This window comes from Bidens hawaiensis, unplaced genomic scaffold (genome assembly GCF_021521415.1).
Source record: "Bidens hawaiensis isolate Kalapana, Puna unplaced genomic scaffold, B.hawaiensis_p1.1 tig00035031_1, whole genome shotgun sequence".
NCBI classification, from domain to species: Eukaryota; Viridiplantae; Streptophyta; class Magnoliopsida; order Asterales; family Asteraceae; genus Bidens; species Bidens hawaiensis.
This window is the reverse complement of record NW_027496079.1, coordinates 67,673-139,761: the sequence shown is the minus strand read 5'-3', so window position 1 is coordinate 139,761 and position 72,089 is coordinate 67,673. Positions and strand designations below refer to the sequence as shown.

The 72,089-nt window shown below is 37.9% G+C and overlaps 4 protein-coding genes and 1 pseudogene across 8 annotated transcripts; 2 read left to right on the top strand and 3 right to left on the bottom strand.

Annotated features, from left to right (window-relative positions):
• Window positions 1-25,630: 25,630 nt before the first annotated feature.
• LOC143586868 (uncharacterized) lies at window positions 25,631-26,155 on the bottom strand. Its single transcript, XM_077068323.1, has one exon. It carries the CDS (start codon window positions 26,153-26,155, stop codon window positions 25,631-25,633), a length of 525 nt encoding a protein of 174 aa, XP_076924438.1.
• A 2,345-nt stretch (window positions 26,156-28,500) lies between these two features.
• Window positions 28,501-29,424, bottom strand: LOC143586867 (uncharacterized). Its single transcript, XM_077068322.1, has one exon. The coding sequence runs from the start codon at window positions 29,422-29,424 to the stop codon at window positions 28,501-28,503; it is 924 nt and encodes a 307-aa protein (XP_076924437.1).
• Window positions 29,425-35,352: 5,928 nt separating this feature from the next.
• On the top strand, window positions 35,353-38,362 carry LOC143586866 (F-box protein SKIP23 pseudogene; annotated as a pseudogene). Its single transcript, XR_013144775.1, has 2 exons — window positions 35,353-36,311; window positions 38,115-38,362. The product of XR_013144775.1 is annotated as an F-box protein SKIP23 pseudogene (transcript).
• A 5,378-nt stretch (window positions 38,363-43,740) lies between these two features.
• Window positions 43,741-47,322, top strand: LOC143586865 (mechanosensitive ion channel protein 8-like). Its single transcript, XM_077068321.1, has 5 exons — window positions 43,741-45,305; window positions 45,402-45,525; window positions 46,071-46,364; window positions 46,432-46,634; window positions 46,852-47,322. The coding sequence occupies exons 1-5, from the start codon at window positions 43,741-43,743 to the stop codon at window positions 47,129-47,131; spliced, it is 2,466 nt and encodes an 821-aa protein (XP_076924436.1). The 3' UTR covers window positions 47,132-47,322.
• Window positions 47,323-50,620: 3,298 nt separating this feature from the next.
• On the bottom strand, window positions 50,621-55,867 carry LOC143586864 (mitochondrial import inner membrane translocase subunit TIM50-like). Of its 4 annotated transcripts, none has more exons than XM_077068319.1 (11): window positions 55,741-55,867; window positions 55,195-55,474; window positions 54,248-54,336; window positions 53,314-53,350; window positions 53,083-53,144; window positions 52,858-52,971; window positions 52,654-52,758; window positions 52,120-52,218; window positions 51,897-52,053; window positions 51,712-51,814; window positions 50,621-50,856 (listed from the first exon to the last, which is right to left on the bottom strand). In XM_077068319.1, exons 2-11 carry the CDS (start codon window positions 55,466-55,468, stop codon window positions 50,811-50,813), a joined length of 1,086 nt encoding a protein of 361 aa, XP_076924434.1. In that variant the 5' UTR covers window positions 55,469-55,474; window positions 55,741-55,867; the 3' UTR covers window positions 50,621-50,810. The 4 variants fall into 4 exon arrangements, 3 of the variants coding, with proteins under 3 accessions (XP_076924434.1, XP_076924432.1, XP_076924433.1); XM_077068317.1 differs by having other exon boundaries at window positions 55,195-55,500; window positions 55,741-55,853; XM_077068318.1 differs by having other exon boundaries at window positions 55,195-55,486; window positions 55,741-55,836.
• Window positions 55,868-72,089: the final 16,222 nt, after the last annotated feature.

The window sequence follows — 72,089 nt, the reverse complement described above, 5'->3', positions numbered from 1 at the left end:
AAAGTATATATTTAAAGTATCGATTTCGTGTTGATGTATCGTATTAGCGGCTAGATCTTGGTCTCTATGACGTTCTCTCAACTAACACACTCCTCCTTAAATTACACGAAATCTCCCCCTCGGCCAGTCGAAACGCATAAACAGTCAGCCGAAAAATATATTACCAAAATTTGAGAGAAGAGTCTCCAATACATTAGAAACATCCCAGAAAAATGGCGGGAAAAATTTTCTGGGATGTTTCTAATGTATTGGAGACTCTTCTCTCAAATTTTGGTAATATATTTTTCGGCTGACTGTTTATGCGTTTCGACTGGCCGAGGGGGAGATTTCGTGTAATTTAAGGAGGAGTGTGTTAGTTGAGAGAACGTCATAGAGACCAAGATCTAGCTTCTAATACGATACATCAACACGAAATCGATACTTTAAATATATACTTTATTGATAAATATGGATGAATACATTAGAGAGAATAATAAGTTATGGAGAGGATAATTTACATCTATGTACTAGTTCTCTACTAAATTATGAGCATAAGCTCCCTATTTATAGGCTATTTACAATATACGTTAAACACAAAAACTAAACCGCCTATAACTTATTCGATCGCTACGGACACCAAAACCGTGCACTAAAAGTTGGATCTTGATTTTCTTTGGAGGATTTTTGACACTTAAGATCATATTCTCTAGCTTCGATCTTTTGTAGAAATTCAAGTGCCGTCAAGTCTTCATTCACAAAATAGTCATTCTCTTTCAAAACCATTAGAAATGTAGAGTAGGAACTTGGAAGCACACTTTTAATAGTGTCAATTTTATCTCTTTCAGAAATTTCTATTTTCATCTTGTCCATTTCAGCAATTAAATGACTAAATCTTGTAGTCATCTCTTTATTTGTTTCTCCTTTCAATAGATTAAAGTTTCGAAACTAAAACTTGAGCATTACTTTCTTACTCTCAGCTGTGTTTCCCATACTTCTCATACGCAGATGTTGAAATAAAGACGCACATCTCTTGATACTACCAACTTGATGAAAGATATTTTCTGGTAATGCCATAGTCAGAGTAGAATAGGCTTTTATCTCGATTTCTAAAGCTTTCTTCTCTTCTTGTGAGTATTGAGAGACGGCTTTAGGAGTATAACCAATAGTATCATCACCAATCATTGGTGCCACATAAACTTCATCAAGACAATATGAGCAGTCAGGATGAACAGAACCCAAATGTGCACGAAACCGAGGTTCCCACTTGGCAAAGTCACTGAACTTCATCAAACGTAGACATTTCGAATGTGAACCTATCTCGGTATCAAGTTGCAACATCTGTTGCATCAACATGTTTTGAGATGCTAATGCATACATACCAGCCATTTTTGAAAAATTTAAGTGTTTAACGAATCAAATAGTGAAATAGCTTAACGAATCAGTGAACAGTTATAGCGAACTGTGAACAGTTATAGCTAACTGTGAACAGTTATAGCGAACTGTGAACAGTTATAGCGAACTGTGAATAGTTATAGCGAACTGTGAACAATGTTTAACGAATCAACCCTTAATGAAGTTAAGACTGATCAGCAACGAAGTACCTTAACGAATGAGGTGAGTGTTTTAGCGTATCAAAAGTCAACTTAACTAATTGACCAAACGAATCACAAATGATTAGTTTAGCGAATCAGATGATAATCAGTAACGAATCACTAAGGAATGCTTAGCGAATTAAGATAACGAATCAGCTACAGTTGATTAGCGAATCACACAATAGCGAATCAGGTTGTTACAACCGTTTGTAACAAACTCTGACACCTTATGCCATGTGGCAAAGGTTGTTATGACACAAATCCCAAGAAGAACACGTGTCACACGAATCGGTTAAACTAGTTAACGAACTAGATAACACGAACCAATAACTCACACGAATTGATTAACGAACTAGGTAGCGAAGTAACACAGTTGATAACGAACCACCATGAAACATATAGCATAACACCAGAAAGAAGATAACGAATTACGTTCATCTTCAAATATTCAAATATTCAAAAAAATTTTCCAGAAATTTTCCAGAAATTTTGAAGATCAAACCCAGAAACTCAACACTACCAGATTTGTAATACTCCTTCGTTTCTCAACCAAAACGCACAATCAACCTACCAAAATCCTCGTAATCAAATTCCGAATCCAATACACACCATCTCGTAACCGATTAACACTAATTACCTTATCAATTTGACCAAAAACACATCCCTGTTTCGGACTTAAACCGAATCCAATATCAAACCACTCAAATCCAAACCAAACCTCAATTCCTCTAATTCTCACCTATCCAATACCTTAACCAACACAAACTCAGTCCAATTCCTTCATAATTCAACCAATTCAAACCAAAATTGATTCAATAACAATAAAACAGAAAAACTTAATAACAATAACAATTTAAACACCAAATCAAGTGTAAATCGAGAACCAACAGCTCTGATACCACTTGTTGGTTCCCGGATTAACAATCAATAACAATAACAGATCTCAGATCTGTAAATATCCGATTAGAACACCTAAGGATCTAGCTCATAATTAACCTTGATTTAATGTTATGTATGTGTATATATTATCAATATATTAGATGAATAATGTTCAGGTGAAGCTTGAGAGAGAGCAATTACTCAAAAACCCTTTTTCTCAACTCGTTAAATTAAACTAATCATTAAAGTGAACAGTAGTTCACTATATATAAAAGGTGACCTGGTTCGCTAACATCCCCTATCGAACCAGCTTCCCCTTCGTTACATAAATTAACATAAGGATCTAGCTCATAATGAGGAGGGAATACATTATAATGTCTTAGTTCGCTAACATCCCTAGCGAACTAGACTTAACCTTAACGAACTAGTAATAATAAACATTAAATATTACATTAATTAATAAATAAAACATTAACGATAAATACAAAGACTCTAGACGCAAAACCATGCACTAACAATTAAAAAAAATACGTGACTTCCCCTTACTATTTCTGATATTATCAAAAGCATTTTTTATTGATAGTCGAAATAAAGTCCATTTTATTTATTTTTGTTTCTTTTCTTGATTTGTTTCATTATTGTTAATGTATTTCTTAATAATTTTTTTTTGTTGATTCCATAAAAAGTTGTAGAGCGATTCTACGCATATTAATGATACATAGAAAGATAACTATAAATTGTTAGAATATATTTCACAACATATTTTGTGAAATCCAAAAATTAACAAAAACCCATGTATGTTAAATATTAAAAAGAATATAGCTTTAAATGTTATCATTAACATATTATACATGTATATTGTTGAAGATTTAAAATTAAAAAAAAAAACTCTAACGTACTTTCAGTTTACGAAGTAATTGTTTTAATCATTGAAGTATAAATATATGCTTAAAAGTTGATCCATTTTTTAAAAATTTAAATCAATTTATCTATTGTTTTTTTTGTACATTGTCATATATATTAATACATTATAAATATATGATTTAAATCTATCGATTTATTTTTCAGTTAATTTAGTAAACTATACATATATGTATTAAATTGTAAGGATATTATATATCAATCACTTTCAAATATAATAACTTTATCATATTTAGTTTCTTGGGCGTTTTTATTATCAATGATTGTTTCGGTTTTTTTTTTTTTTTGAAACTTAAATTTGATTTTTACGAGTTAAAAAATGTTAAATAAATCGTTTGGTACAAATTAACTACATTTGACTCAAATTTGTTGCGGGTAAAAATGGTTAATCCGAATATTTTTATAATTTTGATAATGCAAATAGATTTACCATCAAAGTTTTGACTTGAAATGTAAAACGAATGAAAGTTATAATTTTAAATGTGATTGGGTTTCTAATTTATTTTTAATGAGATTTTTGAAAAAAGTCAAAAGATTCGGGATTTTATACATTGAGTATTTTTCCCATGAATATTAAAATATAAGAAAAAAATGACAAACACTTCCGACATGCCACATCCAGGCCTATCAATGCTTCTAACTTTTATCAAATTAGAAACGTTTGTGTCAACATTGGCTTTTCCTTAAATAGTGATCAGAATGTTGTATGTGAAGCATGTTGTACAAAATTATGCTCAATTGAAGCAAAACATTCACAAAATTGAAGGGTTAACATGTTATTTTTTTTGTAAATTGGCAAAGTCGAGAGGCCCCTCAAACTTATCAAAATCTTTATAATGTTGTAGCTCAAAACTATTATTATGTGAGAAGTATTCTCTGAAATTGGTTCATAACCAAATTTCTTTCAATTCTACATATACGATACTGAGAATAAGTTTTCAGTAAATCGAGTGTTCTTGGGTATGTATTTACACGTGCATTATTTTTTTTTTGTTAAGTTCATTTTTTTTTGAAAAAAAAAATCTGTTTGTGATATAAATAAAATCAATTTATGAATAATGATACAAGCATAGATACAATACATTTTTCTATATACATTATGTATAGCTTTTTTTGTAACTTAATTATTTAGATCATCTCGTGTGTTACGTGGGATCTAAAGCTAGTAAGCTTATATAAAAAAGGAACTAACATGAACAAATTTTGTCCATCTTGTAAATAAACGTACATGAACATATGTCTCATTCGTTCATTTACCTTTGTTTATGTATTCATCCGATTTGTTTAGGTACATTACAACTTAGAGTAGTTTTATAATTGCCCATTCCAATTTATTCTAGGTTTGATAAATTTTAAGTCCATCATATTTATGTTAATGTTTACTTCTAATTGGTGTTCGCTATTCAATGTTCACTTTTATTCCTTTCTTTACATTTATTTAAGAACTGTTTATTTATACTACTAACGAACGAAAATAAAAGAATATGATGTAACACCGTGAAAATTTCGAGTTCAAAGTATCAACTTTCCAAAGTATAGGGACTAAAATTGCCAAATTCCAAAGTTGAAGGTTAATTATGAAAATTCTGATTTTTCAACCCATCGCGGTACGCGATGAATCATCTAAGAGACTCATCGCGGTACGCGATGAGGCTTCTGACACAATGTGACACGTGTGCCACATGGCACACGGTGGCACTGTCTGCTGCCACGTGTCACCACGTGGCAACAATGTCGCCACGTGTCGCCACGTGGAGCGATGGCTGACACGTGTCGCCACGTGGCAGACCTACTGGGTGACTCAGACAAGCTACGTCGCGGTACGCGACGGGCTTGCCCAAGGTCTGGGCGCGGTACGCGATGGGACCCAGAAATTTGTCTATAAATAGCGGCCAATGGCAGCCTATTTCTGCACACCAAAACTTGCTCCCACCTCTCTTTACTCTCTCTCTAGAATATATAAACGATTTGCCTCGATAAGCGTGCCACGATCCTTCGTTTGTATATAACGTTTCCTCGAAGTACTTGCCAACACTCTACCCACACACAATCAAGAAGGTGTTGTTATAATGACGAGGAATGTCGAGAGTCGTGTCCTCGAGTGTTGAAGATTTGGCATTCCTCGATAAACGTATCGAGTAAAGCGGTGTCGGAGTGCTGCTCAAGTCCCTAGAGTTTCTATACGCCACTAAGGTTAGGCGTAATAACAAATTCAATATAATTCAATATTATATTCAAGGCTTTGGCCTTAGGTCGAGGATATACTCGATACCTCGATAAAAGAAAAGAAAAAAAACATAACAAAGAAACAAATGAAAGTTTGATTGTTGAATATAGTGATAACATATATATGTGTGTAAGTATATATGTATATATTCTTTGTTATGAAAATATTATTTAAAGAATAAAGAGTATTCTTAAATAATAAAAGATTATGTTTCTTGGAGAAGAAGAAACGTCGGGTTTTGAATATAAACTAAAGGTTTATAAATTTACTTTTAAACAAGAGGTTTTCAAGTAAATAAGAATTGAACTAGAGGTTCAATCGAGGATTGAGATATAAGACTAAAGGTCTTAAGCCGGATCGTGTGTCCGACTAACAAATATTTATACTCGTAACTATAGGTTCGAGATAAAGAAAGGGAAAGACCCTTGGACGGTGAGTGAAGCCGATCCAAAAGAAATAAGGTGAATACGCCCCCAAACTTTTAAACTTGTTTTCAAAATGAGTCAACTTGTTATATGAAATTTTTTACAAGGAACTATGTGTTCCTAAAACCGTTATAACTATGGGTATAAACCTAGCCCTCAGGCTGTGGTATACATATGTCTGGATCCTTACATAGGTGGTACTATCCGATGTATGGGCATGATCGCACCACCCTTGGTCGTAGGACGCTCTCCTGCAGGGAGTACAACCTTATGTGTATATTTACGGGTACTTAATGAAGTCGAACGCCGCGGTGTTTGTGAGGTGACCTAGTGTAGAGGCTCTAGTTTATAATGTGTTATTTGACGTTGTTATTCCTAAGCCACGTTGGGCCGAGACAGGCGTAGTCTCGAGGGGTAATAAAGTAAAAAAAATTATTTTGTGTCAGAGTGTTCACCAGCATCCGTTGCTGACGTATTTTATTACATTTTGCAGGTTAACAAGATTAGCACTTGGAGTATTGAAATGCTATTGATATATCCGATGGCTCGGATTTCTTTTGTAACTTAATATATAAACATGGTGGTTTGTAAATATTAAAAACATAAATATTTTGTAACTTAAGCGGGTGTTATAATTCCGTCTTTTGAATATATATGTAAATCGATCCTTAAAGTTTTGTAAGTCTTCCGCAAATAAACGTAACTCTGATTTATTTACAACTACGATACCAACTTATGGGTCACGCTCCTGGGCTTTAGATGGGGTGTGACATGTTGGTATCAGAGCCATCGATCTTAGCGAATTGGGTATCATAAAACAATATCCAAGCTTCGATCCAAGTTTAGGAAGTAATTATTTATGTGTTTAGGGATAAGATAGGATGGTAACCTTTCTTTCCCACTCCACATTCTAAACCACCAATAATATTAGATGTCATTCAAAGCTCATATCGAAGAATTTGTACGCAAGGCAAAAGAGGCCGGAATTGCCGAACCCTACCCCGAAGACAACATGAGCGACGGATACTATGAAGCATACTTCAACCAAGATGTTGAACACGACTTGTCCAAACCAGTGTACTACCCCGGAAGTCGACACTACCCAATAGATGTTCCCGATAGTCCACCAAACCAAGGAATTGAACCACCAAGACACTCAAGCTACTATCCACCAACCCTACCGATGTATCAACCTTCAGAAGTACCGACATACCAACCATCGGAGATTTCCACTTACCAACCTTCAGAGATACCGCAATGCTATCTAGCCGGATACCTACCGAACTCTCAACCATCCTCCTAGTGGATGAAGTATCTCTCCGAACAACAAGAGTGGCATGCCGGAAGCTCCACTCTCAATGAAGTCAACTCCCAACCAACCAATAATGAAGGACCATCTCGTAGACCCAAGATGAGGGTAATGATGCCTACTAAGACTTTCCAGAGGATCTCAATAAACGATGACACTACACAACCCATGGAGGAAGTTGAACCGGAAGAAAAGGAATCAGAAGAGGAAGAGGAATCTGAAGAAGTGGATCCTGAAGAAGAAGAAGAGGAACCCGAGGAAGAATCTGAGGAAGAACCAGAAGAAGAGCATCCTGAAAATCCCAACGAAATAGCAAGCCCAATGGAAGGATCACACACTTCCCAAAACGCAAGCTATGGCTCTGTGGATCCATACGTCCAGCATCGTGAAAAATTGAGGAATCAAGCTTCGTCAAGCTTCCCACCATTTCAAGGAAGGATTCCATCAATCCAAGAACAAGCAGATGAGATCCGTGAACAGAATAAAGCTGCCAAAACCTACCTCTACCTTTCGTCCGACATGGATTATGTACCATATCCAGAACCAAGGAACCATTACGAAATGGTGACGCTGGGTTACTGTGATCCACCGCCGCAGTATGGATAGCCCAACATAATCCCACAGTCATATGAAGAACACCTAGATCGTGCATTGCACGAGACCGATGACTGGAGGAAGAAGGTAGATGAGGAAGAGAAGAAAAAGTAGAAAGTTGGAGAAACAATCCTTCGTAAGTGCAACAAGATATCGAAGGTTGTGAAGAAGTTTTTGAAGAACTAAAGATGGTAGAACCCGATGTGAAGACTTTGTGTGTAAAATAGTTCTATTTGTAATGTGTATAAATAAAGAACGTATGAAATGTTCTGATGTAATGATAGGACTAGCTATATATATCGTGGAAACGATATATATATATATATATATATATATATATATATATATATATATATATATTAATGTTAAATAAATAAACGTATGTTTAATATAAGAAATGTTGTTAAAATTTCAGACTTAAAGTAATAAAGAAAAAGAAAGAAAATATGTCTGAACAAAGTAACAACAATAACGCTCGAAAAGAAAAAGAAATGAGAAATAAGGGGAAAGGCCCTGAGAACGAGCAAGAGGAAGAAATTCCCGAGAAATACATGAATAGAATCCAAAAGATGATTAAAGATGCGGTTAGGGAAGAATCTGCGTTTAGATCTCAATCTTGACAATCTAGACATTCCCGAACTGTTAATCCTTCTGTTCATCCCTCTCGAAAATCTGAAAAATCTCATCCAAACCCATCTCGTGTTGAAGAGAGTGTTCATGAGTCTAACGCCGATGGCGGAATTAGACGTGAGTTCAAGAAACTCAAGATTAGTGGTTGTACATTCAAAGATTTTAAATACTATGGACCGAAGGAATTCCATGGTGACAAAGGAGCCATCACAACTGTGAGGTGGCTCGAGGAGATGGAAACTCTTGTTATCACAAGCAAGTGTTCCGAGGAGGAGAAAATTCAATACTCCGCTCTCATGTTTAAGGGTGAAGCACACGAATGGTGGAATGCTCTGTTGATGAGCAAAGGAAGAGACAAAATGTATAGTCTGAGTTGGGATGAGTTTAAGGCCATGGTGATGGCAAAGTTTTGTCCTATGCATGAGACTGATCAGATTCAAACCAAGTTCCTTAACCATAAGGTCATAGGAATAAATCTTCGAGAATACAATACCAAATTCCTCGAGTACTGTCGCCTTGTTCCCCAGCTGGTTAACCCTGAGTCCAGTAAAGTCACTCGATACATATGGGGACTGCCTCGGGAAATCCGCGACATGCTAAGGTCTCACTACCTCAAACCGCTGACTCTGCTATGGAGTTGGCTGGGTACTTAATGGGCAGCATGGTCCGCAACAAGGAAGAGGACAAGAAGGTGACTATAACGACTGCTCAAGGAAAGACTGGAGGAAGTTCCAACTTTAGAGGAAAGGGCGTAAACCGAAATAACTCTACGCCATGCAAGACTTGTAGGAGGTATCACAAGGGCCGGCGCAATTTCGCCCCGTCTCCTAAAGTCTGTGAGTCCTGTAATCGTACGGGACATGATGCTGCTAATTGTTGGAAGAAGAAGATGACTTTCTTTAATTTCAAGGAGATGGGCCATCTGAGTTTTGAGTGCCCAAAGAACAAGCCTGTTGCTGGTGGTGCGGGTGGAAGTGGCCAGAACAAAAAGGGAAACGCTAGAGTCTTCGTACTCGACACAAAAAGGGCCGCTGATGTGCCGGAAACCATAACCGGTACATTTCTAGTCAACGACACCTATGCTAGAGTTTTATTTCAGGTGCGAATTTAAGTTTTATAGATTATATTTTCTGTAGTCTATTAAACGAACCATTAACAAAATTAGATAAAACTCTAAGCGTCGAGACTGCTAGTGGCAAAATCGTTAAGATCTCCGAAGCCCTTGAAAACGGAAAAATCCTTCTAGCTGGTTATATATTACCTATTTGCTTGTTACCTATGAGCCTGGCTGGTTTTGATATTGTACTTGGTATGGATTGGTTATCCGAAAACCATGCTCGTATCATTTGCAATAGTAAAACTATTTAACTTCAAGCCCCCGATAAACGAACGATTAGAATTGAAGGGGACAAAGACGCTGGCCAAGTTAGCATAATTTCTATGATTAGGGCTAACAAATGTTTGAATCAAGGATTCTTCGTATTCATGGCCTACGTCACTAAAGAGTCTAAGTCAAAACAAATTCAAGACGTTCCTATCGTATCCGAATTTTCTGACATCTTTCCTGATGAACTTCCTGGAATCCCTCCCGATCGTGAAGTAGAGTTTAGGATCGATCTTATTCCTGGTACTGCTCCGATCGCCAAAGCTCCGTATCGCTTAGCGCCAACTGAAATGAAGGAGTTGAAGAAACAACTCGATGAGCTTCTTGATAAAGGTTTCATTCGACCGAGTTCGTCGCCTTGGGGAGCACCAATCTTATTCGTCAAGAAGAAAGATGGTTCCATGAGGATGTGTATCGACTATCGTGCGTTGAACAAAGTCACAATTAAAAACCGATATCCACTCCCTCGTATCGATGATCTTTTTGACCAACTTCAAGGTTCTAGCTTCTTTTCAAAAATCGATCTTCGTTCCGGCTATCACCAACTCAAAGTTCAAACCGAAGATATTCCGAAAACCACGTTTCGAACAAGGTATGGACATTGTGGGTTCACGGTCATGCCGTTTGGACTCACTAATGCCCCAGCAGCGTTCATGGATATGATGAACCGTATTTGCAAGCCGTACTTGGATAAATTTGTTATCGTATTCATCGACGACATACTTATTTACTCTAAGTCCAAGGCTGATCATGAAATTCATCTTCGAACGTTGCTTGAAATCCTTAGAACCGAGAAGTTGTACGCCAAGTTCTCGAAATGCGAATTCTGGTTGCACGAGGTGCAATTTCTTGGTCATATCATCAATGTTGATGGTATTCAAGTGGACCCCGCTAAGATTGAAGCTATCTCTAAGTGGGAAGTCCCAAAGTCGCCAACCGAGATCCGAAGTTTCTTAGGTTTGGCTGGCTACTATCGTAGGTTCATCGAGAATTTTTCTCGTATCGCCGTTCCCTTAACTTCCTTAACTCGTAAGAATGTCAAGTATAAATTTTTTTAAAAAAATAAACATTCTTCTCAATCATCAATTTTATATAATTTACTATAAAACGATTACAATAAAGTGGCAGGCAAACGGGCAACAAGCTGCGCCGCAACCCCCTTTTGAACAGCAAAGCCAATCCTGCTAAAAACGAAGCTTTGAGACCTAGAAGCTGAAGAGGTTCCGTGTACGACGCGCTGAACCCTACTCAAAAATTTCACAGCCTCTGGAGCCAGAAAACCAAATCTATCAAAGGCAAATGGTAGAAAGACATGTTGATTATCTAAACAAGCTTTCTCGTGTAAATGGGGAACGAAGCAACAAGAGGCGTTCGATATACTCAATCAAAAACTCACCCAAGCACCTATCTTGACTTTGCCAGAAGGTATCGAGGATTTTATGGTATTTAATGACGCATCTCATTTAGGCTTGGGATGTGTACTAATGCAACGCAAGAAAGTAATCGCCTACGCCTCTCGTCAACTCAAAGTACACGAGAAGAACTACACGACTCACGATCTAGAGTTAGGCGCCATAATATTTGCACTTAAGATATGGAGGCACTATCTCTATGGAGTAAGATTTACCGTGTAAACTGATCATAAGAGCTTGAAATATATCTTTGATCAAAAAGAGCTCCACATGCGCCAACGGCGATGGATGGAAACGCTCAACAACTATGATTGCGAAATTGTTTATCATAAAGGTAAGGCCAACGTTGTGGCCGATGCCTTAAGTCGTAAAGAGCACGAAAAACCAAAAAGAGTTCGAGCGTTACGTCTAGAAATTCAAATTGATCTTTTTGAACAAATTAAATCCGCTCAAACTCAAGCGATCAATGAAAACCAAATCTCCGACGAAAAACGTAATGGCACCATTGACTTATTAGTCAAAGGTGATGATGGTATCCTTAGACTCGGTAATAGGTTTTGGGTACCAATCGTTGGAGGATTGCGTGAGAAAATCTTGAATGAAGCTCACAAGTCAAAATATACGATGCATCCCGGAAATGATAAGATGTACCACAATCTTAAAACTAACTATTGGTGGAATGGGATGAAAAGGGATGTCGCTTCGCATGTTGCAAATGTTTGACATGTTTAAAAGTCAAGGCTGAACATCAAAAGCCTTCGGGATTGCTACAGCAACCCGAACTTCCCGTTTGGAAGTGGGAGTTAATCACAATGGATATTATTACCAAAATCCCGAAGACGATCCAATAACATAATGCTATTTGGGTAATTGTGGATCGTTTAACGAAGTCCGCACATTTCATACCCATCAATGAGTCATATTCTATGGATAGATTAGCGCGTATATATGTAAACAAAATTGTTGCTTTGCATGGAGTACCGCTGTCTATAATATCTGATCGAGACAGTCGTTTTACGCCTCATTTCTGTAAAAGCTTCCAACAAGCTCTTGGTACAAAGTTAAACCTAAGCACTGCTTATCATCTGCAAACTGATGGGCAAAGCGAAAGGACTATTCAAACGTTGGAAGACATGCTCCGCGCTTGTGTGATCGATCTAGGTGGAAGTTGGGATGACCACTTACCTCTAATGGAATTTTCGTACAATAATAGCTATCACACAAGTATTCAAGCCGCACCATTCGAGGCGTTATACGGTCGAAAGTGTAGAACGCCCATGTGCTGGTCTGAAACCGGAGACAACCAATTATCTGGACCTGAGATAGTCCAAGAAACCACCGACAAGGTTATCCAAATCCGAGAACGACTTAAGACGGCCCGTGATCGCCAAAAGAGTTACGCCGATGTCTGCCGTAAGCCATTAGAATTTCAAGTCGGTGACAAGGTGTTATTGAAAGTCTCGCCTTGGAAAGGCGTTGTTCGCTTCGGTAAGAAAGGAAAGTTAAGTCCTTGATTCGTTGGACCTTTTGAAGTACTCGAAAATCGGCACTGTTGCATACCGATTGCGACTGCCCGAGGAAATGCAAGGAATACATGATGTGTTCCATGTTTCAAATCTGCGTAAATGTTTGACCGATGAATCTTTGGCTATGCCATTAAAAGACGTAGAAATAAACGAAAATTTAAAATTCGTAGAACCTCCAATTAAAATTGAAGATTTGAAAACAAAGAAATTGAAAAGAAGAACTTTGAAAACTGTGAAAGTTAAATGGGACTCACGTAGAGGGCCCGAATATACTTGGGAACTCGAATCGGAAATAAAAAGAAAATACCCACACTTGTTCGAGTAAAACAATCTCGAGGACGAGATTTGTTTCAAGGTGGGGAGGATGTAACACCGTGAAAATTTTGAGTTCAAAGTATCAACTTTCCAAAGTTTAGGGACTAAAATTGCCAAATTCCAAAGTTGAGGGTTAATTATGAAAATTCTGATTTTTCAACCCATCGCGGTACGCGATGGATCATCTAAGAGACCCATCGTGGTACGCGATGGGGCTTCTGACACAATGTGACACGTGTGCCACGTGTCACACGGTGGCACTGTCTGCTGACACGTGTCACCACGTTGGTAACAGTGTCGCCACGTGTCACCACGTGGAGCAGTGGCTTCCACGTGTCGCCACGTGGCAGACCTACTGGGTGACTCAGACAAGCTACGTCGCGGTACGCGACGGGTTTGCCCAAGGTCTGGGCGCGGTACGCGATGGGACCCAGAAATTTGTCTATAAACAGCGGCCAAGGGCAGCCTAATTCTGCACACCAAAACCTGCTCCCACCTCTCTCTACTCTCTCTCTAGAATATATAAATGATTTGCCTTGATAAGCGTGCCACGATCCTTCGTTTGTATATAACGTTTCCTCAAAGTACTTGCCAACCCTCTACCCACACACAATCAAGAAGGTGTTGTTATAATGACGAGGAATCTCGAGGGTCGAGTCCTCGAGTGTTGAAGATTTGGCATTCCTCGATAAATGTATCGAGTAAAGCGGCGTCGGAGTGCTGCTCAAGTCCCTAGAGTTTCTATACGCCACTAAGGTTAGGCGTAATAACAAATTCAATATAATTCAATATTATATTCAAGACTTTGGCCATAGGTCGAGGATATACTCGATACCTCGATAAAAGAAAAGAAAAGAAAACATAACAAAGAAACAAATGAAAGTTTGATTGTTGAATATAGTGATAACATATATATGTGTGTAAGTATATATGTATATATTCTTTGTTATGAAAATATTATTTAAAGAATAAAGAGTATTCTTAAATAATAAAAGATTACGTTTCTTGGAAAAGAAGAAACGTCGGGTTTTGAATATAAACTAAAGGTTTATAAATTTACTTTTAAACAAGAGTTTTCAAGTAAATAAGAATTGAACTAGAGGTTCAATCGAGGATTGAGATATAAGACTAAAGGTCTTAAGCCAGATCGTGTGTCCGACTAACAAATATTTATACTCGTAACTATAGGTTCGAGATAAAGAAAGGGAAAGACCCTTGGACGGTGAGTGAAGCCGATCCTAAAGAGATAAGGTGAATACGCCCCCAAACTTTTAAACTTGTTTCAAAATGAGTCAACTTGTTATATGAAATTGTTTACAAGGTACTATGTGTTCCTAAAACCGTTATAACTATGGGTATAAACCTAGCCCTCAGGCTGTGGTATACATATGTCTGGATCCTTACATAGGTGGTACTATGCGATGTATGGGCATGATCGCACCACCCTTGGTCGTAGGACGCTCTCCTGCAGGGAGTACGACCTTATGTGTATATTTATGGGTACTTAATGAAGTCGAACGCCGTGGTGTTTGTGAGGTGACCTAGTGTAGAGGCTCTAGTTTATAATGTGTTATTTGACGTTGTTATTCCTAAGCCACGTTGGGCCGAGACAGGTGTAGTCTCGAGGGGTAATAAAGTAAAAGAAGTTATTTTGCGTCAGCGTGTTCACCAGCATTCGTTGCTGACGTATTTTATTACATTTTGCAGGTTAACAAGATTAGCCCTTGGAGTATCGAAGTGCTATTGATATATCCGATGGCTCGGATTTCTTTTGTAACTTAATATATAAACATGGTGGTTTGTAAATATTAAAAACATAAATATTTTGTAACTTAAGCGGGTGTTATAATTCCGTCTTTTGAATATATATGTGAATAACACTTTCGATCCTTAAAGTTTTATAAGTCTTCCGCAAATAAACGTAACTCTGATTTATTTACAACTACGATACCAACTTATGGGTCACGCTCCTAGGCCTTAGATGGGGGTGTGACATATGAACACACTCATTTTCTCATCGAACGAACACGAACAACAAAACCTTGTTTGTTTAGTTGTTCATGTTCGATAGTTTATTCGCCTAAAGTTAAGGAATGAATACAAACATGCTCCATTCGTGTTTGTGTGGTTTGTTATCAAGCCTGCAGCTTCTTTTTAGTTGTAGAGGTTGTCAAGGATCCTTGACGATGGTCAAAGGCTAAAACAAAGACGTGTACTTACTATGAATATATAAAAGTTATATTATCATCATAGCTTTAATTGGTTATAAGAAAAAAAGTAAATATTTGGACATAAAGTGTTTTGGGTCAACACAACCACATAAAACTACATTTTTTTGTCTTGGTGGTAGTATGTTCGGCATTTAATTCATGAAATCTATTCAAGGGTGATGGAGAGCTTGACATTTAGCAATTAGCATAATGGAAAGAATCGATGATGCCATCTTTGTAGACGATACTATCAAACGTTGCAATTCTACAGAATCTTTGTCGATTTTCATCCAACTTGCAAAAAAGCGGATGTCTCCTAGTCCGTTTTCAATCCAAAATTCTTCACCTTATTTATCACCAGTGTCGGGTCCCAGAGAAAAATGGTAATTGTTTTAAACCTGCTGACGTGGACATGCCATGGACCGATTAACATGTGCACAAGTTAGTAAAATTTTGATGTTTTTAATCCATGTTATTTTGTTAGTGTGACGAGGGTATGATAATTTTAGGATGAAGATATTATATTATTGTTTGGGTAGGTTTAATTCTGATATGGCTATGTTAATTATTCTTTTAGTTGTTCATGTGTTTCAATTTGTGTGCATACCAGAAGCATCTAAAGTGATATATCATATTATACACAAGAAATAGAGGAATCTTTTCTGGTTGTTGGTTGTTAATAGGAGGAGGATGTATCTTGCTTCATGATAGGCTTAGACTTACTTTAAATAAATGAATTAAACCACTTTTATTCTATTAAATAAATGTATTTAATAATCAAATATATAAAAAAGTACAACACTTTCTTTTTACTTTAAAAATCAGGCTTCTTGTTATGAGGCTTCAAATGTGATGCGACTCAGATTTAACGTCGAGCACATTGCGTAGTGGGTTAAGGCACGAGCTTCTTGAGATTTTAGTTATTTAGTTAAGATGGCTTTAACCAAAAAAAGATAATGGGTCGGACTAGTTGATAGATTCATAACTTTTAAAGCACAGCCAATCTCTATTCGAACCCCCTTTACTTGTAGGAGTACATTTTGGATTTGTCAATTATGTTATGGCCGAAGTCCGGCTCATGACGACCTGGCCGAATTGGGAGAAGTTGTAGGTATTATTGCAGGTCAATCTGTTGGAGAACCGGGCGCTCAATTAACATTAAGAACTTTTCATACTGGCGGAGTATTCACAGGGGGGGTACCGCAGAACATGTGTGAGCCCATTCTATTGGAAAAATCAAATTCAATGAGGATTTGGTTCATCCGACACGTAAACGTCATGGACATCCTGCTTTATATGTTCTAGAGACTTGTATGTAACTATTGAGAGTGAAGATATTATACACAATGTGTGTATTCCACCCAAAAGTTTTTTTTTTTGTTCAAAACGATCAATATGTAGAATCAGAACAAGTCATTGTTGAGATTCGCACGAGAACATCCGCTTTGAATTTGAAAGAGAAGGTTCGAAAACATATTTATTCTGACTTAGAGGGTGAAATGCACTGGAATACAAATGTGTACCATACCCTTGAATTTACATATAGTAATATTCATCTCTTATCAAAAACAAGTCATTTATGGATATTATTAGGGGAGCCCTGGAGAGCTAGTTTAAGCCCATGTTCGATCTGCAAGGATCATGATCAAATGAACATTTATTTTCTTTCTGTTAAGCGATTGATATATTTCTAACCCCTCAGTAACTAATAATCAAGCGAGACACAAATTTTCTAGTTCGTATTTTTCTGGTAAAATTAAAAAAGGAGATACGTCCTTATTATTCAGAACTGAATCGAATGACATGTAATGGTCGTTGTAATCTCATATATCCGAGCATTCTCGAGGGAAATTCTGATTTATTGGAAAAGAGGAGAAGAAATAGAGTCATCATCCCACTCGACTCGATTCAAGAAGGCGAGAACCAACTAATACCTTCTTCAGGTATAACAATTGAAATCCCAATAAATGGTATTCTCCGTAGAAACCTGATGAAACACGAATCCTCTCCCCGGGTATGGGTCCTGGATCCGATGAGTCAACAGGGTAGGATACGGCTAAATGCCAAACGATATGAACCTAATTGCTTAAAGTCCAGTGACGAACACCTGCAAAACAGACACCGTGAGCTCGTTACGGGAAGGACAAGAGGGGGGGGTCTTCCCGTAACCACCCTCCGGCGTGAGAATAAGTACTGTTATGTAGAAGATAAGCACTTAAGTAAATTGAGAGAGTACAGTGGGAGTGAATGAATACCTCATGATGGTTGAGAGAGTATTTATAGCCGAAGGGTGTGGGAAGGTGATTGGGGCCAGCTGTCCTTTAAGAAGATGCCTGCATAACCGTCTGGACACATGTCCTTATGTGATAGGTTCATCCTATACGTTGCATGTGCATGCATAACAACCTGGACACGTGTCTTTTTCCCTTTGACTAATGGGGGAATATTGGCCATGTGCACGGTTATAACGTCCTTGCCACTTGTCATCAATTGACTGGCCGGGGGCTCACGTATTGCCCAAGAAAGCATCTTGGTAAATCTTCTAGAAGGAAATCATGTGTTAACAGCTGTCCCGGAGCATTTACCTCTTGGTTATTTACGCGGAAGGATAGCTCTTCCCGCGGATGACCTTTGAGGGTGCTGTGGTGTTTCCGCATGCGCTATGAGGGTGTTTCTTCCTCAGTTGATTATGCGGATGGTTTATATGTCCCGCGGGTGACTTATGAGGGACTTCTGATTGACCCGCGGGTAGTCCTTAAGGGTATTTGGGTCTTTTTGGTACCCTACCTCTATAAGTCCCCCAGTCCAGTGTTTCTTCCGTGTGAAGTATTTTATGCGGGTGAAATTTTGGACTTATTATTGATTTGGGGGTTTTTGACTTGCCAGCTGGTGAAAAATATCTTTTTGTTGGTTGTGGATAATGATAAAAAAGGACAAGTTGACCACTCGTAGGCGCCTGTGCAGGTGACAGGACGTTTATGACGGCTGTAACTATACCCGACTGTTCAACTTTTTCCCTTTTTCGAATTTCCCGCGTGACGTGGCAGTTATCTACTGGGTTGCCTTTTCTCTCTACTGTCTATATCCCATCGCATTAATCGCGGTGGTTATAAATACGTGGAGTTAACTTCTTTTGGAAGTTTTATCGTCTTTGCATTCTAATTATTTTCCTTCTATCTTTCTTTGAAATTCTCTGCATATTCCTTTGATTTTACTATCGTACCAGACATTTTCCTTTATGACAAGAACGATGGCAGAGGTTGATGAGATAGAAGTACAATGGGACCATTGTGAATACCAAAAGCTTATTGAAACTTATGGGATTCCGTCAGAATGGGAACCGGAGTTCCCATCTGCCAGTTCCATTTCCAGTTTCCCTCCTCCTGGGAAGATGGCATTATATGCCGATTACTTTGTTTTGGGAAACTTCTGTCTTCCTGTCACGAAGATTTTTATGAAGGTAGTGAAGGCGTTTTGGATTCACTTGTCCCAACTTTATCCCCATGCTGTCATGCGAATTCGCCATTTCGAGTTCGTATGCATGGCTCAAGGGATGGTACCACGGCTAGACCGTTTCGTTGTTTTCTACAAGATGACCCGTCGGAATTGGTGGTTTTCTTGTCATTCGTCGACTGACAGGGCGTTTGGTCAAGAGGTTGAGACGATATCCAAGGAATGGAAGAGGAAGTTTTTCTGGATATCAGAAAACGTGGTGCCGGACAACATGGTTCGTCGGCCAGGCAACGAGCCATTGATTGATCTTACTCCAGCTGCCCACGAGAACCGTGATTGGGTTCAGAAGCTGACTGTCCCGCTAACACCAATGCGGGTGCTTCCTGAGGAGGCCCTTGTCTGGGCGGGAATGAGTCGCCTATGGCCTGCTCCCGATATACAGCCTGTTTTCGTCGAATCGAGCGGCCGTAAGTTTTATTAGTTTTCTTTATGTGATCTTCCAAAGTTTCTGTTACTTTAATTCTTACATTTGTTTTTCAGATTTCGGATCTATGCTTAACGCCTTGTATGACGACAAGGGGTGTGTTGGGAAAACTATCCGTGACGTTAAGCAAGTGTCTGTCATGGAGAGGAATGCCAAATATTTCCTCTTTCCTGTGAGTGTGCGGGCCGAGCCAGTTGTCTCGGATAATATCTTTGAAACAGGTGCGTACATCTTGAGCCCTCTGCCTCTTAATATGCTGACCTACGATGGGATAATCGTCATTCCAAGTGACGATTCTAATATTCTTGAGGGGAAAAGCTCAGATGATGCCACTGAAGTTTCATCTGTCTCTCATCTGTTGGCAGAACTCTACCGGAAGAGGTCCTTTCATGTGTCGCAGGCGAGTGACGCGGGTACTAGTGCTGCGGACGCCGGGAAGGAGCCGAAAAGAAAGAAACGCCGGACACATCGTCCGAGGAAACCACAACCACCTAGCCTTTTAGAGCGACTGGGGACCGTGACCGGTAAGTTCGTATATGTTAGCTTTTGTTATATAAGAATGAGATCTGACTTTGATTATGCTATGCAGATCCGTCCATCGTTAAGGGTCACGCGTTTGGTAGGCTATCAACGCCAAAACAAATGTTGAAAAGCAACTGTTGCCTCCTCCGGAGAAAGAAACAGAGAAGTCTGTTACCCCTCCTGTTGGAACGACTGTGGAGGGGTCTAGCGTTTAACCGGCGACTACTGGGCCATTAGATTACCTTTTTCAAGGTGGGGATGTTGCTAGTTTTCAACATGATAACCCTGAGGTTACCGCTGAGGGGTTCAGGGTTAATGAATCTCCCCTCCGATCCGCCTCTCAATTTTATTCTACTTCTTCGCCTTTTATGTCGGGTGAGGAAGGAGAATTCCATTTTGGACCATCTGTCCATGAGATTGGGGGAGGTTCTTCGCAGAATATTCCCCCGCAGACTTCCTCCTCCCCTATCCGTCTTGGGACTTCAAGTTCTCAATTTTTTGGGAATGTTCAATTAGGAGGAGACTATGATTTGTTTGTCCCGCCTTGGGACATTGTCAATGGGTCGCGAGTTATGGACCCAAAAATTTGTATGAGTTTTGTCGAACACTGCATGCCACCCGCTGAGATAGCGTATCAGAAAACTCGCTCCCGCCAAGATCTTCATACTAACTTAGCCGTTTCTTTGACTAACAGCTTAGCTTGTAGTCAAGAGATCTTGCGGGAGTGGAGAACAATGGGTGGGAGGCTTGGTTCGGCTTCCTAGGCCATGAAGGCTGCTGAAAGAGAAGCTGAGGAGCAGCGGAAGGCAGCGGTTGCGGCAAAATGGAAGCAGGTCGATGCTGAGGCTGCACTCAAGCTAGAGAAAGACCGAAGTGCTGCTGCTGCCAAGAGTTGGAAAGATGCCTGTGAAAGGTCTAATGCCACTCTTGTAGCTTCCCGAGCTGAGACTCAAAGGAAGAAGGACGAATTGTCGAGGGCACAGGATGAATTGTCTCAACAAAATGTCCGAATCCAAGAGCTCGAGGAAGCTTTGATATTGCAAGGGGAGCAGGCTGAGTTGAAAGATAAGACGATTGTTGACATGCAGTCTGCGTATGATTCCCTCGTGCAATCTTAAGCTGAGACAGAGAACCGCGCTTCCACCTAAATGCAAGAACTGCGCAACAGGGCGGAACACGCAGAGCGGGAGAGGCAATATTTCCTTGACCGTGGCCTTGACTCTGTAAGTGTTCTTCGCGTACATTTTATTTTGTGTGTGTTTGATCTTATGGTGTTAACAAGTCTCATTCGCAGGTCATCTGCCATATCAAGAGGAGTACGGAGCTTACTGATTGCTTCGTGAACCTGACTACTGCTTCGGAAGGCGTTGGCCGGGTGAAAAGTTTTTGGTGAGGGGTTGGCGTTTGCCCAATCCGGACAACCTATTGAGAGTCACACGCTTTATGGCCTCGACGCGAAGCAGGAGTTGGATATGCGGGTTCAAGAGTATGATAACCTTGTCTTCCCATTACAGAATATGCTTCCGGAATTTGCTTCATCCGAAGACGGTGTGAAGCAATTACGGGTATACATTGATGACGAATCTGATGATGACAAGGCGGAAGACGAGGCTCATACTGCTAACCCTTAGGTTATGTGTAGGCGCTAGAATTTACACTTGTAATTTCTTTTCATGTTTTTGTAATCACTGTTTTTTGATATTAATGAAAAGAATTTCATGCACGCATTATCTCTTGTGGAATATTTTTCTTTGAATTTTGAATTTGTGCAAGTTGGGTAGATAATACTGATGACGTGGCGGAGAGAGGTTTTTAGCCGGTGGCTGACAGGACGTGAAAAAACGCCTGTTTTGACAGCCTGTAAGCACTTGTTTTCGAATCTCCCGCCTGACGTGTCAATCATCCTGTGGCCCGGAATTTCTCTTTCTTCTGTTAGTATGACAGTCGCATTAATTGCGATGGTTATAAATAGGCCTTGAAGTCTTCGATCTATTCTTATCACTTACATATTTTCTCTCTTACTCATATCAAAGAACTTCTTCTTTCTGATATCTGTTTTACATATTTTCCATAAAAATGGCTGCCCAGAAGAAATATCCTCCCTCTATTACTAAATTCCGGTGTGATATCAAAGAGAAAGACTTCGAGGACGTAAAAAACGTGTACGGCTTCCCTCCGAAATGGGAAGCCGAACGTCCGTCACGAGGGGCTATTGCAATGGAGCCCCCGGCGAAGAAAATGGCCGTCTACGTGGACCATTTTACCACAGGTAACTTTCGCTTGCCTGTGACGAAGTTCGTTCGATCTATAATGAGGGCCTATGGGCTCCATCTGTCCTAGATTCACCCGTTTGGGATGTTGAGGATTCGTCATTTCGAGTTCTGTTATCAATCTCACAACTATGACCCATCCGTTAATATGTTCTCCGTTTTCTACAAGATGACATACCGTGAAGGGTGGTATAGTTTCGCTACCACCGGTAAAGGTTCCGTTGGCTTTGAGTGGTTCCGGAGCCTTCATGGGTGGAAATCCAAATTCTTTTGGATTCGCGAGGACACCATTCCCTTTGCCATGACCCGACGGAAGACGGAAGATGCGGCCCCTAAGATTCCGGCTATTGAATATGAGGGTCATAGATGGTTTGACACTTAGACCAAGAAGCCGACACCCATGCGCCCTATTCATGAAGGGGCGATGGTTTATGCGAGGATGAGTCAGTTGTGGCCGTTTCCTGCTTTGGAACCCTACTATGAGAACAATGTCGCAGGTAAGTTGATACTTGTGCTTATCGGGGCTTTTTCGTTCTGTTATTTAAACTTTTACACTGGTTGCAGGTGAAGGTATAGTTTTGTCCACTTTGTTGGACAAGGTGGGGGGCATGATGGTGCGCCGCCCCATTGCCCGATATGACGTGCCATTTTTAGAGCGCACGCGTGACAATTTCCTATTTTCCACCACCCTCACCCCGGAGCCCATTGTCTCTGAGGCAATGTATGCACAAGGTGAGGAATTTGTCAAGAAGTGCGAAGGTATTTCCCAAACTCGCCCTGTAACCGCCGTTACTTCAAGCGAAGTGATCGTATTTTTGTCATATAGCGAAGAGTCGTCACTCTGTGAATGAGGGTTACCACTTAGTGCTACTAATCATTCTCCCTCTTTTGCAGGTTTGACCCGCAAGCAAGATTTGAAGGCCACCACCGACCCAGCAACTGGTGAGGGAGGTGGCCCTCAGACCGTAGAGGGCGAACCTCAGGTAACGAAGGCGGAGGGCTCTAAGGATGCTGGTAAGCGAAAAGCGCAGCCTGCCGACACGGCGCCTCCTAAAAGAAGAAAAAGAAGAAGGAAAAGAAAATCGAGGTTCTGGACCTAGGTGCCTGCCTTCGAGAACTTGCTGCCCGGGATGTTTCTAAGGGTAACTTGGAGGATTCTGTTGCTACCAAACCCCTAACTCCACCGACCTCACCGATCAATTTGTCAGATTCTTCTCCGATTAGGGAGAAAGAGGTTTGTGGGGTTGATCAATTCCACGCATATGCACCCCATGATGAGCATGATTTCCAAAAACAGGGTGGGGTTAATGTGTTTAGACATAGAGGGCAAACTTCCTCTTCTCAAGTAGGTGAAGACACTGCTCCGCATCATCCCCGATGGACGTCTCGGTGCTGAATGATGCGGACGTTTGCCAGGAATATCTCGACGAGAGTCTTCCCCCTGCAGAGAAGGAACGACAACGTCGCCGCGTCCGCAAAGATCTGTTCGACTCCAACTCTTATCACGTGGCGAACGTTGTGTCTACCAACCAGGAACTTCACCGGGATTGGTTAGCTATGAATGATGAGTTGGAGGAAACCTAGCGGAACTTGCTTGATGCCAAGAAGGAGGCTCTCAAAGCATTAAATGATGCTCGAGACAGTCATCGAGCTATGGAAGTGGCGAAGGCCGAACAACTTGCTGCTGAGAAAGCTAAGGTCGCTCTTCAGAAACAGCTGGATGACCAAGCTGAGCTGATTAGGACCCTTCAAGCCGATTCAGTAGCTAAGGACAACCGCTTATCTGACCTTAATGCTAAGATTCGAGACCAAGCGCTGGAGTGTGCTAAGCACAAAATGGATCTTATCCGGGCTCATGTGGATAAGAAGTGGCTTCTGTCCACAGCTATTCCCAAGGTACGAAGTCTGTTTGACTTAATCAGTTCAGATGTGTATGAGCTTACATCTGTTTGTTGTGCTTAACAGGTTATTGCTGACATTCGGAACAGTGATGATCTCGGGAATTGCGTTACGATACTCCTCCGTGCTTCCGAGCAAGCAGGCCGACAAATGGGCTTTGAAGAAGGATATGAATTTGGCTCTACGGGCCGGATTCCGGAGGAGCATGTGTTAGCCGCCAAGGATACTACCTCTATCCTTATCGAGAAAACCACGGAGTTTGATACTCTGAAATTTTCCCTATCCGACCATATATCGGAGCTTGCGGACAAAGAAGATGCTATAGATCAATTAAAGAATTTGTTGAACCTTGATGAGGGAGAAGTGGAAGCTGATACCACCACGGAAGAAGATGCTACCCCATAGCTGTATAGGTTCTTATTGTAAATCCTCTTTCTGCTTGTAATCTCATTTGACTATCCGATAAGAAGTCTTGTTTTCTTCCGGTGCACTTTGTTTTATGCACCACAATATAAGTGTCTATCCGGGACTTCGTTTGCGTCAATAAATGATTACAACTTATCAAAATAGTGCATAATTATCATAAGTTTCTTACTAGGCATAAGTTGTCAAAGGAAATTATACAATTACTGAACTATGTGGGCGCGCAGGCCGAAAATAAAAGACAACTAGGAGCACTACATGTAGCATTTCCTTAATTGTGTTGCATTCCACATCCGAGGAATTTCGGTTCCATCTAATTTCTCCAACTTGTAGGCACCTTTGGATAGCACTTGCTTGATTTTATAAGGTTCTTCCCAAGTTGGGGCTAACTTGCCCGGAGGCTCCTATCCGGATGCCTCGTTGTTGCGGAAGACAAAAATCTCCCGCATCGAATTTGCATATTTGGACCCGCGAGTTGTAGTATTTTTTAAGCTGTCTTTTGTAATTGTGCTCGCGAATCGATGCTAATTCTCGTCTTTCCTCGAGCAAATCGAGATTCAGCCGGAGTTCACGGTCGTTATCGTTGATTAACAGGACCCTCGCGGATGGGATCCCGATTTCTGCCGGAATCATGGCTTCAGTGCCATAGGTTAGGCTAAACGGCGTTTCTGAATTACTAGAGTTTTTCTGGGTGCAGAAGGCCCAAAGTACATGGGGTAACTCGTCAACCCAATCAGTCCATTTAGTACCCAACCTCTCCTTAATTCCTTCCTTGATAGTTCGGTTAGTCCTTTCGACTTGACCATTTGCTTGCGGGTGAGCTACAGATGTGAAGACTTGGGTTACCTGAAGTTCTCTTAACCATTCTTGTAGTCCGCTATCAGCAAATTGGGTCCCATTGTCACTTACCAACTGTTGCGGGAGGCCAAACCGGAAAATGATGAATTCCCACAAGAATTTTTTAACATTTGATGCCGTTATTGAGGCAACTGGTTTGGCTTCTACCCACTTGGTGAAGTAATCAATGGCCACTATCAGGAACTTGACTCGTCCCGGGGCTTCTGGGAAAGGTCCCATAATATCAATAGCCCATTTTTGGAATGGCCAGGCAGAAGTGACCGGGATCAGTTCGTTTTTAGGATGCAAGGTATTGGGGGCATGGCGTTGGCAAGAATCTCACTTTCTGATTTCTTGTACAGCGAACAAATGCATGTCGGGCCAATAGTATCCCGCGTTCATAATTTTCGCAACTGTCATTCTTGGCCCCGCGTGTAGTCCGCAGATACCCTCGTGAATTTCTTGAATTAGGTAATTTGCATCCTCTGCGTCTACACATCGTAACAGCGGACCGAGGAATGATCTCCGGTACAAAATGCCATCAGTCATCTGGTAGTTTAAAGCTTTGTGCTTGATCTTCCGAGCCTCAGCTTTTCCTGCTGGGAGTGCTCCGGAAGATAAGTAAGCTTTGATGGGTGTCATCCAGGACTCGACACCGGTCTGGATTACCAAGACTTGATTTTGGTGAACGGATGGATGATCCAAGACTTCTACCCGAATATCTTTAGCGAAATGCTCGAAATTCGTTGAAGCTAGTTTGCTAAGGGTGTCCACCGATTTGTTTTCGCTCCTCTTAATGTGAACAACATTGAAAGAGTTGAATTGGCGGATCAAGACCTTTGCTTGGGACAAATAGGAGGCCATAACGTCGTTCTTGGCTTCATATGTTCCATTTATTTATCCCGCAATTAGCATGGAATCCACCCGCGTTTCCAAATGTTTTGCCCCGAGCTGTTTCGCTATCCGCAGGCCTGCCAAGAAGGCTTCGTACTCCGCCTCATTGTTGGTGATTTTGAAGTCCAACTTGATGGCGTATGTAAATTCATGCCCCTCGGGGTTGACCAGCCTTAAGCCTGCGCCTGATCCTTCACTGCTTGAAGCTCCGTCCGTAAACAATGACCAGACTTGTCCTTGTTCCGGAGGTGCTTGGGGTTGTTGTCCGATCATACATTCTTTTTCTTTGTGTTGCGGAACTTCTGTGACGAAGTCCGCCAGCACTTGCCCCTTGATTGCCGGTCTTGGTTTATACTCGACTGAATATTCACCTAATTCAATGGCCCACTTTGCCAGCCGACCGAACAATTCAGGCTTACTCAACACGTTCTTGAGTTTGTACCCGGTTAACACATTTATAGGGTGACCCTGGAAATATCTGCGGAGTCGTCTGGCTGCATAGATCAGCGCCAATACCAGCTTTTCCAACATTGAATATCTTGTTTCCGGGTCCGATAATGTTCTACTAACGTAATAGATTGGAGTTTGGACCTTTTTCCTATCTGTTAATAGAACAGCCCCCACAGCAATGTCAGATGCCGACAAGTATAGTGTTAATGGTTCACCCGCGTGTGGAGCAGTTAACGTGGGTAATTCTATTAAACACTTCTTGACTTCTTGGAACGCTTTCTCGGCTTCCGGGGTCCATCTGAACTGTGCCTTTTTAAGGCAATTTCTCAGAGTTGAAATGAACGGATAAGATTTAGCACCGTGGTTTGCCAGAAACCTATTTAATGCTACTAATCTCCCGTTAAGTGTTTGGACCTCTTTGAGGGATGCGGGGGATGGCATGCGGGCTACTGCTTGTATCTTGCCTGGATTAGCTTTGAAACCCGTGCCTGTAACGATTACCCCAAGGAACTTCCTTTCCTCCATTCCGAAGGAACATTTTGCTGGATTGAGTTTCATGTTGATACTTCTCAGTGTTTCGAAAGTTTCCTCTATGTCCCTCAGCATTTGATCTTCTTCGATGCTTTTGATTACTAAATCGTCCATGTAAACTTCAAGATTTCGACTTATCTGACCTTTGAAGGCTTGATCCATCAGCCTTTGATACGTGGCCCCCGCGTTTTTTAATCCGAAAGGCATCATTCTGTAGCATAATGTGCCTTGGTCGGTGCAGAACGCTGTCTTGTCTTCGTCACCAGTCGCCATATGAATCTGGTGATACCCTTTGTAGGCATCAAGGAAGCACTTGAATTTGAATGGGGCCACCGCATCTACCTTTAAGTCAATTTCCGGAAGTGGGTAACAATCTTTCGGACATGCCTTGTTTAGATCTTTGTAATCTATACACATCCTCCACGTTCCATTACTTTTTGGGACTATCACCGGGTTCGCCACCCATGTTTGGTACTTGATTTCTCGGATGATTCCGGCGTGAAGAAGGTCTTGTACTTGCTCGTTCATGGCTTTTGTCTGTTCGGGGCCCATTTTTCGCTTCTTTTGCACAATTGGGGTAATTAACGGATTCACCTTCAGTTTGTGTTCTGAAATCTTCCGCGGGACACCAGTCATGTCCGCGGGTTGCCAAGCGAAAATGTCGATATTCTTTGTCAATAATTGTTTCAGAAAAGTTTGGACGATTTCGGAGATAGCCGGACCAATTACTACGGTTTGGTCGGGAAATTTCTTGTTGAGGTTCCACTTCTCCGGTTCATTCCTCTAGCTTTGTTTGGAAACTTTGCTCGGTCTTGAACTTTCAGCTGTGTATCAATGTCGGTTAACATGGATTATTGCTACGCCAGTGCGGGTTGGGACCCCTACTGCTCCGTGAGCTGTGGACGGATGTGCATTGAAGTCACCAATTGCCTCCCGTCCGAGGATAATATCATGCTTGGACCTTGCTTCGGTTCGTGAGTGAATTCCATCACTAAGTGTAACCGGGAAAGTAATGACACCCCGCGTGTGCATTATTTCCCCACCAAACCCAGAGACGGGTGCGTGAATAGGTCGTAATCGTTCTTTATCCTCTTCTTCAAGCTGTTCAAAGCACTGTTCATACATAATGTCGGATGTACTACCGGTGTCGAAGAACACATATTGCGACCGGTAGTGTCCGAACAAGGCAGTAATTATCAAAGGGTTCTTGTTACATGGTCCTCCTTTGATACGAGGAAAAATGATTGGATCATTTTTCCACTCTTCGTCCTCAAATTCTTTTCTCTTCCCGCTGGTCTGCTGACCTCCGTGAATCATATGAACGTTCAGATCCTTTATTTGCCTTTTTGACGGGCCCTGGTTATCCTTTGCGGGAGGTTTGCCACCCCTGCCTTTGCGCCTTTGACCAAGTGTTCCAATTTTCCATTTCTCACTGCTGCCTCGATTTCGTTTGTTAAGGCTACACATTCATTTGTGTTGTGTCCAATGTCTTCATGATATGAGCAGTGTTTGTTTTTGTCGAGAAATGACTTCCTCAGTATTGGTTGAGGTTTGCGGAAGGTTAGGTTCTCGGTCGTGAGGATTTCTGATGGAGATTTTGACAGCTGAGTCCAGCTGTTATTGGAAGAACGTGCGGGAAAGTTGTGTTTTTTCTTATTGCTAATCAATGATCTCGCATCAAACTGCTTTGGTGCTTCTGTACTTGGTTGCAGTCTAGACCAAATTGGCCCCTTGGCCTGTCTATTTGGTCTTGGGGTTTGGAATTCGACTCTTGGCACTTGTTTTTGAGTACCGGATCCCAAGGTTTTCTCAGTTCTTGCGAATAGCTTGGCTGCCGTCATGATTTCGTCCCAAGATTTGGGCATACCATCTCTTTTGGTTAGAGTACGAATCAGGGCGTCACTATTTACATTCTTTCGGAATGCTCCTCTCAGCATGTCTTCACTAACTCCGCCAATATTAAGGCTCTCATTATTGAAACGAGTAATGAAATCCTCAATGGATTTGTTATTTCGCCTTACTACATCAAGTATTTCAGACGGGTCACGAGTGTGTTTCTTTTGTTGACTAAAGTTTTGGGAAAACTTTGCTACGAAGTCTTTCCAACTCTTAATGTGTCCGCAAGGCAATTTTTCAAACCATTCTCGCACAGCTCCAGTAAATGTCAATGCGAACATATGGCACCAGTACGGAAGAGTCCAACCACTAACTCCTCCAACCGCTTCGAACCTTAGCAAGTGATCATTGGGGTCCGTCATCCCGTTATATGTCCCAACGGATGTTGGTATTTTCGCGTTTATCGGGAACGGAGCTGTCGCGATGGCCGGAATGAACTTGGATTTTTCTGCGAATGACTCCGGGCGGTATGGTTTGGAGAAGTCGTGTTCCGCTTTGCTGTAATACTCTGCGTGGCGAATAGCCGATCGCGGGTAACTAGCCTCTCCAAATGAAAGAAAACGGCTGTCTCCGCTGTAATAACTACCTCCTGGATGATATGTTGAGCCGTGTCCGTCTAGTTCTTCGTCGTAAGACGGTACTCACATATTTATGCGGGGACGAGGACGTAACCTCGGGATTTCCTTCTAGTATTGCTCTTCTGGATGACTGTACTGAATATGACTTCCTCTTATTGGAGGAGAAATAGATCTCCTTGGAGGGTCATCATAACTTAGGTACGGGCGTGAAGTCGCTCATTCCGTACCCTTCGTCCATATTCAGCGGCCAGACTCTCTTATTGAATACGGAACCACTCATCCGGAGACAAGAGTTCCTCAAATCTGTGGCTTGTTGTATGAGTTTTCCTCAGGGCTGAGTCACCTGAATTTTCTTCAAGGTCTAATTCTGGGTGAGTCCGGCGACTTTCTCTCATAGTTCGCTCAAGATCTCCCAAATTGGAACCTCTCTGAGCTGTAACCCCTCCCAGATTGTTGGGCGGGGTACCAGCTGGTGTTACTACATTTCTTGTACCCACTGGAGCAGCGTCTGCCAGTGGGGTACGATGCTTTCGAGTTGATGAACCACCCAAAGTAAAACCTCCAGGTGTCACAGCATCATCTTGCTCATCGGGAGTAAGATTCTGAGCGAACAATGACGTTGCTCTCTCACGTGTTTCTAGGTTAGTAACACGTGGGATTTGTTCTGAGGTCCCCGTCAACCCTTTAGAAATTTGATTCATATCTTGACTTCGAAAACAAAATTTGCTGTTCTAACAAAAACACGGATGGCGCCAATGAAAAAACACGAGTCCTCTCCCCGGGTTTGGGTCCTGGATCCGATGAGTCAACAGGGTAGGATATGGTTAACTGCCAAACGATATGAACCTAATTGCCTAAAGTCCAGTGACGAACACCTGCAAAACAGACACCGTGAGCTCGTTAAGGGAAGAGGGGGGTCTTCCCGTAACCACCCTCCGGCGTGAGAATAAGTATTGTTCTGTAGAAGATAAGCACTTAAGTAAATTGAGAGAGTACAGTGGGAGGGAATGAATACCTCATAATGGTTGAGAGAGTATTTATAGCCGAAGGGTGTGGGAAGGTGATTGGGGCCAGCTGTCCTTTAAGAAGATGCCTGCATAACCGTCTGGACACGTGTCCTTATGTGATAGGTTCATCCTATACGTTGCATGTGCATGCATAACAACCTGGACACGTGTCTTTTTCCCATTGACTAATGGGGGAATATTGGCCATGTGCACGGTTATAACGTCCTTGCCACTTGTCATCAATTGACTGGCCGGGGCTCACGTATTGCCCAAGAAAGCATCTTGGTAAATCTTCTAGAAGGCAATCATGTGTTGAAAGCTGTCCCGAAGCATTTACCTCGTGGTTATTTACGCGGAAGGATAGCTCTTCCCGCGGATGACCTTTGAGGGTACTGTGGTGTTTCCGCATGCGCTATGAGGGTGTTTCTTCCTCAGATGATTATGCGGATGGTTTATATGTCCCGCGGGTGACTTATGAGGGACTTCTGATTGACCCGCGGGTAGTCCTTAAGGGTATTTGGGTCGTTTTGGTACCCTACCTCTATAAAACCCAAATGTATGAACAAGAAAATGGTGATGCTTTATTGTTAATTAAACTATAAATAATGTTAAATGTGTGAGTTAGTTAAAGTTCTATTGTATAGATCACTTTTATGAAAAAAACATAAAGTTATTTTTACTTGATTATATATAAAAATAAAACAACAGTAATTATGTCGTGTTTGAAGGAATTATATATTAATTTTTAATATATTAAATAAACTTAACTTACTAATATGATTATTTTTATCAAAAAAAAAATCTGTAAAATTACAAAGATTGTGTTAAGACCAATAATATAAAAGAGACGACGGTGCCTAACAAATCATTTGTCTTGTATGTTTTAAGTAAAAAGAGCTGGATAATGTCTTAAATTAAAGAAACTAACCTTGAACATTTATTTAATATTTTTGAATATTGATACGTTTTAAAACCGAATAATGTCGTAATAATGTAAAATTTAGAACTCGTATATAATTAAAACAAAGAATGAAATTTTTGAAGGCAAGAAATATAAGAAAGTATTAAAATCCTCGACCATGTACTCGGTTTATGGTCCGATCAATATACTTAGACATGTGTGAATCATGTTTAAAGCCAAGATAGTTCTGGTTTGATCAAAGCATGGTTAAAATTGGCTTAAAATACAGCAAATCAAGTTGTAAACAAGTTTGGAGTCAAACAAGTTTGGGTCGGCTTTGGTCTAGTTTGTAAGCAGGTCAGTTTGGATTCGGTTGTGAGAAAGACCGGTTTTCATAAGCTTTTTAACGAATGTTGCAAACTTAACAAAAATGACTAAAATTTACTTTTTAGTTAATACTTTAAAACATAGATAACACCATAAATTAAAAACCTATGAAACGAAAAACAAGTATTTATATTATTTTTTTGAGATTTATATTTTTATTCGTCGGCTCGTCGCCATACGATTAATCTTCGCTACCAGAACCCTAACTATTGCGTAGATACTCATCGATTGCGGCTTTTTCGTCAATCTACCTTCCACCTCGTCCTAATTACTTAGCTTCATATTCCATTTTGCCTTTCGGGTGAAGATATATGTTGTATACTTGTATGCGTTACAAAGCGTCCATGTAATCCTTCATGCAATTGGACATATCTACCACAGGAAGAACTAGTCTTTTTCTTCGTACACATTGTAAAGTAATTGAATGACAACCTTTCTTCAATCACCAAATCCACTATTTGCTCCCGAACGACATGAAGTTACTTCTATCATTTCCCATTGAAGTTTTACCTCAAGCTAGTTAGTTTTTTAATGCCTTGCAATATTTAAACACAATATGGTGTTTTTAAAGTGGTGTTTGCATTTTTTCCAAAAAAATCACCACAATACTTGCAACGCGCTTTGTTTGGAGCAAGTTTCATTTCACATAAATCGAAATGTTTCCAAACATATTGGTTTCTTTTTTAACGAGGATTAGAACCACCCTCTTGCTTTGAGACTGACCGGCAAACTTATTACTCGGTTTTGTTACTTGATCAATCTTAATACACATCTTACTACTTTAAATAAATAAATAAAAAGTTGTAATATAAAATGTAAAATCATAAAACCAAAATTGGACACAATAGTATACTATATAGAAAATTCCAAAAATAACCCAAGTGAGAAGAAAATTTCGAAAATGACCCATCCTTTTGTCAAAATCCTAAAATGACCCGTCCAAACTAAACATGAGCATTTATTTAATGTTTTTAAATATTGAAAAAATCGCCTTAAAACCAGATATCATGTCATATGGTATGTTTGGCAAAACTAGCTTGTAGTTGTAGCTGAAAGCTATTAGCTGTTGGCTGAAAGCTGATAGTTGTTAGCTGTAGCTGGTAGTTGTAGTTTTTTAGAAATATTTAGGTGTTTGGCAGAGTAGCTGGAGCTTTTAATAAAACTAGCTGGGTTCCCGCGCGGTGCACTGTTATAATCCAAAATCTATTTTGACCTGGCCTCTTTCGACTCAAAACCGTACCAATAAGAACCGAACTAAATTAGCCATTTTTACATCGACTCGTTCCAATCCTAATTTGGTCTTACACATGACCCGAGATTGCCTGACTCGATTTGTTGCCGATCCTAACCAGTATTCACATAGTATGTTAATTTTTTAAAGTTAAAGAATTATAACAATACCATACTAAAATTAAAGAGAATAAAATGCATATTTTTATGATGTAAGTTTTTTTAAAAAGATATTAACATGTGAAAAGTTATGATCTCTTAAAAAGTCATGGGTAGTTGGTTTTGAATAAGTGTTAAATGTATAATTATAATATAAATTAACAAAAGTTGATGAAAGTTCAAGTATTAAAATTATAAAATTTAAATATTAAAAGCTTGTAGCTTTATATAAAACGCTACTTGTTGGAGCTTGTAGCTTCAAGATTTTTTTCCTAACCTAAAAGCTTCAAGCTACTCCAACAAAATAAGACTTTTAATTAATTAGAAGTTTTTTCTTAAAAGCTTGTAACTAAAAGCTTTTTGCCAAATATACCGATAATAATGTAAAATTAGAACTCATATATAATTTAAAACAAAAGAATGAAATTACTTTATGTTTGTTTTTAGATTTTTATTCATAAAACATATGTAAACGAATCAAAAAACAAGATTTTGAAGACAACAAATATAAGAAAGTATTAAAATAATCGACCAGGTACTTGGTTTATGGTCCGACCAGTTCAACTTAGACATGCATGAATCAGATTTAAATCAAACAAGTCCAGGTTTGATTAAAGCATAGTTAAAACTGGCTTAGAATAAACCAAATCAAGTTGGAAACAGGTTTGGAGTCGAACAAGTTTGGGTCTAGTTTTAATCAGGTCGGTTTGGATTGGGTTGTGAGAAGGACCGGTTTTCATAAACTTTTTAACGAATGTTACGAACTTAACAAAAATAACTAAATTTACTTTTTAGTTAATACTTTAAAACATAGATAACACCATAAATTGAGAACCTATGAAACGAAGTACATGTCTTTATATTATTTTTTTTAGATTTATATTTTTATTCGTCTCTTCGCTACTAGAGCCCTTGTTATTGCGTAGGTACTCACTGAATGCGGATTTCCGTCAATCATTGGTGATGTCAGTCTACCTTCCACCTTGTCCTATATTTCTTAGGTTCATATTCCATTTTGCCTTTCGGATGAAGATATATGTTGTATACTTGTATGCGTTACAAAGCGTCCATGTAATCCTTCATGCATATGGACATATCTACCACAGGAAGAACTAGTCTTGTTCTTCGTACGTGTTGTAAAGTAATTGAATGACAACCTTTCTTCAATCACCAAATCGGAAATCCACAATTTGCTCCCGAAACACATCGAAGTTACTTCCATCATTTCCCATTGAAGTTTGACCTCAAGCCAGTTAGTATTTTAATGCCTTGCAATATTTAAAAACAATATGGTGTGTTTTAAAGTGGTGCTTGCATCTTTTCCAAAAAAATCACCACAATACTTGCAACGAGCTTTGTTTGTAGCAAGTTTCATTTCACATAAATTGAAATGTTTCCAAACATATTGGTTTCTTTGGTTAACAAGGATTAGACCATCCTCTTGCTTTGAGCATGAGTGGCATAACTTATTACTCGGTTTTGATACTTAAATGATCTTAGTACACATATTACTTTAAATAAATAAAAAAAGTAGTATATAAAATGTAAAATCATACAACCAAAATCGGACACAACGGTACACTATACGAAAATTTCCTAAAGCCAAGTGAGAAGAAATATTTCGAAAACGACCCCTCCTTTTGTTAAATTCCTAAAATGACCGGTCCAAAATCCATCGTCACGATGAGATTCAACATTGAAGTTTTGAAGCCACATGTCACCTTCTCATTCGACCTTGAATCTTATTGTGATGATGGATTTCGGATCAACCTTTCTTATAAATTGACAAAAACAAACGTATACGAGCGTTAACGAACATAAATGAACGAACGAAACATGTGTTGATGTTCATTTTGTTTATTCGTTTACGTGTCGGAGCATTAAAAAAAACTAAAAAATAAAAAAGAGAGAACCAAAATTGGACAGAAATCCACAATAATAAATCACCCATTAATGTAATCCTCCTCCTTCCTAATTACAATCTTTTCCACCATCCAACCCTTCAACTCCCGATTCTCCCCAATCTCCTGGGGATTCTATCTCTCCAAACGAACCATCTTTCGTCTCTCTTTACCCGGTAATAATAATCAAACCCAACCATGGCTCATCAAGGTCGAACGAGACAACCCATTTCATGAACCCCTTAACCGGATCCGAATTCCTTACACCTCTACCCGATTTCCCAAGATCTTTAAACTTATTGAATTTCAGCCTTCAGGAATATGCTTTAAAGTATATTAGTTACCGCCCCAATGCCAACTCTATAGGCGATTCCGTTACCCTTTACATGGAAAAGGTGGGTCTTGATGGCTTTGTGTTGTTGACTATTCACGTCTCCGGGAAGCTGGCGGTGTTGCGGAATGGAGAGCGGAAGTGGAGTATCATTAATGATCTGCCCTCGCCCTACGACGAAGTCGTTTATTTCGGGGGTGACTTTTACGCGGTGGATAGCACGGGGCGGACGGTGGTGGTGGACGTGGAGAACGCCTCGGTCAAGGTTGTCGCGGGGTCGGTGTTTGGTGGGGATAAGAAGTTTTGGTGGAGAGTGATGGGGACTTTTTATGGTTGATAAGTACTTGAGTGTGGGGCCGGATAATGAGATGGATTATGACGATGAGAATTACGAGTTTTATGAGGATTTCGATTGTTTTATGAGTGAGCGGACGGTGAAGCTCGAGGTTTATAAGTTGGACAAGGAAGGAGAGGAGTCGAGGTGGGTCGAGGTGAAGAGTTTGGGTGATAGGATGTTGTTTTTGGGGGATAATTGCGGGTTTTCGGCCTCGGCGTTGGAGTTTCCGGGGTGTAAGGGGAATTGCGTGTTTTTTACGGGGCAGAATAGGGAGGATGATGGGCTGGTTAAGAGTAGAGGTGTCGGTGTGTTTGATTTGGAGAGTGGGAGTATTGGGGCGGTTGCGAATGATTCGGGGTATTCGCAGTTGTTTTGGCCGCCACCTCGTTGGCTGCATTTGGATCCTTTAAACTTGGAAGTAAGTTTTTCTTTTTTGATTATGTTAATGTTGTGTGATGATGCTTTTGATGAATGAGTTAGAACATTGTTATTATTTAGATTTGATTAACTTGTGTAGTGTATGTTGTGACCTATGTTTGAGCTTTACTCCCTTTGATCTTACATGAATATGCCTAGTTTGAGTAAGTGTGTGATTTTAAGGTTATTGTTGGAATTTGAATGATTGGGTTTAGTCAATATGATAAGCAAGTTTGGATAATGTTTTACTTATCTTCGTAAGTCGATAATCAGTTTTCTTGTGGTACCTGCTTCTCCAAGTCTTGTTATTCTAGATTACCGGTGTATAAGAGTTATAACGAGGGATTGGTTGCATCAAAATGTAAAAGACTTTCATTTTTTTAATATTGTATATATAACATACTTATATTTTGATGCAATGAAAGTTCTGAACATACTATTATTATACGCTTGGATGTAGATAGAGACTAAGCAGTTAATGCGGAAAAATATCGGATGTCGGTCGAGGACCGATATTTGAGCTACTGGTTATCGCGGTGTGATATTGGTTTTTATTAATATCATGCCGAATTTATATATATAGCAGTTTATCACTAACAATTGAGTATACTACTATACTCTTCTACTATTTACATATTATCCTTTAGCAACTTGCAAAACACTAACGATTGTAGCAAGTAGGAACTGATTAAGACTCAAAACACTAACATTAAACACTAAAAGTTGAAAATTAAGACTTAAAACACTGATATCGGGAATATTGGTGATATATCGGTCAAATATCTATCAATATCGCCGATATTATCGGTACCAGTATTCTGACCGATATTTCACATGAGAACCAATAACTGATATCGACTGCATAGTATAGAGAGTGGAAACAAATGGGAAAAACTAGCAATCGGTATATCACTGAAATATGCCTTTTGAATGGTGGTTTCTACTTTCTATAGCTTGTATGGTTGTGCCTAGACATAAAAAAGGTATGTCGTGCTTTTAATGGTTGTACATAGAGATAAGGTACATCATGCTTTTTATGGTTGTACATAATGTGTGTTAGTTCAGTTGTACATAGAGAAAAAAAAATAGGTCATGTGTGCCCTTAGTTTTGTCATGCTTGGTTTTAAAAAGCGTGTATCGCTTCGATGAGTTTTGTTTCAAAAAGCTTATGGCCAATGTGTGCACAATTGCCTATCACGTAAACGACGTGTTTTCGTAATAAAATTTAAAATGTATTAAAAAGTTATATACAGATAATATTTTAAATTATTAACTTTTAAACACTGAAATTTATGATACTTTTATCATCTTTTGTCAGGCTTTTCAATCGATGGTCAAATTTGTTCTTCAATCAGATTTGAAAATTCAGTCCATTGCAACCAATGGTCTAATTTGTTAAAATATGGTCAACTGCTTAAAAGCCCCGAATCAAACCACATCACATTTGACCGCGTCGTATGCGCATTATGGAATCTCATCTCATTGCTGCAGTCAATGCGATCCCATAACCGCATTGTGTGAATCACACATTATGCATAATGCTTACATTCATGAGTTATGGTAGAATATTTTAACAAGATGAGATTGAAATTTGATGGATATGATGCATGAAATGAACGGTAGTTATCTAATTTCATAAAACTATACAGACTGTGCAAAGATATTATAGCTAACGTTGATAGGGTTCTGTTTCCTATGTCATGATCTTCTATAAAATTATGAAAACTAAGAACAGTTTTAGTTTGGTTGCAAATTTAGTTTTTGTAAACATGTGTAACCACTTGTCGGTCATATGAATTTGCAGGATGGATTGGATCATCTTAACATCTAATCAGATTCGGACAAGAATACACACACTGACTTTAAAGTGTACATATACTCTGTGTGGCTCGTGATCTCTTCTGCTACTTGTTGCTGCTTAAACCTGCGCGTTTAAATTTCGTTGTATCGAAGTAAATTTCATGATTGCCTTTGTTTTTTTTCTTTTAATAATAATAATAATTCATCTGTCACCCTGGTTGATTATGGCTATATTTTTACATTGCTTTCATCTGTTGGCTTTTGGTTCAAGAAAATTTCAAATGTTGTCGGTACGGGTTGTAATTCTAAGCGTTGACCCAAACCAGACTTCAGTTTGTTCTTATTGAATAAAGATTGATTTGTTCTTTAGTTTGAATTCATGGGCGTTGCATTAGAAATTTGTTTGCTAAGATGGTCTTATGTAGAGGTGCACAAAAAAGACATGAGTAATGTCTAACCTGACGACACCACCCGACCTGGATGTGAATGAATGCATATATTTGTTAAAACATAGCGGGGACTAGAGGTGCACAAACTGCTTTTTATAACCTATACCGGTTCTGGTTTTAAACCGATCTGGCTTCAAGTCAAAGCAGTCAACAGATTCATATAAAATCGGTTAGAAGCTTTGGAACCCCATAACTGATGAAACCGGTTGGGGTCCGTTCCAAACCGGTTTGCACTATGACTTGTATGGTTTGTGAATATAAAAAAAAGGAATTGCAGAGACATGTGTAATAGGGAGCAGCACTATGACTTCTGTTTGATGTCAGACAACACCGATTACGTGGGTTCTCGATCCGGAGTCTGTAGTCCGGCATCAAACACAAGTCGTAGCGCTTCCAAATCGCGGGGGCTTGCTCGGTTTTGATTATCATAACTGTATCATTGTGGTTTTGGCCATTGTGATTTTGTAGCTTGGAGTAGGCATGTTCAAAACGGTTTGGGACTAGGAACCGGAACCGGTTCCTAACCGGTTCCTATATTCAAAACCCCCTTTTAAACCGGTTCCAGGCTCGAACCGGTTAGGGAACCGAACCGGTTCTCCCACCCTCGGACCCCTAACCTATCTAACCGGTTCTTACCGGTTCCTAACCCGGTTCCTGTACCGTAACCGGTTCCAACCGGTTACAGTGTAAAAAAAATTTTTTTTTTTTTTCGTTTTTCGTTTGCGATTTGGATTCTAAACTACGATTCGTATTTGTATAACATGAAAAATAAAAAAAACAATTAACATAAAAATAAACAATTAACTGATAAAGAAAAGACAACTACTGAAGATGTTTGCCACTGAAGACAACTACTGAAGGTTGCCACTGAAGACAACTACTGAAGGTTGCCACTGAAGACAACTACTGAAGGTTGCCACTGATGACAAGTTGACAACTACTGAAGGTTGCCACTGATGATAACTACTGAAGGTTGCCACTGATGACAACTACTGAAGGTTGCCACTGATCACAACTACTGAAGACTGCCACTGATGAGGAATACTCATCAGTGGGAAAGCTGCCACTGATGAGGAATACTCATCAGTGGGAACAGTCATCAGTTGAATCAGTGGGAAAGCTGCCACTGATGACAACTACTGAAGGTTGCCACTGATGAGGAATACTCATCAGTGGGAACATTCATCAGTTGCAGAGTTTGTTGTCACTGATGCAAAATATGAATCAGTGACACATCAGTTGCAGAGTTTCATCAGTTGGAACATCATCAGTTAAATATGTAACCATTGTACAATGTAAACTTGTTCATTGGATTTGCAATACAAGTGCATTTAGTTTTTTTTTTTCGTTTTTCGTTTGCGATTTGGATTCTAAACTACGATTCGTATTTGTATAGCATGAAAAATAAACAAAACAATTAACATAAATGCAAGAACCGGTTAGGAACCGGTTCCGGTTCGGTTCCAGAACCGGTTCCGGTTCAGTTCCGGTTCCTACCCGCCCCCACTCAGAAATGCAAGAACCGGTCACGGATCATCGGGTTGAATCAGATAGGGTCCGGTTCCTACAAAAAACGGGTAGGAACCGGTTCGGGTCCGGTTCAGGTCCACCGGTTCGGTTCCAGGAACCGGTTTCGTTGAACATCTCTAGCTTGGAGGTTAGAAACTTGAAGAATTGAAAGTTTAAACTCTGAGAATTCAAGTTGGTTCAATGGGTTATAACATGCATGATATATTTATGCTATATGTTTAGGGGTAAATTGGTCCCAAAGATTCAAAATTCCTAAACGTTATTAGACAGATAGAAACTTGTTCCCGACATTAAATATACAGATGCATGCAACTGGTTTTGGAATTTGATGCTGCTCATTAATACATCTGTCTCTGCATCTTTTTAATTCACACCTGCAAACCGGTTTGGACTGATTCAAAGTCAAGGCAGACCGATTTGGAACCGACCCCAACCGGTTTCATCAGTTAGAGGTTTTAAAAGCTTCTAACTGGTTTTGACTATTTTGACTTGAAACTGGTTTGAGCACCTCTAGCACATTGCATTAAGGTAGCGTTTGGTATGAATGAATGAGAGACAGAATTGATGGACCATTATGATGGAATGAAAAAAAATGTGTTTGGTTGGTCACTAGAATGAAACCATCCATGTTTTTTTTCATTCAATCCCTCTTTCACACTATATCACCTCCATCACCCTCCCACCACTACAACTCATTGCCCTCTCACCACCACCACCACTACTGCCCATTGACCGCCCACCACCACCTGCCACCACTAACAATCGCTCCCGCCGCCCACCACCCACCACCACCATTACTGCTCGCCGCGTGCCACCACCACTCACTACCATTTTTATTTTATTCTGACTTTTTCTAGCTTATCAAAAAATAAAAACTAATAATACATGTCATTCGTAACCAAACATGTCAATAGAATGGTAATGATCTATTCCATTACCTCGTCCATTCAATTCCCTCGCTCATTCCATTCAATCACTCGTTCTATTACTCTGTACCAAACATACAGTGTAGTAAAACCGGTTAAATGCAATTTGAAACAAATATGTAGTCAAACCAGTTTCTAATCGGTTCACTAGCATACAAATGGTTTTACAATTAATTACATTCTTTATTTCTTCGATTTAACCGATTCTTATACTTAATTTGAAACACCCTAAAAAATTCATTCATCAAAGCTCATTACAAGACTCCATTAAACCTGCAAAATTATATACAACATTATAAATTTGTAATGATTGTGGTAAACTATAATAGAAAATGTGTATCACAGCGCATTACAATAGCATATCCTTATGTACCGTAATGATGGTTTTAGCACACATGTAAATATGTAAAATGTGAATCAAACCCATTACAACAATTAGGGATAAGATCGAGACCGTACCGGTAACGACCAGTTCCGGTCCCAAAAATTGCGAATTCTTGATACCGGTACTGGTATCGAAATATTCGGTTCGGTACCGGTACGGGACTAGGACGGTACCGGGATTGAAGGGTAAAATTTGGGAAATACAGTCCCGTCCCGTACCGTACAGGTACCGAAACTGAAAAATTTGGTACCGACGGTACCGATTTCGGTGGTACTGGTACGGGACCGGACGGTACCGGGGTTGAAGGTAAAAATTTGGAAAATATCGGTCCCGTCCCGTACCGGTACCGAAACTGAAAAATTTGGTACCGTCACCGGTACCGAAACTGAAAAATTTGATACCAATTCGGTACCGACGGTACCGATTTCAGTACCGGTACAAAGCGATACCAGTACCGTTTTACTCATCCCTAACAACAATGCATCAACCATAAAAAGTTTGACGCAAAGTGGTATTAACAAATTAGAAAAAGGTTTGGATATAAAGACTTTTTATTATAAAAAATGTAAGAAATGTTTTGAACATTAAGAATAAACAATCAATGGAAGTGATAAATTATGTTGTGTAATTATCATATAAGTTGGGTAATTATATACAAGTGTAATTTTCATACGAGTTGTGTAATTTTCATCTTAAGTTTCCCAATTCTGCCACCCATCAAGGTATGTGATGGGGTCTTCACAGGTCCATCGCATATCTCGATAGACCAAAAGTCAACATTCATTATTTTAAAGTCCACCGCGATACGCGATGGACTTCGTTCCATCACGTCGAGTAGCGCAATGGGTCTGCTCACCAGCAAACTTCATATCTTTCTCGTTTCACGTGCTTGTCATCCCGGGTCTTCGTATTGTACTCGTACAGGTCCATATTAACTGTTTTAAACACCTGTGACCTGAAATAGAACAAACACATATGAAGTAAAGAAGTTCAAACTAAACAATTAATGAACTAAAGCATATATAAATTAACCGACCATCACAACCTACAAAGTAAGACCCACTATATAATAGTTTGGACGTATCATTTTAAGCATGTGCATATATAACTATTACAAGTAAAACCGTTATAAAAACTTGAAGCGCTATGAAAATGATTTTGATACAACATTATAAACTAGAAAACTAACCATATATCTACCACCAGTATTAAAAAACACACACGCCACGGCACACAGATACAAAATGTCGACTTATCTATAATGAAATTAAAGGTAAATTGTCAAATATACACAAGAAAAAAGTGAAGACATGAAATATAAACATATTGAAGCTATGGATAATTTTAATAGAAGGGAAAATGACTAAAAAAACAAATTTCTTGACTTGCCAACCAACAAACCACCCAACCAACCAACCCACCCCCTTCCCCCCACCCACACACACCACGCACACACCACCCCACACACCACCACCACAACACACACTCACACCCACACACACCTCAAGAAAACAAAACTAAAAATACATAAAATGGTCATTTTTCAAACGGTAGGATCCACCATATTAGAACTAACTTCCGGTAAATCTAAATAACGCCCTTTCATTTTTGAACCAACCACATCTAGACACGTATACACTTAAAGTCTCGATGGAATATATACATAGGTCACATAATAGATTTGTTGGTCGACGGAGTAGATATGAAAGCCCGATGGAATTAATATGATGTCCCGATAGAATAGATTCGTTGGCCGACCATTTATTAAACAGTCGGACCGGCCATATAAAGGTTTTTAAATCGTCAGGCAGACTGTTTAATAAACGGTCGGAGTCATAACTAAATGGTCGGTTTAACGGTCGGGCTCGTTCGTTTAAGTTTATACATATCTATATGTGGTTGGTTAAAAAACAGAAGGACGTCAGATATACTGTCGGATGTCAGTTCTAATATGATGGATCATACTATTTAGAAAGTGGCCATTTTAAGTATTTTTTTGTTTGAAATGGCTACTCAAAGAACTTGGTTGATAAAAAGGGCCATTTTGATCATTTTTCCTTAATATAAATATTGAAGATGAAGATAAAAGTTACTATAAATAGTTTAATGCAAAATTACATTACTAATGTACTCAAAAACCATATGAAAGATTTAAATAGAAATTTGAAAGATTTTACAATATGCTTGAGTTTTATTGGAAATGAAAGGTTCTTCCAAAATCTAACTTTTCTAGTTTTAACAAACAAAATATTGTTGCCCGTAAATAATAATAATAATAATAATAATAATAATAATAATAATATCTCCGTTCAATTGTTTGCATGACGTGAACACATTGCAATGGATCGTTCCAACAAGAACTCCGTGGACGCCTCCGACCACGATTTCATCGTCAAAATCCACGGCGAAGACGGAGCAAAACCATCGTTAGACATGGATATGGAGTTGGAGGACTCACGTCAGGGACGTAATTCCGGTAATCAGAAATCGACAGAGAGTACACCCGTTAAAGGAACAACGAATCGGGTTACAAATTCGAGAGACTTGAAGGTAAAGTTTCAACCGCCTACCCCTAATCAAGACGACACGGATTCATCAGACGAGGATGATGATGATGATGATGAAACGGATGAAATCCGATTCAGTCAAAATCATATACGTCGAAAATCGAGTAATTTGAACAATCTAAGCCGCGTTAACGATGACAAAGGCGGAAGCGAGGTCTTGAAATGCACGTCCTCGTTTCAACGACGAGCTCCCATCATGCGAACGAGAACCCACCAATCGCGGTTGATTGATCCTCCAGAGGTGGAGGTGGACGTCGTTCCTATGTCTGGTCCAGCTGCTATGCCCATGCAGTATAGATCGGGTATATTATTATCCCGGCCTTCGGGTATACTGGCTAGAGGTGAAATAGATGAAGAAGAAGAAACATTGTTTGATGAAGATAATATTCCAGATGATTTTAGACAGGCCAAACTAGATGCAATAACCATAATCCAATGGATTAGTCTAGTTTCGATATTATCTGCTCTAATTGCAACACTTGTGATTAATGACTGGAAGAAAAGAGTATTTAGAGGGCTTCATATTTGGGAATGGGAGGTTTTAGTTTTAGTCTTGATATGTGGTCGGTTGGTTTCCGGTTGGGGTATAAGGTTTATCGTCTTCTTCGTCGAGAGAAACTTGATTCTACGCAAACGAGTGTTGTATTTCGTGTATGGGCTCAGAAAGCCGGTTCAAAACTGTATTTGGTTAGGTTTGGTGTTAATAGCTTGGCATTACATGTTTGATGAGAAAGTTGAGGGTCAACACAGGTTACTTAGAATGCTGAACAAATTAATGGTGTGTATGCTTGTAGCTACCTCATTTTGGCTAGTCAAGACACTAATGGTTAAAGTTCTCGCATCATCATTTCATGTCAGTAAGTTTTTTGATAGGATTCAAGAAGCTTTGTTCAACCAGTATGTGATCGAAACCCTCTCGGGCCCACCATTGGTTGAGATCGAAAACCACATAATAGAAGAGGAGAGAACACTGGCAGAAGTTAACCGACTTCAGAATGCAGGCGCTAACATGCCACCCGAGCTTGGGGAAAATGTGCTTCCAGCCAAGAGCAGGAGGAGTGGAAGGTTACCAAAACCGCAAGCTGGCATCAAAATTGATGAGAAAGAAAAAGTGATATCAATTGATCACTTGCACAGGCTTAATCCGAAGAATGTGTCTGCGTTGAATATGAAAAGGTTAATGAAAATCGTCCGGGTGGGGGCATTGAGTACATTAGATGAGCAGTTACATGACATGAATAAACAAGATGACGAGTCAACGACACAAATTAAGAGTGAAATTGAAGCCAAACGGGCCGCACGCAAGATTTTCTTGAATGTGGCTAAAGCTGGCTCCAAGTATGTGTTTACATTCATTTCAAGGCTCATTAACTAATGATTTAGAGATCGTGTCGCATGATTGAGATTCTAGAATGTGAAGTTTGTTGTTTGCAGGTACATCTATCTCATGGATCTGATGCGGTTCTTGAGACAAGATCAAGCGCTTAAAACCATGTCTCTTTTGGTAGGATCACCTGGAGATGAAAAAGTTAGCAAGGGTGCTTTGAAGACTTGGGTGGTAAGAGCTTAGGGAGAATATTGAAAATACACATTTTAATCCTTATTTTTTTAAAAGTACAATGAGTCCCTCAAAACAAATCAATCCAATCAATATAGGCGTAAAGCGCGGCTGAATTTTAACCGGGAAAAAAATCTTATCAAAATGTAAAATGGGTCTACAAAACAAATCAATCAAATCACTATATGTGTAAAGCATAGCTGAATTTTAGCCGACACAAAAATCTGTAGAAATCTGTAGAAATTACAATGTGGTGTATAAAACAAACCAATCAAATCAGTATATGTGTATAGTGTCCGTTGAATTTTAGCTATCATTGGTTTATTTCGTGGACCCATGGAGTTTTTCAAGATCTTTGTGCCGCTAAAATTTTGTCTTCTTGGTCAGGCGTGCTTATTTGGCCTTGTCTAACTGGTTGGTTTTGCATATACCTATTTTGTAAATGCTAAAAATTTATATTGGTGATTTTATGTATCTTAAATCATAAAGCTTCAAATCCATGATCACAAGTGAATTACATGGTCCGTCTGATCTAAATGTTTCAGGTTAATGCATTCAGAGAACGAAAAGCTCTTGCGTTGACACTAAATGATACAAAAACTGCAGTCAACACATTACACCAAATGGTGAATGTGTTAGTTGGAGTCATTATTATAATTATCTGCCTCTTGATACTGAACATAGCAACAAGTAGATTTCTGGTTTTTATAAGCTCCCAGATTGTGGTCGTGGCGTTTATCTTTGGTAATACCTGCAAGACCATTTTCGAGGCCATAATTTTCTTGTTTGTCATGCACCCGTTTGATGTCGGTGATCGTTGTGAGATTGATGGAGTTCAGGTATCAAAATTGAAAACTTTATTAAAATTCATAGCTTATATTCTGAGTCTTAAATTATTTTGATCAGTTGATAGTAGAAGAGATGAATATCTTGACAACTGTGTTCTTGAAGTGGGACAATGAGAAGGTTTACTTTCCAAACAGTACTCTTTCAACCCGGGCCATCAGCAATCACTACCGAAGTCCTGACATGTGGGATTCGGTTGATTTCTTCATCCATATCACCACTCCTGCTGACACGTTAGCTGTCATGAAACAAAGAATAATCAAGTAAGAAATCAACAAACACTATAAGAAAAATATTCAAATATTTATTGTATATTTTACTAAAACAAAAGGATTTGTAACTAAAAATAAGTGTAAAACCGGTGATGATGTGACAATGCTGCTGGGGCTTCTTATTGCTTGGGTTTTGGTGTTTTTGAAGAATGAGTGTTTTTCCGATACAGTAACTAACCAAACACTTTTTTTGGTTCCTTATCGGCAGGTTCATCGAGAGCAAGAAGGATCATTATTATCCAAATGACATAACAGTGGTTTCAGTAACATTAGTGGAAGTAAGCATGATCAAGCTGCACATGTGGTGGAGACATAAAATAAACTTTCAAGACATGAGTGAGAGGTTCATAAGAAAAAGCGCAGTGATCGATGAAATGGTTCGAATATTTAAAGAACATGATGTTGAGTACAGATTGTACCCAATTGATATTAATATAAAGAACATGCCTTCACCCGCTACCACTAGTCGGCTTCCTCCAGCATGGTGAGCCGTGAGCATGAGCAGGTGACATAAAGTATGAAAACAAGATGGTACAAGTTTAAATGTACGGTGTACAAGTTTACGATGCGAGTTCACATGTAAAATCTAAGCATTGGGGAAATCTAGGATGAGATTGTGCACAAGAATTGCATGGAATAGTGTTGAAGGGCTAATATAGATTTGAGTTTGGAGTTATAGAGGACAGATGATTTTAGAATTACAACTTTTTTGATGATAGTGGTTGAAACCTGGAATACGGTTTTTGGTATGGTACGGTATGGTATTGTATATTTGTATGGTATGAGTTGGTTTACAAAGTTGAATTACTAATTACTACTAACACTTTTTTTCTTTTCTTTCCTTTTTTTTATAACTAATGTTGGTTCAAAAAGTTGTTCATAATATAAAAAGTTCCCATTTGAATTCAAAATTCCATCTTTCATACATTAAACATTATAACAAATACTAGAGTAGTTAAACCTCTGCACAGCTTTGTAACATTTAAGATTTTAAAGTAGGTCAAATGAAAAAGTCAACTGATTGCTTTGCAGCACATGCTAATCAAACATACTAACAAGCATAAAGGATAACACCATTTTAAACAAAATGGTCAAAAGTGAAATTTTACCATAATGATTCAGGACGATCACCAAAAAATTGTGTATGCATTCTAATCCTTCCCTGGTCGTCCACTTGACAAATAACCTCATGATGATAACACCAGTCGGTGTGAGCGGATAGGTTTCTTGAGCTTCTTCACCCGATTGGTCATTGTCACCTTCTACAGCAGCAGCAAGGGCCCGTTTGAGAGAGAAGTCTGCGTCAATCTCCATGGTCCTAACTCCATGAGACCCATAAAACTCTCTTTCGGCCACACGATCATACATCGTCTGTTCAGGATTTTTTGGTAAAACCCATTCACCAAAATACTGCCATTCATCAACATCTTTCAGTCCGAGATTCGCAGTGCACGCAGTTCCAAGATTATAAGCGAGGGCAACATCCTCAAGACCATAGTTACCTTCCGGTGGAAACCAAGAACACGCATGCTTATCAGAGTGCCAATCAAATAATAATTACAGAGCGGAGTCGAATGGCCAAGGCTCCTTCTATTCATTATTAGACCAAACTTATAACAAACATCTTTCGGTGTGAAATTGTTAATACAAAAGGATTTGAATCGCTGACATCAAGAGAATCAACAAGAATTAGTATATATGTATCTATATTATGTTTAAGATGAGTGGGACGGATGGATGCGTTGAGTAAGGCCAGATAATAATCATACTTATGACAGATCTCCTTGATAATGTTCGTTGAACGCAATGTCTGAAAGCTTACGAACAACATTGTGGTTTGAAACATAGAGATCAATGAACCACATGGAAATGTAGCATCGAACTGCATAGATGTGCAGAGGCACGCCTGCTGGAGGAGAATAGAATTCCATAGAGTGGCGGTAGTCATGCCAGTTTACAAAGAACACATAGCCGTGCAGTTTAACCAGACTGTCAAATATCTCTTGGGTTCGAAGTTTGATGTAACGTGGATGATAATAACGGAATCCCCGTGCAATATAAATGTGTCAGTATCTGCCGGTAATTTTTTTTAGTTGGTTTGCAAGTTGTGTGGCAATAACATCATCAGCACAAGGAATGTGATCCATTTGGATGGAAGTACACAAGAAGTTACAGGTCATTTTGATGTCGATTATTGCTAGGCCTGTAACACCAACCAAGCGTTCATAAATTGTTCGAGAACTGTTCGTCGGGAAGTTCATTTATTTAATAAATGAACGAAAATGAAAGAAACATTGTGTTTATTTAATTAAACGAATGAACACGATTACGTGAACACATGCTTTGTTTGTTGTTAATGAACAACCGTTCATGTTCGTTTCATTTATGTTGATTTTTGTTTGTTTGTTAAAATTTTAATAATTACGTAATTAGTTATATTTATAGGAGCATAAACATATAAGGAGCTCGTTTAAATTATATGTATATGTATTTCATTAAAAAGTAGTGTTTATGTCGATAAAGAAGGCAACTATGCAACAAGCTACGCTACTAGCCCTTTCGTATACGTTACATACGTATGTATGTGTGTGTACTTGGTTATGTTTGTATCAGTTATGTTCATTTGTGTTTGTTCTATAATGTTCGTTTAAGTTTGTTTACGTTCGTGTGAAATGTTTGTTTAGGTTTAAATGAACGAGCACGAACATGCCTTTTTATTTGTTCTCGTGTTGGTGTTAGGTTGAAAATGCTTAGCTTAGTATAGATAAAACCGGTTTCTAAATCGAACCGGTTTAGGTTTTGCATGTTCAAAACCGGTTTGACCCAAGCATGTTCGGTTTAGAAACCAATTTAAGCGTAGAACTAGTCAAACTGATCCGGACTGGTTTGGTTCGGTTTGAAAACCGGTTAAACAGAAACCGGTCCGGACCAGTTTTTTGTACACCCCTATTTTGGACCATTGACTTAAGATCTGGTCCACTTATTTTGGACCATTGAAATGGTGCTCCAAATGACCTAACATGACTTCAATTTGGGTATTTAAACTTTCAATCAACAAGGTTTCTTGAGCACTATTTCGATGTAAGTTTTACATCAATTAATTCATATTATCCTTCCGATTCAAAAGCCAGGTAGTCCAATGAAAACAAGTATTATGAAAGGTGAGACCGGTTTTTTAAGGTGAGATTATTATTAGTCAATGGCAAAAAGGTGAAATTTTTAAAATCCAATATGACTATCATGTGAATATCATGTGTACCAACATACACAGGCTTAGATGTGCACAAATCTAGTATTTCAGGAACCGAAACCGGTTTCAGGCATGGTAAGCAAAAGTCCATAAACATATCAGGTAGGAACCGGTTCCAGATTTGGTCAGGTTTTTGACCTGGTTTTTATCGGGTTTTGGCTGGGTTGGGTCCAGGTTTTGACAGAGTAGAGACGAAAGCGGTTCCGATAAGTCCGGGTACGATTTTTCTGAGTCAAAACTTGGTTCGTACCTGCGGATCGGGTCCGGAACCTAGTTTTTTGCCCATCTCTACATAGGCGCATAAAACTGGTTTTTTGTTTTTCAAACTGATTTCGGTTTCGGTCAACAAAAAGTCAACCAAATCTTATCACCGATTTTGAATTGGAAAAGCATTGATTTGGTTTCAAATCGATTTTTGAACCACCTTAGGTCCATTTAGCCGGTTTCAACAGAGAAGTTCTCAAACCAATATCATACAAGCAGTCATGTTCCAGTTCGCAAACCAGTTTTTTTGTCCAACTCTATCAGGAGACCGAAATTGAGGTAAAGAGAGACAAGATCACAGTAACCAAACTTTCTCATCTGGATGATATACTATAAAAGCAACTGGTAGGGGCCGGTCAAGGTTAAAAAAAGCTTACATTTAAAATCTCATAAACTAAACAGCTTACATTTAAAATCTCATAATGGAGAACAAGCAACAAACAAGCAATCATGCTCAAGTTTTATTCTCAAAACTTTTCTCGAGGGCGAAATTGTGATAACAAGAACCAAGATCACAGTAACCAAACTTTCTCATCTGGATGATATATAGTATACAGCCTAAACGAAACAACAGTCTTTATACTCGTAAGCATTTTTAATCTCAAATCTGCTAAAACAGGTACACTTATTGGCGCCTCATAGAAATCATCAAATCAGCGTCGCCACAGACGTCCTGGTTGCTTCTGCTCCTGCATTTTCCTGAACCATCGTAACATATAATCCGTAGACATTAGTAGAACATCATCTCAAGAAGAAAGGTTGTACTAATTTTATTAATTTATTGACCATGAAAAAGTACTGTTTTTACAGAAAACGAAAATGCCCTTTCCTTATAACAAATAACCTTTTCGATAAATCAATATTTGTAAGGACAACTCATGACTAACAAGCAAAACGGTAATCCGGAATTGAAACTTTTAGGAAACAGGAAAATTATATTGATTTGAAATGAAGTGATAAATTTGTGAAAAGTAGCGTGTTTTTTAAAACAGTTTTAGAAGTACAGTAACTTTCTGTTGCTTTTCAGATTGTTGTAACCATGGTTTATAACCCCGTGTTCTTCTCCAACTCAAATTTGAAAATTTTATTTTTCATAAAGCTAAATATAGGGGTTTTTTTGTGTTTTTTTTTATATTTCAATATAAACTTAGTAAAAACTGAGCTGTATCCAAAATAAAACATTTTTTTTGGCCTTAAAATATCTAAAAAATATGTATGCCTGATACAACTTAGTTTTCAATAAACATTAGACAATTTTTTTTAACCAAATTGTATATTTAGATTTTAAGCAAAATATTAAATGCTACACAATATAAAAGAAAAACTTATATATTAAATAAAAACTGAAAAAGAAAAATGAAAAGGAATCCAAATTTGAGTTTACAGGAGAGAATCCAGGGTTAAAAAACCCATCACCAAACTTTAAAAAAGCAAAAAGAATGGGCTTTAATGCATTACTTTTGAAAACTACCATACTCTTAAAAAAACCCACAAAGTGGATGAAATAAATAAGGTTTAAGAAATTATAAGTTAGTAAAAACAGCTAAAACTTACTTCTGGTGTTCTTTAGAACGTTCAATGAACTCTTTGGCTATATCACGTCCTTGATACGAAGCTAGCACAGGTCGAATATCAGCAGGCCTATGACGTGCAACATCTGCAATTAAAAGCAGCATCAAATTCAGTTATTACTGATACATACATCAACTTGCTAATAAAATTTAAAATCCAGTTCTTACATTCAAGAAACGGTATTAGATCCAGAAGTGCTGTGTCGTCAGCTTCACATTTCCATGGTTTTATTGGTACACAGTTCTCTTTTTGAAGACAACTCTCAAGAGCATTACCACTCACATACAATACCCTTGAAGGGTCTCTGTTAAGCTTTGACAAATCCTACAAAAGACAATATTAATGCAATGATATAATTTATCTAATAAAAGATTAAATGTAACGACATACTCTATAGTGCTTCCCATCTTGATATCTAGTTGCAGCCCTTGATAGCCTATACCTTATGCAGTGTTTTTCATCCAATCTATCAACAATAGGATCAACATACTGCACACAAACAAAAGCCATAAATTGTCAACAATACAACCTAAAAGTAGGCTGTTGGAAAAGCCAGCCAGACTCAATTTGTAGACGAGCTCAGCTGGCTCGACTCGGTTTGTAAACAAGCCGAGCCCGAGCAATGGAAAGTCGCTCTTAGCTAACTCGTTGGCTCGTTAACTTCCCATTAATTTATATAAATTATAGCTTCTGTAGTTCAAATTTGCATTGTGTATGTTCAAAACATTAATTTTTGTTTTCGTATACACCGATATGTGCAAAAAAGGTTCTTAAAATTAGAAATAGACGAGCTGGCTCGAGCTCAACGATTCGGCTTGGTAAATAAACAAGCCAAGCCTGAGCCCAACATGGCTCGGATAGGCTTGTTTACAGCCCTACCACAAAGTGTGTGTGTGAGAGAGAGAGAGCAATAAAAGAACGTACCATAGCTTGCTGATCAGAATACACTACGATTTCATAAAACTGAGCTAGGTGCTCCAAAAAGGCTTCAACTCCTGGCCTTTTAAACGTTCTCCAACCTCGATCACGCTTTAAGCATAAACATGATGGAAAAATGAAAATGTTGACAAATAACCTCTCACTATATTAAAGAATGAGAGTATAAGTGTAAAGCAAGGTGTTACATACCTTCCAATCAGAATATAGTAAAGTTTCATTAAGATCCAAAACTAATGTGAATACATGCTGCTCTTGTGGGTGCAAATCTGGTAGAAGCATCTCTGATGAAGGTTCAGTAAAACCCTACATAAAACCAAGATTTTAAGCAAAAACCAAGAAAAAATAGCAGTGAGTTAATTGATTAAAGAAAGAGTTAATGTGACGATATATGAGTTTGAAAGAATATATACGCACCTGAACATGTTCTTCAGCAGAAGCACGCAGATCCAAATAAAGCTCAACTAGCTTGGCAGGCACTGTAACATAAGCATAGTGCAGTTACAAACATAATAAGTAGATAAGCTAAAAATATATGTAAACATATAAAGCATGAAATATCATATTTGAAAGAATTCTCTTCTCTTTGTGAACCAACAAATTGATTATTAAGAATAGTGAACGTGTGGCAATAGACTGGGAACAAACCTGTCATTGTAGCTGATTTTAGCATAGCTTGAAATTTCTGCGTTTAAGATGAGTAAATATGTTAGAGTTTGAGGTGTCACATTCCATGGTCTTAATATGATATTGAATCAACAAAGATGTGATCCTCATATTCATCAAGTATAATACTAGTAGATATAAAAACATAGAAATTTGCTTTCTATCTCATTTCATGCATCAAAAACCTTAAAAGTAAACAACTCCTAAAACCTTTTTTAACCATTTACTTTGTTTGGCGTGTACATTAAGTAATAAGGGTAACAGAACATATACATACACACATTTATATATACATACGCACGTACACACATATCTATATATAACTAGAAAATCTACTTTTGATTCTAAGGGTACAAACGAGTCGAGCCACTAGTGAGCAACTCGAGATCAGATTGATAAAAAGCTCAAAAAGAGCCGAGCCTTATCGAGTCCTAGCCCAAGCCAAGCCCCAAACAAAGCTCAATTAGTTATTGAGCCTGAGCTCGACCCTTGTATGGGAAGATTGTTTGTGCTAGTCAAACGTTGTGTATTTTTAAGTTTCAACTCTATTGGACTTCTATGTATTAATTTCACACTGCACAGCCAAGCTTTCACTCGTTCAAGGTTTTTCTCAACATATAGGAATAATTAAAATGTATAATTTAAGTAATGGATAATAAAGGAGTCGAGCCCAAGCGAAGCGTGAACTTGAAATAAAGAATCACGAGCTGGGCTCTAGCTTTAGAAAAAGTGTTCGAGCTCTTGCAAGTCAAAGCGAGCCAAGCTCAAGCCTAGTTGGGCTCGACTTGGATCATTTATACCCCTAATTCTATCTGCTGCCATACAGTCAAAAGCAGCTTCATCATCATATACGGCATATATATCAGTCAAGTCTACATACATATAAAAATGGGAAATTCTACTAGATCATACGCACATCAAAAGAAGACATATCATCGGATACAGAAACTTTTGCTGATGCACGCAAAGCCTTTGTCTTCTCATCAACTTCTTCTATAGTGTATGCTGCAAAACAAGGAACACATATACGATTAACACAGCACCAACAAGAAAAAGAAGACAAAACATACAACTTGCACTGTGTGTGTCAAGTAAACATCCACCTCAACAATTATTCCAAACAAGTAATCAACACGATGATAAACTTGTGTCAAACCATATTTGTAACAATCGAATCCACCTCAAAACTACTAGCAAAGATTCATCTGTGCCAGCAATTATTGATTTTGATTTACTTGCATAGTTTCTCTTTTCATTAGTGTGAAAGACTATGGGTGATCAACGAATCGAATTTTGAATATACGTATTATTCGAATCGAACTATTCAATTAGCCAATTCGAATTGAGAATGAAATTTGAGTCCGACTCAAATTCGAATGGATTTGATTGAAATTCAGTTAAAAAAAATCTATTTAGTTCCAATTTCAAAATCACTACAAACCTGATTTTTTTAACATAAAAAATAACAAATCCATAAAACATATATATCATTTAAAGTTAAAATATCCTAAATATTTAAAGTGGTAACGTCGAATAGCATGAATTAATAACCAAAATGATGAACTTTCAGTTTTTTGTCTTTAAAAATAAAAAAGACTTCTGTAATTTATCCTTTTATAAATATGTATGTTTATAATAAAAATAAAATGTATAATTTGAAAACGAATTACGAATCAAAGCAAATTTAAAATCACATTCATATTCAATTCGAAATTCGATTACTAAATCGAATTCGAACCTTCAAATTCAAATGCAAGTCGAATCGAATTCCGAGTTCCTCGAGTCTGACTCAAACATTGAACACCCATATGAAAGACGCAATCAGAAAGTTATGAGATTGACAGGTGAAGAGAAAACTCATACCGTAAGTCGCATAACCAGCAGTGGCAACACCTCCCGTAAGTGCTGCAATTAAAGTATACTTAAGGAAACTCCATGGTTGTCCACCTGCTCTGCCAGGCGCTGCGCCTTCTGGTGGCGGTGGTGGAGTTGAAGATGTAGGCTGATTACCAAGAATAGATGATGATATAACAGGTTCACCGGGACCATTTGCAGACACACTCGAATACAAGCGAGGATTCTTGTTGCAGTTGTGAACAACGGAGAACACTCGTCTGGATCGAGCAACTATCGACATTGGTTTCTATATTGTAACCTTGGAATCTCAAACTTAAGAATCTGTCCTGAACATTGGAAAACTACCAGTTAACTGTAATGCTTGGACTAGCAGCTGTATGAGGCCTTACAATCATGTGCATAATAATCTTGTGAAGCTTAAAGCTATAATAAGCAAATGTCCTACCTAAGATATATGAGATTATAGTTACTATAAAATTTTAAAACCCTAGGTCGAAGTTAAAGCTCAGATGAAATATATCAATTCCGGTTAGTTATCATACAATACAATACCTCGATTCAAGCCGAAAAAAGAGTGAAATAAAACCCCTTGATTTGAACTTCGAAACCCTAAATCACTGTGTATATATTATGTCAGTCTAGTAGGTTTCAAAGTGGTGACTTGTTACTGGTGATGGTGTTGATAGAAATATGAGGACTGCTTACGTATTCATCAAGGGTTAAATGAATTTTGATATTATTTTGTTTATACCAAACTAGGTTAGGATCCCGTGTGCAACACGTGTTATAATAAATAAATTTTAGTGACGACACAATGTAAAACACAAATAATGTGTTAAATTGTTTATATAAATATTCAGTTTACAGTATAATAATTACATAATAAACGATATGGTGTGTGTGTGTGTATCTTTATATTCCTAAACTAGGTTATTGTCTCGTGGGCGTCACGGTTGGAAATATAGAAATGGTCTAATAAACATATATAATTTCAAACGACAGTATTTCCCTTCCTCGAAAGTAAGTTAATAGAGCTTGTCTAAATTCGAAAGGTAGAGAAAGTCTATTAAATCAGATATTGGATATAATGAATTGTTAATTAGAAGATCATCGGATATTTTAATATATAGGCTTGATTAGTATACATTATTTTCTATAAAGCTAAACAAAGTTATATTCTAGGCTTAATTATTTATGTTATTGTTAACTGGGTCTAATTTTAAATGTATGGGAATTGACAATTCATACCAGTTACCAAAATTCGTTTAATTGATATGATTAATTATATTAATGGTAAAATATCAATTACTAACTTATTCTTGTACATTACTAATTTTATGCTCTAGCTTGAAATATGATGTAGATTTAAACATATCAATTTTAATTATATTGTAATTAATCGTGTTTAAAACATTATATCACCTAACCTAACTAAAACACGTATTATAAGATCTTTATAAAAACGTAAATACATCAATTAATTAACAATAATAATTAATTGGTTACCTTAATTAAAACACGGTAATTAAAAAATTATAATAAAGACATATTAAATTGGTCAAATGTATTAAAGATTCTATAATGTACGTGAGCACCGGATTATTAATTATATAACCTATTTTCGTAAGTGGTCAAGAATTCGAATTTCAAAATGATTCAAATAAATAATTTTTATTATTCACTTAAGGAATTTAGTTGAAATTGACTTTAAATTCACAATAACTTGAAATATTTAGAAGAAACTAATATTTTTTTATTTAATGCATGAATAATGAAAAATTATGAAATGAGTTTATATTTATGGATGGTATTCAAAAAAATAAAAAGGGTTGAAAAAAATTAGTCAAATTAGGAATAATAATTATGTTTAAATATGTACATTTTATTTAAACCTATTCAATATAAATGGTCAAATTGAGTCAAATCGTTAATTTATTCAAATTGTTATTTAAACTTATTCAATATAATCAAATATGTAAATGTTATTTAAACCTATTTAATATAATTGGACTTTGACCAACAACAATATAAGGTTGATTATCTTACTATAGATAATTTAATGTATTATAGAATAATCAACTAACTTTCATTTCGGGATTATATAATAATCAATTAAATTACATAAATTGTGAAAAATAAATAAATACATGAATGCTAACATAAATATAAATCAATATTAAACAAAAATAAAAGGCAACTTATCAAAAAATTCTCAATCCATGAAATTAGCTATACCAAGTTGGGGACAATAACCTGAAATGATAAAATTAAATATTAATATTAATATCACATAATAAATATATTACAAATTATGGAAGATTTGAATCATGTGAAAAAGTGTAAAATTGATGCTATAACTTACAACCGGAAAATTTGAATCGCGTTACCGGAAAAACGAGATAGTGAAGATCTCCATTGAATCTTCGATTTTGATATATAACCTAAAAAGATTATAAGAAAAAATCATATAAATATTAATATAAGTACAAACAAAAACGGAAAATTATCAGTTTAATCTTGGATTTTGATATAGAATCTAACGATATTATAACAAAGTAATATAAAATTAAAATAAATATAAAACTTTACCGGAAAATGTTACCGGAAAACCGTAATAACTTCAACATATTAATTCAATCCTGGATTTTGATTTACAACCAAAAGAGATTATAAAAAAATTATATAGCAATTAAAATAAATATAAAACATTACCGGAAATCTTACTGGAAACAATAGAACCTTACCGGAAAAACGTATAACAAAATTGGCCACTACCGGAATATAGGAGACGGTTGAGGAATAAGCAGAGAGAGAGAGATTAAAATGGTCAGGGATTTGTTAGTGTAAGAATTATCGTATGGATGTTAGGTATTTATACACGAATTTCCTATTGTAAGTAGAAACAAAAAATTAGGGAAACTCAACTAACTTAAAATAAGGACGAAAATTAGGGATTAGAATTAATTATTTTTTAAAATTTCAATTACTAAAATGTATTGCTCATAAATTAAATCTATACTATATTTAAATACGAAATTAAACTTATTAATGTAGAAATATAAATTACTAATTCAAAAATTGAGATCTTCTTTCTAGAGGTGAAAAATTCAAAAAAACAAAAAATTCATTTAGGAACAATAACACTTTTAAACCAAAAAAAGAATACAAAAATGGACGATATAAAAACAACACAAAATAAAAACCTTAGACACAAAGCTAATGGTGTTTGCTAAAGAGAGTTTGAATGTGTAAGAATTACCGTATGAAACTTAACTATTTATACGGATTGAATTATGGTTGACTAAATTATAGAAGGAAGGTATACACGGAATTTATTAGAAGCAAATAATTAGGGAATTTCAAAAAATTTAAAAAAACTTAAAGTAAGAACGATAATTAAGGAATTAGGATTAATGGATTTTCAAATTTTGAATTTACTAAAATGTAATGTTCCAAATTTAGATTATTATAAATATAATATTATTTAATTTAAATTTAAATGTTGACTATATTTAAACAAACGGAAATAAACTTATTAATGTAAAAAATATAAATTAGTAATTTATTTATTTACAAAAATATAATTTATAAAACAACAATGTCTATAATATATAAAACTACAATAAATTTTTATATAATGAAATACTGAATCATATGATTGAAAGTTATAAAGTTAAATATAATAGTAGAACCAATTATACTAAAGTTAAATTCATATTCTATCCATATTGAATCCTATTGATGAAATATATATTAATTATCTAAATTATATATTATATATTATTTAAAAACCATTAAACCTGCTGAGAAGAAACAAAGAGTGTGAATAAAATCAATCATCAATAAAAAATAATAACATAAAATAGTTTCAAAACATATTTATACTTATAGTATACATAATAAATAAATCGTAATTAATTATTAATTATAATTATTAAGTAGAAACATAATTAAAAAAGATTCAAAATTCAAATTCAAAATTAAACATTAAATGAAAGATGAAAGAGAATACTTTAAGAGAATTGATTAATCTTATTTTAATTTATTATTGATTTATTTAGTAAAGATGAAAAATAGAGAAACTATTGATATATATGGAAACTCTAGTGAACAACCGATAGGAAGAGGGAATTTTGACATAAAGCCTATTGCTTTTAATAGTATAGTTAGATAGGGTATTTTGGAGGAGGAGAAAGTCGTCATGGCCCACCCTTCACCCCCTTTGCTGCCCATCGTCCACATAGTGACATAACCCACCCCCCTTTATGCCCTAGCCTAATATTCACCCCCCCCCCCACCCACCACGCCCACAACATATAGCTTAAGAGAGATCTTAAGTTTAATCTAAAACGAAGTAAAAAAATATGATGTAATTTTTAGGAGTTGTTAGAGTCCAATGATAAACTAACATTTAACATTAAAAAGAAAATACATGTATTATTATTATTATTATTATTATTATTATTATTATTATTATACTGTTTGAAACTACCTCAAATATAATATCGGGTGTGATCGGGTATTGGAAAATCGAATATTAGCAATACCCGGGTCGGGTTTGGGTCCTGGTATTGCCTCTAAAAACCATACCCTATGTATCGGGTTCGGGTATAGAACCGGGTATTCTAAAACCGGGTATTTGAATACTCTATTTCCGGATATTGAAAGTACCATATTTTTCGGGTTTTTTTTTCAGGTATAGATTGGAATGTTTAGGGGTTGCACTTTTTAGGGTATTTTCCAGTTATTTATCAGGTAATTTTGGGTATATATCGGGTATTTGAAAAACCCGGTTTCTGGTATTGGAAAAACTCGGTTTCGGGTATGGAACCGGTTCGGGTTTACGGGCATTACCGGGTACAAATCGGGTCCGGTTCGGGTACGGTTTTTCGTGCTAAAATGCATACCCTATCCGTACCTACGGGTATTAAAAATTCGGGTATAAAAAAACCAGTTCCGGGTTTTTTTTTCAGGTCCGGTTCCAGGTTCGGGTTTTTTATGCACCTCTAGGTTGTGGTACTGGTTCCTTTATGACCAACGAAAACCTGAACCCATGCAACTGTCCAAGATCTCTAACCAAAGCCCGGTGTGAATTGAAGTCCACAAGTGTCAGTATAAAGAAAGAAGCGTGAAAGAAGAATAACTTGTGTACAATGATATAACCAGATTGAACCATTTATATAAGTTCCCTATATATCAAAATGGCCATTGCAAATCTGAAATAAAGACTTTACATGTATCTACATATGACTTATACAACATCCGCCCTACCTAGCAAAAAACAAAAGAAACTCTTTGATGTTACTGACCATCTTCAATATACTTATTATTTTAATGCAAGTGACCCTAGTCTAGGCTTGCTTAACAAGCGAGGGAGGCTTGGTCTTGATATTAAGCGTGTTGACTCGTCTCGATAACTCATTAACCGAAAACTCTATCGGAAAATTGTAAAATTAGACAAGTTATCTCACCCCGTCCAAAATAGACATTTAAAAGCCATCTTTGTTGAAAATATATATAAAACAACCACTCATAAAAGAACAAATAAGCACCACCGGCTAAGACATTAATGTGTGAGCTAAATTTCAATCAACGAATGCAAAAACATTGAAATATACAATGGGTTTACAAGAAAAACTAATCAAAATAATATCCAATATAAAGTGGAGTTTAATTTTAGCCATCAAACATGTGACAAACTTTTTGCGGACGGATAAAAGAGCATGCTAAGTTCTCAACCTTAGCAGGAACTTTATTCAAGACCAACAAACCTCATGTAAAGCACATGCTATATTTTAGCCTCCTTTGATTGGCACTTTTGTTTATTTTTGTAAAAACTAAAGGCCTATATTCATTTTTATAATTTTTTCCATTCATGTTCATTTTGGAGAGTGTTCGAATTCTAGCTACATGTGTCGGTTAGATCAGGTCATGTCATGAATGTTAGGTGCCTTGATAACATGGATGATGATATGTAAGTGTTCTCTTTTCTATTCTTGAGCAAGATTACATAGTATGATTTAATATAATTTGATATGATGTAATACAATACAATACCATATAAATGTGATATGATATGATATGACACGATTAGATATGATGTGATGTGTTGTGATACGATGTGGTATGAGTGAAACAATATGATTTGATACGATATGAAATGATATGATATGATATCTTATGATATGATACGATCGGATATGATATGAACTCACATGACATGATATGATGTGGTATAATTTGATATGTTACGATAAGATATGATGTGACATGATGTAATGTAATGTAACGCAATATAAGGCGATGTTGTGATACGATACGATATTATAATATATTATATGATACAATACAATACGATATGATATTATACAATATGATATAAAGTTTTATGATTTATTTTGATATGAAATGATATGATATCATAGCTCTTATTGAGTGAAGCGACTATGAGTGAATGAACCCCAAGGTCAGTGCCGGTCATGTATATAGAATAACAGAACCTTTCCTCATGTTTGGCTCGTTTACAAATCGAACTGAGCCGAGCCGGTCGAGCATTTTTTTTCAAGTGATCATCAAGTAGTTTGCACAATCCTACGCTAGTTAACTCGTATCAAAGTAGCAAAAAAAATAGAAAAATTAAGATTGTATAATTACTTAAAATGTGCCACATATTTCTAGAAACAGAAGTTGGAATTTGGAAGGTTAAAACCTTAATTTAAAGATATAAGTAAGATATGAAAATGTTAATTTATAACTTTAACTTAAAGAAATTGTTTGTGAAAATTGGGTACATATGAAAGTGTTATTTTGATTAAATAAATTCAACAGGGTTATGAATCATGTAGATTGAAGGCATTACAAATTTTATGGTGTGCAGAGTTAGCGTGTTAATTATGTCGGCTTGAACAAACATGACATGCAGTTTATGATGTCTAATTCTAATTTTAGACAGATTAAGTGATTAACATGTTGGGATTGTTGGCCCATTTAATTTAGGGGATGTTTGTGATTCCTTGTTTTCATAAACTTATAACTTATAAACTTTTTGAAAAGTTAATAAGGTATTTGACAAACCATAAGGCCTTTTGAATTTTAACTTATGGTGAAGGAAAAATAAATGCGTTTTGAAAAGTAAGGAATCTCTAACTTATTAACTTAATGGATTTGAATTACCTATTACACTTTTTAACCCTCAAAACCCATTACACTCCTTTTAAAAAAGAGTGTCTATTTTAGTCATTTTGGTTTTCCCCACCACATAAGCTAATCCAAACATTTTTTTGAAAACTTATTTTCAAAAATTCATAAGTTTATAAGTCCTTTTTCACTTAAATAAGCAATCCCAAACACACCCTTAGTCTTATCAGAAATGACTAGCTTATTAAATGAGTTGGATAGATCAATTCAAATACGAACTACAAAGTGTTAAACTATTTAAAGCACACAACTAAAAACTTGATTATTATATGTTGTTGTCTTTCCCTAAATGAACTACATGTTACACTTTGTTCAACCATGCAAAGTTTCAATAAACAAGAACTATTTATCACATGGCCCAATGGGCCGATCGTATGCCTTATTAGATTATTATAAAGCCCAATTTCCGTGAGTAAAAATCAATGTTGGTGTAAAATGCAATTTTTTTTAAATGAAGGTCACTGAAAATTAGCTTCACACCTTTCTTCTCGCCGCTCACGTCGTCGGTGTAATTTACTCGTATCAATCACAATTTGTACTTTTTACATTGGAATTTGCTTGAATTATATTCGAGTATTAACATGGTTTTATGTATATATATTTAACATGATCTATCATTGGAATGCCCGCTTTGACTCGACTCACTGTGCTCACAACCCGTATCAAACCAGAATCCGTTCAGAGCCATCACTGGACCCATTATTCAAACTGATTTAATATTTTTGAAAACGGCCCATTAACTTATTCTGCTCATAACTCGTATTGACCGAAATCTATTTCAACTTGTCACATGAATCCATTTTGATTTGAAGCAATTTGATATGTTTGGAAAGAACATGATTTGGCCCCGAACTCAATTTGCTATGAACTCGTAAAGATGGATACCCGTCAGCCGAACCTATTTTGATCCAAAACAGTTTGATATTTTTTGAAAACGATATGTTTTGACCCGAACTCATTTTGCTTAGAACTCGTATTGAACCGAACCTATGGGCGCCCTCAAGGGGCTTTTTTAGGCGACTTGGGCGCGGAACACCGCGGTGGGGCGTCGTTGAACGACGGGCGGTGAGGGTTCGGCTATTGCAACAGCCGGCGCGGTTCATTTAATTTTGGTGGGTCCCCCCTCCAACGTTCATATGATTTTATTTATAAATACCAACCCATTTTATCAATTTTTACTCAAACATATACCAAATTTCTCTCAAATAAACCCTCAAATTTCACTACAAAAATCTCTCAACTCTCTATCATGGATCCTTTCTCAATTTTCACAAGCTCGAGCTCAAACCCGAACCCAAACCCGAGCATGAGCTCGAGCTCAAACTCGAACCAAAACCTGAACCCCAACCCAAAACCGTTTGATCCGGCTCAAATGTGGTGGGCTAGTATGCTCGCAAACAATGACCCTACCAACCTTTTCTATGCCAACCGACATCTACCTATAATGCCTCCAACCGTACAACCGTTTTCCAGCGATATGTTGTATCGAATGCCAATGCCGTTTATGTTGGAAATATGGACTAGTTCGTTTAAGTCAACGTGACCGACCGGGTTGTGACCCGTGAGAGTTACACCTTGGGCAACGAACTAAAAAAAATCCGCTTACATTGTTTAATCGGTAAATGACAAATATAACTATGACGGAATTATCATTTATAATGGTTATAAATGTTATTGTTTATTTACTAAGCAAATAAACTTGTTCGGGCTTTAAACGAGTTGGACTTTGGAGGCCCGGTTAGGTTTTAATAATTATATACTTATATATATAATAATAAAACCTAAATACGGCCAACTTTTGGAAAAAAATTCTTACTGCCGCTACCAAGCTCCAAATAACGTGGAGCTCAATCTTTCCAATTGTTGGGATTTTGGGTTATTCACGAAAAGAAAACAACTGACTATATCAGTTTAAAAGCCGAACATCACCGAAGCACAGTTACCGCCGCCGTTCCCCGCGCCGCCACTTGCTGTCCTTGTTTCTTGCTGCCGCTGATCGGATCACGCCGCCGCTACCATCAAAGGTTGTCGTCGCCGCTGTCCGGTTACTTGTTCGTCAACTAGCGTCGTTCGTTGAACCTCGGTGTCTCAATCGGTTATTCATTAACCGAGGTAAAATTAAATAACGTCGTGAATATTATTATTTACTTTGGTTGTTTATACTCGTACTCGTATTGTTTGTATCCGGATCCTGTACGGTTCCGTTAAATGGTGATTACTCGTTTTATATTCCGCTGCGTATTCTATTATTAATGTGATTAATAATTATGAAACCAATCTTATTAAACCGGGTTTAAAAGTTAAACCGTTGACTGATCACCACTGGAACCTGACAGTGGTATCAGAGCCTTGGTTACAATATACGAGTCGAATCCGGTCTTTTCACCTGATCTACATCATAAACTTCAAGCTAGTTGAAGTTTTTGATATAAATATGTTTTTGAGCAATCTTGGTTTGGATAATTTTTATTTATTTTATTTGACCAAAATATTGCTCAATTTTATTTTTATTGAATATGTAAATCTGGCCCGACCTTGTGTGATTGGTTGTTTGATTTTGGCCATATGGATGGTTCAAAGTTGTATTTTATTTTTTGGTTTTATTTTATGATTTTTGGCCACTTTGATGGTTCAAAATTGTAATAGATAGGGTTTAGTTTTTCATTATATGTATTTTTATATTGTAATGAAGAAGACCCGAAGGAAAACCGAGGACGAGCTCATGGAGTTCTTGAAGTCAGTGGGAGTAAGCAAAGATGACCGAATTCACCACGAGTCCATCCTTGTGGTTGTTTGTGTTGTGACCCCTTGACCCGATTGGTCTTGCTAATAGGCTCTAGCAAGACCAATCACCTTTTTGGCCATTTAAGATTTACATATTTTTGTTTGCTATTTTGGTTGCTTGCTTTATTATAATAGGTTATAATACCACCAACCTAATATCAAATATATTAAAATAAATTTTAATCAATCAATTGAGTTTTTGCAAAATTAAACTAAATTTGATTTTCCAAAACCTTGTAACTTATTAGTTTACCTATTAACTTAAAATTGGTTAGTGATATCGCGACAAACTTAGTTTTAATAGGTTATTTAAAACTAAGTGTCCTGAGAGATGAAAGGGTTCATCTTTTTGTCCCGATTATATATACAGTAAAACTGGACTTTTACTCTATTCGGTAAATTTTAAAATTAATCCCAATTTTAAAATCAATAGTTTATGCCATCCTACTATAAGCCACACTTGAGGCATACTGCGAAATTTCAAGTGTTTGGAGCTACAACACCGCACTTGTTTTCTAGCCTATCCCTTCAAGGTGAACGAGTTTCGTTCACACATCCGGCCCTTTCACACGTGACTGTACTAAGGCGACTATTACTTTACTCTTCTGTTACGTTCTACAGCTGTCTGAAGACTAAAGTGGGCATAGATGAGGCTAAACGTATTTACCTAGACAATTGTTGTCTTAATAGGCCTCATTACCGAGAGTTGTGCTTTATTCACAATTGACAATCGTTGTCAGTCTGCCTAACCACTTACTAATGTTGTGTACTACAGCTGCCATTACTAACTAGGAGCCAAATTCTCAAATCCATATTTTATTAATGTTAATTGGGTCATTAATAATATGATTAACATTGAAAATACTAATTAAATTTATTTTGCTTATTTAAACAGATGTCAACTGATAATAACTCTTCATTCACCCTTAAGACTATTCTTGAGAAAGAAAAGCTGAATGACACTAATTTTCTTGAATGGCACCGCAACTTGAGACTTGTTCTCAAGATGGCAAAGAAGCTCTATGTTCTCAATGGACCAGTTCCATTAGAGCCTGAAAACAATACAACTGCTGCCAGAAAGGTTCTTGAGAAGCATAATGACGACTCTGCTAAAGTCGCTTGCATTATGCTAGCAACCATGTCTTGCGAGCTTGCTAAAGGTTTGGAATATTATGGTGCCTATGAGATGCTTGAGCAACTCAAGGGCATGTTTTAGAAACAAGCCCGTCAAGAACGTTTCAACACCACGAAACAGCTTATTAGCTGCAAAATGGAACAGGGATCCCCTGTTAGTGCGCATGTCGTCAAGATGAAAGGGTACATCGACCAACTGAAGAAACTTGATTATCCCCTGTCAGATGAAATGGCAGCGGACTTCATCTTGAACTCTCTTCCTAGCTCTTACGACCAGTTCGTAATGAATTTTAACATGAATGGCTGGGTGAAGATAGTTCCGGAGCTTCATGGTATGCTCAAGACGGCTGAGATGAACATTCCTACTAAAACTAATCAAATTATGTTGGTTCGATCTGCTAGTGTCAAGAAGCCTAAACCCAAAAACCGAGGTTATAACAGTAAAGGCAAGAAGAAGGTTATTGTTGCTGCCAATCATGCCACCAACACTAACAGGAATGTTGCAAAGGCACCGCCGCCGCCTCCTTAGGAGCTCCAGTGCTACAAGTGCAACAAGATGGGGCACTGGATGCGTAACTGCCCAGAGCATCTAGTTGAGCTAGCAAAGAGGAGGGCCAATGGCGAAGGCTCCTCTAAAGGTATTTCCATATACGTTATTGAACTTTTCACTGTTTCTAGCAACACATGGGTATTTGATACCGGATGTGGTTACCACATCGTTAATGTCTTGCAGGAGCCTGAAAACTGGAAGAAACTGAAACAAGGTAGCATGGAACTCATCGTTGGTGATGGGAAGAGAGTCCCAGTTCTTGCAACTGGCACGTATCATTTTGCTTGTCCGGCTGGCCTTGTACTTACTTTGAATAATTGTTTGTTTGCACCTGGTTTGACCAGGAACATTATTTCGGTTTCTTTACTTTTTGAACAAGGTTTAAGTACACTTTTAATGGTATTGCTATTTCTGCCTACTAAAATGATATCTTTTATTTTGAGGCTAAACCTCGAAATGGTATTTTATGAGATTGATGTTCAAATTAACAATAATGTATTTAATCTTTCTAAACGTACCAGATCTGGCATCAATGATATGTTTCTATGGCATTGCCGACTTGTCCACATAAGCAAGACACGAGTTAAAAGACTCCAATCCGAAGGGATTCTTGAATCCACAGGACCAGACTCTTTTGATGACTGTGAGTCTTGTTTAGCTGGCAAACTCGCCAAGGACTCCTTCACTCATAAAAGTGAACGAGCAAAGGATCTGTTAGGACTTATATATACTGATGTGTGCGGCCCTTTCAGAACCATGTCTAGAAACCATGAAAGATACTTCGTTTCTTTTATTGACGATTATAGTCGATATGCTTATGTGTATCTTAGGAAACATAAACATGAAACTTTTGAAAAGTTCAAATAGTTTCAAAACAAAGTGGAAAACCAACTCGGAAAAACCATTAAAATGCTTCGATCAGATCGAGGTGGAGAGTATCTCAGCTTAGAGTTCATCAGTCATCTAAAAGAGTGTGGAATTGTTTCACAGCTCACTCCACCCGGCACACCCCAAAATAATGGCGTGAGCGAAAGGAGAAATCGAACCTTGCTAAACATGGTCCGATCGATGATGTGTAGAACTAACTTGCCTCATTCCTTTTGGAGCTTTGCCCTTATGACCATTGCCCGCATTGTTAATCTGGCTCCAACTAAAAAGGTAAAAAAAACCCCATATGAGATATGGCATGGGCGTAAACCCAATTTGTCTTTCCTTAGAGTATGGGGATGCGATGCACATGCCACCAGTGATTCTGATGACAAACTCAATCCTCGCGGCATAAAAGTTGTTTTCGTCGGATACTACAACCAAAGCGGATACGATTTCTTACACCCTGATACAAATTTGATTTATATCAAAAGGAAGGGCCACTTCCTCGAGAAAGAAATTCTCGATCGAGTAACTGAAAATAATATTGTCGATCCTGAAGAAATTCGAGAACCACAACCAACCGCTGAGGAAGTTGGAGCGTCTGATCCACAAGGTGTTGTTGCTGATACATTAGACATAAACACAAGCATTCGCAGAAGTAGTAGAAATCCTATACCAAATCCTAGATACTTATGGCATCTGGATGGTCCCGAAGTCCTATTAGTAGCCGAGTCAAATGACGAACCTACTAACTACAAATATGCTGTCTTAGATCTGGAATCTTAGAAATGGCAAGAAGCCATGAACGCCGAGATGCAATCTATGCATGACAATCAAGTCTGGAACTTGGTTGAGCTACCCCCGATGGTCGGGCAGTATGGAGCAAATGGATTTTCAAGAGAAAAACTGACATGCATGGAAATGTGTAAATCTATAAAGCACGGCTAGTCGCGAAAGGTTTTACTCAAACTCAAGGGGTTGACCATGATGAAACCTTTTCGCTCGTTGCTATGACTAAGTCAATAAGGATATTACTTGCCATAGCCACGTACTATGACTACGAGATATGGCAAATGGATGTCAAAACCGCTTTTCTTAATGGACATCTTTCTGAAGATGTTTATATGGTTCAGCCTGAAGGTTTTGTCGATCCTAAATATCCTAATAGGCTTTGCAAATTGAACAAGTCCATTTATGGACTTAAGTAAGCATCTCGAAGCTGGAATCTTCACTTTGATGAGAAAATCAAAGAGTTTGGTATTGTCATAAATGAAGATGAGCCTTGTGTTTACAGAAAGGCTAGTGGGAGCACTATATCATTCCTCATATTGTATGTGGATGATATACTGATCATTGGAAACAACATTCCTATGCTTAAGGAAGTTAAGCACTGGTTGGAATCTTGTATTGCAATGAAAGATCTTGGAGAAGCCGCATATATTCTAGGAATAAAGATCTATAGAGATAGATATAAGTGGATTCTAGGGCTAAGTCAAAGTACTTACATAGACAAAGTAATGGCACGCTTCTCAATGGAAAACTCCAAGAAAGGAGCTGTTCCAATGACTAAAGGAACCGTGTTAAGCAAATCGCAATCTCCGGCAACGGACATTGAATATAAGGATATGCAAGCAATTCCATATGCTTCTGCGGTTGGTTCTATCATGTATGATATGTTATGTACCAGACCAGACGTCCCGTATGCCTTGAGCATGACCAGTCGTTTTCAACAGAATCCTGGCATTGCCCATTAGACTGCTGTAAAGAATATTCTAAGGTACCTGAAAAGGACCAAAGGCATGTTCTTGGTCTTTGGAGGAGTGGAAGAAGAGCTCACTGTAAAGTGTTACACTGATGCTAGCCTCCAGACTGACCGAGATGATTCTCGCTCACAATCAGGATTCGTATTCACTCTCAATGGAGGAGATATTTACTGGAAAAGCTCCAAGCAAAGTGTGGTGGCAGATTCCACCACTGAGTCTGAATACATAGCTGCATCAGATGCTGCTAAGGAAGCTTCTTGGATGAAGAAGTTCATCACCGATCTCGATGTGGTTCCAAGTATTCGCAAACCAATCGAGGTATTCCGTGATAACACAGGTGCTATTGCTCAGGCCAAAGAGCCCATATCTCATCATAGAGCCAAGCACATTCTAAGGAAGTTCCATCTCATACGGTAGATACTGGAACGAGGTGACATCATAATAAGCAAAGTAGACACAAATCAAAACCTAGCAGGCCCGTTCAGTAAGCCGATGACTCAGGCTAAGCATGACCAACACAGGGATGCTATCGGTCTTAGACTAGCTAGTAATTTGTTTTGATTTAGTATTTGGATGTATGAACATTTAAACAGTTATACTTTTGAGTTCACTTTTGATTTAATGGTTAAATGCAAACATTGAATATTATAACTGTGTTCATTTTAATACATTTAATCCATGAATATTGTATTCTAAATTATCCGTAGTCGGCCAGACTCGTGGGAGCGATTCTGAATTAAGATTATTCTGACGTTGGACTCAACGGGTTGACTTCCAAACTCACAGACCTCATTATGAATGACGTTGGCTGTAACTCGCATCAAATCATCTTCATGGATCTTAGTCATAAGATTCATTTGATTTTGTTATGCTCATTTAGTATCCTTAGACCTAAGGTACATATTAGAACTTTCGTTTACTAAAGGTATCATTTGATCAGTGTCAACCGCTGTAGCGTAACTGCCAGTCATAAAGGCATTGGCTAGGAATATTCTGAAGTTCAGTGGGAGTTGTATGTAATCAAGATGGGATTCTATACTCTTACATGATATGTAACAGTTAGACATCTTGGCACCTTCGTTGATTCAAACTGGTAAAGTGTGAGGCCTCACCCAACTTACTATGTGTTTGATTGGACCACTTTGACTCGAGAACGAAAACGATAATGATTGAACGCCATATGAGATTGATCTGACCCATGTCTCATTGTTAACTGGTGTCTTATACTGAAAGGATAGATGACAAAGATTACTATAATTTAATTATCCTGCAATAGTGTATTCCAAGAGCTTTTGGTTAATGAATTTAAAATGTCATAACTTGTTGGGGGCAGCCATGTGTAGTTAGAGCACCGTTGGCTGTCAGCGTTGAGAAACTTAACCTGAATCCGTCCAAGTGGGAGACTGTTGGAAATATGGACCGGTTCACTTAAGTCAACGTGACCGACCGGGTTGTGACCCGTGAGAGTTACACCTTGGGCAACGAACTAAAAAAAATCCGCTTACATTGTTTAATCGATAAATGACAAATATAACTATTACGGAATTATCATTTATAATGGTTATAAATGTTATAGTTTATTTACTAAGCAAATAAACTTGTTCGGGCTTTAAACGAGTTGGACTTTGGAGGCCCGGTTAGGTTTTAATAATTATATATATATATATATATATATATATATATAATAAATGCCGCCGCTACCATCAAAGGTTGTCGTCGCCGCTGCCTGGTTACTTGTTCGTCAACTAGCGTCGTTCGTTGAACCTCGGTGTCTCAATCGGTTATTCATTAACCGAGGTAAAATTAAATAACGTCGTGAATATTATTATTTACTTTGGTTGTTTAGACTCGTACTCGTATTGTTTGTAACTGGATCCTGTACGGTTCCGTTAAATGGTGATTACTCGTTTTATATTCCGCTGCGTATTCTATTATTAATGTGATTAATAATTATGAAACCAATCTTATTAAACCGGGTTTAAAAGTTAACCCATTGACTGATCACCACTGGAACCCGACATCTTATGCCTCCGCCACCCTAAACCCAAACACCCCAAACCCCAATACCCGAAACCCAAGTTCCTGAAACTCAAGTTCGTCGCAAACAAAGCTATAAAAAGAAGGTTGATGCCAATCAAACACCAACCGAAAAGGTTGACAGAAAAAAGTGGGAAGACGATGAGGAAGCGACGTTGGTGCAAGCGTGGATCGACTCATCAGAAGACTCAGTCATAGGTGACGGTAAACGCAACGCGATATTTTTGGCATAAATACGTGATAAGTTCTTTCAGATATTGGGTCGAAGTCGCTACCGCGGGGATGATTCCGTCTCCATAAAATAAAAGGAAATGGTTTTAAAAATGAACTACTTCTCCACAATTCACATTCGCCTTTCGAACAACAAACCAAGTGGCACGAACGACGCCGACCTCTTTGAGGCTATCTTGAAACAATACAAGGGCCTTCATGGTCACCACTTCGGCATGGGCATGTTTGAAATTTGGAGGAACTGCACGAGCTCGCCAAAGTGGCATGATCCCGACATCTTCACCGCGACCGTCCAAACGGTCAAAAACAACGTCTACTTCGGCCAATCAATCGCT

Coding starts and splice junctions, on each gene's coding strand:
- LOC143586868 (XM_077068323.1), bottom strand. CDS start 26,155: ATGGCCTCCTATTTGTCCCAAGCAAAGGTCTTGATCCGCCAATTCAAC.
- LOC143586867 (XM_077068322.1), bottom strand. CDS start 29,424: ATGACGGACCCCAATGATCACTTGCTAAGGTTCGAAGCGGTTGGAGGA.
- LOC143586865 (XM_077068321.1), top strand. CDS start 43,741: ATGGATCGTTCCAACAAGAACTCCGTGGACGCCTCCGACCACGATTTC. Junction 45,306..45,401: donor GTGGCTAAAGCTGGCTCCAA/GTATGTGTTTAC, acceptor TGTTGTTTGCAG/GTACATCTATCTCATGGATC. Junction 46,365..46,431: donor GTGAGATTGATGGAGTTCAG/GTATCAAAATTG, acceptor TATTTTGATCAG/TTGATAGTAGAAGAGATGAA.
- LOC143586864 (XM_077068319.1), bottom strand. CDS start 55,468: ATGTCGATAGTTGCTCGATCCAGACGAGTGTTCTCCGTTGTTCACAAC. Junction 54,337..55,194: donor TGCTGGTTATGCGACTTACG/GTATGAGTTTTC, acceptor CTTGTTTTGCAG/CATACACTATAGAAGAAGTT. Junction 52,759..52,857: donor TACTATATTCTGATTGGAAG/GTATGTAACACC, acceptor TTATGCTTAAAG/CGTGATCGAGGTTGGAGAAC.